Here is a 71,471-nt window from a genome sequence, read left to right as displayed (position 1 = left end):
TGGGTCTGGTCACCATCCTGCCTATCGTAGCTTTTCAGGAGCCAGCCGGTCACTCCCAGCCATAGGCCCCCAGACTGAAAGCTCGGCCTGTTTCCCTGGCAAACAAAAGTAGGCTGCCCCGCTTCTGGATATCAGATTGCAGGAGCACCTTTTCACCATCAAACTAGCCCGACTTGGCAATGGTGCCACCTCTGGTCTGGGAACCATCCTGCGTATCGTGGATTCTAATTAGCCATCCGTCCACTCCCAGCCACAGGCCCCCAAACACAAACAACGGCGCTTTTCCCTGGAAAACAAAACTCGCCTGCCAACTTTTTGATGGCAGATTGCAGGAGCCACTTGGTACTATCAAACCAGCCCAACTTGGCACTGGTGCCACCATGGGTCTGGTCACCATCCTGCCTATCGTAGCTTTTCAGGACCTAGCCGGTCACTCCCAGCCATAGGCCCCCAGACACAAAGCTCCGCCCGTTTCCCTGGCAAACAAAAGTAAGCTGCCCCGCTTCTGGATGGCAGATTGCAGGAATCACTTGGTACTATCAAACCAGCCCAACTTGACACTGGTGCCACCTTGGGTCTGGGAACCATCCTGCGTATCGTGGATTCTAAGGAGCCAGCTGGCCACTCCCAGCCACAGGCCCCCAAACACAAACAACGGCGCTTTTCCCTGGAAAACAAAACTCGCCTGCCAACTTTTTGATGGCAGATTGCAGGAGCCACTTGGTACTATCAAACCAGCTCAACTTGGCACTGGTGCCACCATGGGTCTGGTCACCATCCTGCCTATCGTAGCTTTTCAGGAGCCAGCTGGTCACTCCCAGCCATAGGCGCCCAGACACAAACCTCGGCCCGTTTCCCTTGCGAACAAAAGTAAGCTGTCCAGCTTCTGGATGGCAGATTGCAGGAGCCACTTGGTACTATCAAACCAGCCCAACTTGGCACTGGTGCCACCTCTGGTCTGGGAACCATCCTGCGTATCGTGGATTCTAAGGAGCCAGCCGGCCACTCCCAGCCACAGGCCCCCAAACACAAACAACGGCGCTTTTCCCTGGAAAACAAAACTCGCCTGCCAACTTTTTGATGGCAGATTGCAGGAGCCACTTGGTACTATCAAACCAGCCCGACTTGGCACTGTTGCCACCTCAGCTCTGGGAGCCATCCTGTCTATCGTGGATTCTAAGGAGCCAGCTGGCCACTCCCTGCCACAGGCCCCCAGACACAAACCTCGGCCCGTTTCCCTGGCAAACAAAAGTAAGCTGCCCCGCTTCTGGATGGCAGATTGCAGGAGCCACTTGGTACTATCAAATCAGCCCAACTTGGCACTGGTGCCACCTTGGGTCTGGGAACCATCCTGCGTATCGTGGATTCCAAGGTGCCAGCCGGCCACTCCCAGCCACGGGCCCGCAAACACAAACAACGGCGCTTTTGCCTGGAAAACAAAACTCGCCTGACAACTTTTTGATGGCAGATTGCAGGAGCCACTTGGTACTATCAAACCAGCCCAACTTGGCACTGGTGCCACCATGGGTCTGGTCACCATCCTGCCTATCGTAGCTTTTCAGGAGCCAGCAGGTCACTCCCAGCCATAGGCCCCCAGACTGAAAGCTCTGCCTGTTTCCCTGGCAAACAAAAGTAAGCTGCCCCGCTTCTGGATATCAGATTGCAGGAGCACCTTTTCACCATCAAACTAGCCCGACTTGGCACTGGTGCCACCTCTGGTCTGGGAACCATCCTGCGTATCGTGGATTCTAATTAGCCATCCGTCCACTCCCAGCCACAGGCCCCCAAACACAAACAACGGCGCTTTTCCCTGGAAAACAAAACTCGCCTGCCAACTTTTTGATGGCAGATTGCAGGAGCCACTTGGTACTATCAAACCAGCCCAACTTGGCACTGGTGCCACCATGGGTCTGGTCACCATCCTGCCTATCGTAGCTTTTCAGGACCTAGCCGGTCACTCCCAGCCATAGGCCCCCAGACACAAAGCTCCGCCCGTTTCCCTGGCAAACAAAAGTAAGCTGCCCCGCTTCTGGATGGCAGATTGCAGGAATCACTTGGTACTATCAAACCAGCCCAACTTGACACTGGTGCCACCTTGGGTCTGGGAACCATCCTGCGTATCGTGGATTCTAAGGAGCCAGCTGGCCACTCCCAGCCACAGGCCCCCAAACACAAACAACGGCGCTTTTCCCTGGAAAACAAAACTCGCCTGCCAACTTTTTGATGGCGGATTGCAGGAGCCACTTGGTACTATCAAACCAGCCCAACTTGGCACTGGTGCCACCATGGATATGGTCACCATCCTGCCTATCGTAGCTTTTCAGGACCTAGCAGGTCACTCCCTGCCATAGGCGCCCAGACAAAAAGCTCGGCCCGTTTCCCTGGCAAACAAAAGTTAGCTGCCCCGCTTCTGGATGGCAGATTGCAGGAACCGCTTGGTACTATAAATCCAGCCCAACTTGGCACTGGTGCCACCTCTGGCCTGGGAACCATCCTGCGTATCGTAGATTCTAAGCAGACAGCCGGCCACTCCCAGCCACAGGCCCCCAAACAATAACAACGGCGCTTTTCCCTGGAACACAAAACTCGCCTGCCAACTTTTTGATGGCAGATTGCAGGAGCCACTTGCTACTATCAAATCAGCCCAACTTGGCACTGGTGCCACCATGGGTCTGGTCACCATCCTGCCTATCGTAGCTTTTCAAGAGCCAGCCGGTCACTCCCAGCCATAGGCCCCCAGACACAAACCTCGGCCCATTTCCCTGGCAGAAAAAAGTAAGCTGCCCCGCTTCTGGATGGCAGATTGCAGGAGCCACTTTGCGCCATCAAACTAGCCCGACTTGGCACTGGTGCCACCTCTGGTCTGGGAACCATCCTGCGTCTCGGGGATTCCAATTATCAAGCCAGCCACTCCCAGCCACAGGCCCCCAAACACAAACAACTGCGCTTTTCCCTGGAAAACAAAACTCGCCTGCCAACTTTTTGATGGCAGATTGCAGGAGCCACTTGGTACTATCAAACCAGCCCAACTTGGCACTGGTGCCACCATGGGTCTGGTCACCATCCTGCCTATCGTAACTTTTCAGGACCTAGCCGGTCACTCGCAGCCATAGGCCCCCAGACACAAAGCTCGGCCCGTTCCCCTGGCAAACAAAAGTAAGCTGCCCCGCTTCTGGATGGCAGATTGCAGGAGCCACTTTGCACCATCAAACTAGCCCGACTTGGCACTGGTGCCACCTCTGGTCTGGGAACCATGCTGCGTATCGTGGATTCTAAGGAGCCATCCGTCCACTCCCAGCCACAGGCCCCCAAACACAAGCAACGGCGCTTTTCCCTGGAAAACAAAACTCGCCTGCCAAGTTTTGATGGCAGATTGCAGGAGCCACTTGGTACTATCAAACCAGCCCAACTTGGCACTGGTGCCACCATGGGTCTGGTCACCATCCTGCCTATCGTAGCTTTTCAGGCGCCAGCCGGTCACTCCCAGCCATAGGCCCCCAGACACAAACCTCGGCCCGTTTCCCTGGCAAACAAAAGTAGGCTGCCCCGCTTCTGGATGGCAGATTGCAGGAGCCACTTTGCACCATCAAACTGGCCCGACTTGTCACTGGTGCCACCTCAGGTCTGGGAACCATGCTGCGTATCGTGGATTCCAATTAGCAAGCCGGCCACTCCCAGCCACAGTCCCCCAAACACAAACAACGGCGCTTTTCCCTGGAAAACAAAACTCGCCTGCCAACTTTTTGATGGCAGATTGCAGGAGCCACTTGGTACTATCAAACCAGCCCAACTTGGCACTGGTGCCACCATGGGTCTGGTCACCATCCTGCCTATCGTAGCTTTTCAGGACCTAGACGGTCACTCCCAGCCATAGGCCCCCAGACACAAAGCTCGGCCGGTTTCCCAGGCAAACAAAAGTAAGCTGTCCCGCTTCTGGATGGCAGATAGCAGGATCCACAATGTATTATCAAACCAGCCCGACTTGGCACTGGTGCCGCCTCTGGTCTGGGAACCATCCTGCGTATCGTGGATTCTAAGGAGCCAGCCGGTCACTCCCAGCCACAGGCCCCCAAACACAAACAACGGCGCTTTTCCCTGGAAAACAAAACTCGCCTGCCAACATTTTGATGGCAGATTGCAGGAGCCACTTGCTACTATCAAATCAGCCCAACTTGGCACTGGTGCCACCATGGGTCTGGTCACCATCCTGCCTATCGTAGCTTTTCAGGAGCCAGCCGGTCCCTCCCTGCCATAGGCCCCCAGGGAAAAACCTCGGCCCGTTTCCCTGGCAAACTAAAGTAAGCGACCCCGCTTCTGGATGGCAGATTCCAGGAGCCACTTTGCACCATCAAACTAGCCCGACTTGGCACTGGTGCCACCTCAGGTCTGGGAACCATGCTGCGTATCGTTCATTCTAAGGAGCCAGCCGGCCACTCCACCCACAGGCCCCCAGACAAAACAACGGCGCTTTTCCCTGGAAAACAAAACTCGCCTGCCAACTTTTTGATGGCAGATTGCAGGAGCCACTTGGTACTATCAAATCAGCCCAACTTGGCACTGGTGCCACCATGGGTCTGGTCACCATCCTGCCTATCGTAGCTTTTCAGGAGCCAGCCGGTCACTCCCAGCCATAGGCCCCCAGACAAAAACCTCGGCCCTTTTCCCTGGCAAACAAAAGTAAGTTAACCCGCTTCTGGATGGCAGATTGCAGGAGCCACTTTTCACCATCAAACTAGCCCGACTTGGCACTGGTGTCACCTCTGGTCTGGGAACCATCCTGCCTGTCGTGGATTCTAATTAGCCATCCGTCCACTCCCAGCCACAGGCCCCCAAACACAAACAACGGCGCTTTTCCCTGGGAAACAAAACTCGCCTGCCAAGTTTTGATGGCAGATTGCAGGAGCCACTTGGTACTATCAAACCAGCCCAACTTGGCACTGGTGCCACCATGGGTCTGGTCACCATCCTGCCTATCGTAGCTTTTCAGGAGCCATCCGGTCACTCCCAGCCATAGGCCCCCAGACAAAATCCTCGGCCCGTTTCCCTGGCAAACAAAAGTAAGCTGCCCTGCTTCTGGATGGCAGATTGCAGGAGCCCCTTTGCACCATCAAACTGGCCCGACTTGACACTGGTGCCACCTCTGGTCTGGGAACCATCCTGCGTATCGTTCATTTTAAGGAGCCAGCCGGCCACTCCACCCACAGGCCCCCAAACACAAACAACGGCGCTTTTCCCTGGAAAACAAAACTCGCCTGCCAATTTTTTGATGGCAGATTGCAGGAGCCACTTGGTACTATCAAACCAGCCCAACTTGGCACTGGTGCCACCATGGGTCTGGTCACCATCCTGCCTATCGTAGCTTTTCAGGAGCCAGCCGGTCACTCCCAGCCATAGGCCCCCAGACAAAAACCTCGGCCCGTTTCCATGGCAAACAAAAGTAAGCTACCCCGCTTCTGGATGGCAGATTGCAGGAGCCACTTTGCACCATCAAACTAGCCCGACTTGGCACTGGTGCCACCTCAGGTCTGGGAACCATCCTGCGTATCGTTCATGGTAAGGAGCCAGCCGGCCACTCCCACCCACAGGCCCCCAGACACAAACAACGGCGCTTTTCCCTGGAAAACAAAACTCGCCTGCCAACTTTTTGATGGCAGATTGCAGGAGCCACTTGCTACTATCAAATCAGCCCAACTTGGCACTGGTGCCACCATGGGTCTGGTCACCATCCTGCCTATCGTAGCTTTTCAGGAGCCAGCCGGTCACTCCCAGCCATAGGCCCCCAGACACAAAACTCGGCCCGTTTCCCTGGCAAACAAAAGTAAGCTGCCCCGCTTCTGGATGGCAGATTGCAGGAGCCACTTTGCACCATCAAACTAGCCCGACTTGGCACGGGTGCCACCTCTGGTCTGGGAACCATCCTGCGTATCGTGGATTCTAAGGAGCCAGCCGGTCACTCCCACCCACAGGCCCCCAAACACAAACAACGGCGCTTTTCCCTGGAAAACAAAACTCGCCTGCCAACTTTTGGATGGCAGATTGCAGGAGCCACTTGGTACTATCAAACCAGCCCAACTTGGCACTGGTGCCACCATGGGTCTGGTCACCATCCTGCCTATCGTAGCTTTTCAGGAGCCAGCCGGTCACTCCCAGCCATAGGCCCCCAGACAAAAACCTCGGCCCGTTTCCCTGGCAAACAAAAGTAAGTTATCCCGCTTCTGGATGGCAGATTGCAGGAGTCACTTTTCACCATCAAACCAGCCCGACTTGGCACTGGTGCCACCTCTGGTCTGGGAACCATCCTGTGTATCGTGGATTCTAAGGAGCCAGCCGGCCACTCCCAGCCACAGGCCCCCAAACACAAACAACGGCGCTTTTCCCTGGAAAACAAAACTCGCCTGCCAACATTTTGATGGCAGATTGCAGGAGCCACTTGGTACTATCAAACCAGCCCAACTTGGCACTGGTGCCACCATGGGTCTGGTCACCATCCTGCCTATCGTAGCTTTTCAGGAGCCAGCCGGTCACTCCCAGCCATAGGCCCCCAGACAAAAACCTCGGCCCGTTTCCCTGGCAAACAAAAGTAAGTTATCCCGCTTCTGGATGGCAGATTGCAGGAGTCACTTTTCACCATCAAACCAGCCCGACTTGGCACTGGTGCCACCTCTGGTCTGGGAACCATCCTGCGTATCGTGGATTCTAAGGAGCCAGCCGGCCACTCCCAGCCACAGGCCCCCAAACACAAACAACGGCGCTTTTCCCTGGAAAACAAAACTCGCCTGCCAACATTTTGATGGCAGATTGCAGGAGCCACTTGGTACTATCAAACCAGCCCAACTAGGCACTGGTGCCACCATGGGTCTGGTCACCATCCTGCCTATCGTAGCTTTTCAGGAGCCAGCCGGTCACTCCCAGCCATAGGCCCCCAGACAAAAACCTCGGCCCGTTTCCATGGCAAACAAAAGTAAGCTACCCCGCTTCTGGATGGCAGATTGCAGGAGCCACTTTGCACCATCAAACTAGCCCGACTTGGCACTGGTGCCACCTCAGGTCTGGGAACCATCCTGCGTATCGTTCATTGTAAGGAGCCAGCCGGCCACTCCCACCCACAGGCCCCCAGACACAAACAACGGCGCTTTTCCCTGGAAAACAAAACTCGCCTGCCAACTTTTTGATGGCAGATTGCAGGAGCCACTTGCTACTATCAAATCAGCCCAACTTGGCACTGGTGCCACCATGGGTCTGGTCACCATCCTGCCTATCGTAGCTTTTCAGGAGCCAGCCGGTCACTCCCAGCCATAGGCCCCCAGACACAAAACTCGGCCCGTTTCCCTGGCAAACAAAAGTAAGCTGCCCCGCTTCTGGATGGCAGATTGCAGGAGCCACTTTGCACCATCAAACTAGCCCGACTTGGCACGGGTGCCACCTCTGGTCTGGGAACCATCCTGCGTATCGTGGATTCTAAGGAGCCAGCCGGTCACTCCCACCCACAGGCCCCCAAACACAAACAACGGCGCTTTTCCCTGGAAAACAAAACTCGCCTGCCAACTTTTGGATGGCAGATTGCAGGAGCCACTTGGTACTATCAAACCAGCCCAACTTGGCACTGGTGCCACCATGGGTCTGGTCACCATCCTGCCTATCGTAGCTTTTCAGGAGCCAGCCGGTCACTCCCAGCCATAGGCCCCCAGACAAAAACCTCGGCCCGTTTCCCTGGCAAACAAAAGTAAGTTATCCCGCTTCTGGATGGCAGATTGCAGGAGTCACTTTTCACCATCAAACCAGCCCGACTTGGCACTGGTGCCACCTCTGGTCTGGGAACCATCCTGTGTATCGTGGATTCTAAGGAGCCAGCCGGCCACTCCCAGCCACAGGCCCCCAAACACAAACAACGGCGCTTTTCCCTGGAAAACAAAACTCGCCTGCCAACATTTTGATGGCAGATTGCAGGAGCCACTTGGTACTATCAAACCAGCCCAACTTGGCACTGGTGCCACCATGGGTCTGGTCACCATCCTGCCTATCGTAGCTTTTCAGGAGCCAGCCGGTCACTCCCAGCCATAGGCCCCCAGACAAAAACCTCGGCCCGTTTCCCTGGCAAACAAAAGTAAGTTATCCCGCTTCTGGATGGCAGATTGCAGGAGTCACTTTTCACCATCAAACCAGCCCGACTTGGCACTGGTGCCACCTCTGGTCTGGGAACCATCCTGCGTATCGTGGATTCTAAGGAGCCAGCCGGCCACTCCCAGCCACAGGCCCCCAAACACAAACAACGGCGCTTTTCCCTGGAAAACAAAACTCGCCTGCCAACATTTTGATGGCAGATTGCAGGAGCCACTTGGTACTATCAAACCAGCCCAACTAGGCACTGGTGCCACCATGGGTCTGGTCACCATCCTGCCTATCGTAGCTTTTCAGGAGCCAGCCGGTCACTCTTAGCCATAGGCCCCCAAACACAAACCTCGGCCCGTTTCCCTGGCAAACAAAAGTAAGCTGCCCAGCTTCTGGATGGCAGATTGCAGGACGCACTTGGTACCATCAAACCAGCCCGACTTCGCACCGGTGCCACCTCTGGTCTGGGAACCATCCTGCGTATCGTGGATTCTAAGGAGCCAGCCGGCCACTCCCACCCACAGGCCCCCAAACACAAACAACAGCGCTTTTCCCTGGAAAACAAAACTCGCCTGCCAACTTTTTGATGGCAGATTGCAGGAGCCACTTGCTACTATCAAGCCAGCCCAACTTGGCACTGGTGCCACCATGGGTCTGGTCACCATCCTGCCTATCGTAGCTTTTCAGGAGCCAGCCGGTCACTCCCAGCCATAGGCCCCCAGACACAAAACTCGGCCCGTTTCCCTGGCAAACAAAAGTAAGCTGCCCCGCTTCTGGATGGCAGATTGCAGGACGCACTTGGTAGTATCAAACCAGCCCGACTTGGCACTGGTGCCACCTCTGGTCTGGGAACCATCCTGCGTATCGTTCATTGTAAGGAGCCAGCCGGCCACTCCCAGCCACAGGCCCCCAAACACAAACAACGGCGCTTTTCCCTGGAAAACAAAACTCGCCTGCAAACATTTTGATGGCAGATTGCAGGAGCCACTTGGTACTATCAAATCAGCCCAACTTGGCACTGGTGCCACCATGGGTCTGGTCACCATCCTGCCTATCGTAGCTTTTCAGGACCTAGACGGTCACTCCCAGCTATAGGCCCCCAGACAAAAACCTCGGCCCGTTTCCCTGGCATACAAAAGTAAGCTGCCCCGCTTCTGGATGGCAGATTGCAGGAACCACTTGGTACTATCAAACCAGCCCAACTTGGCACTGGTGCCACCTCTGGTCTGGGAACCATGCCGCGTATCGTGGATTCTAAGGAGCCAGCCGGCCACTCCCACCCACAGGCCCCCAAACAGAAACAACGGCGCTTTTCCCTGGAAAACAAAACTCGCCTGCCAACTTTTTGATGGCAGATTGCAGGAGCCACTTGGTACTATCAAATCAGCCCAACTTGGCACTGGTGCCACCATGGGTCTGGTCACCATCCTGCCTATCGTAGCTTTTCAGGACCTAGCCGTTCACTCCAAGCCATAGGCGCCCAGACACAAAGCTCGGCCCGTTTCCCTGGCAAACAAAAGTAAGCTGCCCCGCTTCTGGATGGCAGATTGCAGGAACCACTTGGTACTATCAAACCAGCCCAACTTGGCACTGGTGCCACCTTGGGTCTGGGAACCATCCTGCGTATCGTGGATTCTAAGGACCAGCCGGTCACTCCCAGCCACAGGCCCCCAAACACAAACAACGGCGCTTTTCCCTGGAAAACAAAACTCGCCTGCCAACATTTTGATGGCAGATTGCAGGAGCCACTTGGTACTATCAAACCAGCCCAACTTGGCACTGGTGCCACCATGGGTCTGGTCACCATCCTGCCTATCGTAGCTTTTCAGGAGCCAGCCGGTCCCTCCCTGCCATAGGCCCCCAGAGAAAAACCTCGGCCCGTTTCCCTGGCAAACAAAAGTAAGCTACCCCGCTTCTGGATGGCAGATTGCAGGAGCCACTTTGCACCATCAAAGTAGCCCGACTTGGCACTGGTGCCACCTCAGGTCTGGGAACCATCCTGCGTATCGTTCATTGTAAGGAGCCAGCCGGCCACTCCAGCCACAGGCCCCCAGACACAAACAACGGCGCTTTTCCCTGGAAAACAAAACTCGCCTGCCAACTTTTTGATGGCAGATTGCAGGAGCCACTTGGTACTATCAAATCAACCCAACTTGGCACTGGTGCCACCATGGGTCTGGTCACCATCCTGCCTATCGTAGCTTTTCAGGAGCCAGCCGGTCACTCGCAGCCATAGGCCCCCAGACACAATACTCGGCCCGTTTCCCTGGCAAACAAAAGTAAGCTACCCCGCTTCTGGATGGCAGATTGCAGGAACCACTTGGTACTATCAAACCAGCCAAACTTGGCACTGGTGCCACCTTGGGTCTGGGAACCATCCTGCGTATCGTGGATTCTAATTAGCCATCCGGCCACTCCCTGCCACAGGCACCCAAACACAAACAACGGCGCTTTTCCCTGGAAAACAAAACTCGCCTGCCAACTTTTTGATGGCGGATTGCAGGAGCCACTTGGTACTATCAAACCAGCCCAACTTGGCACTGGTGCCACCATGGGTCTGGTCACTATCCTGCCTATCGTAGCTTTTCAGGACCTAGCAGGTCACTCCCAGCCATAGGCGCCCAGACACAAATCTCGGCCCGTTTCCCTGGTAAACAAAAGTAAGCTGCCCCGCTTCTGGATGGCAGATTGCCGGAGCCACTTGGTACTATCAAACCAGCCCGACTTGGCACTGGTGCCACCTTGGGTCTGGGAACCATCCTGCGTATCGTGGATTCTAAGGAGCCAGCCGGCCACTCCCAGCCACAGGCCCCCAAACACAAACAACGGCGCTTTTCCCTGGAAAACAAAACTCGCCTGCCAACATTTTGATGGCAGATTGCAGGAGCCACTTGCTACTATCAAATCAGCCCAACTTGGCACTGGTGCCACCATGGGTCTGGTCACCATCCTGCCTATCGTAGCTTTTCAGGAGCCAGCCGGTCACTCCCAGCCATAGGCCCCCAGACAAAAACCTCGGCCCTTTTCCCTAGCAAACAAAAGTAAGCTGCCCCGCTTCTGGATGGCAGATTGCAGGAGCCACTTTTCACCATCAAACCAGCCCAACTTGGCACTGGTGCCACCTCTGGTCTGGGAACCATGCTGCGTATCGTCGATTCCAATTAGCAAGCCGGCCACTCCCAGCCACAGGCCTCCAAACACAAACAACGGCGCTTTTCCCTGGAAAACAAAACTCGCCTGCCAACTTTTTGATGGCAGATTGCAGGAGCCACTTGGTACTATCAAACCAGCCCAACTTGGCACTGGTGCCACCATGGGTCTGGTCACCATCCTGCCTATCGTAGCTTTTCAGGAGCCAGCTGGTCACTCCCAGCCATAGGCCCCGTAACACAGAACTCGGCCCGTTTCCCTGGCAAACAAAAGTAAGCTGTCCCGCTTCTGGATGGCAGATTGCAGGATCCACTAGGTATTATCAAACCAGCCCGACTTGGCACTGGTGCCACCTCTGGTCTGGGAACCATCCTGCGTATCGTGGATTCTAAACAGCCAGCCGGCCACTCCCAGCCACAGGCCCCCAAACACAAACAACGGCACTTTTCCCTGGAAAACAAAACTCGCCTGCCAACATTTTGATGGCAGATTGCAGGAGCCACTTGGTACTATCAAACCAGCCCAACTTGGCACTGGTGCCACCATGGGTCTGCTCACCATCCTGCCTATCGTAGCTTTTCAGGAGCCAGCCGGTCACTCCCAGCCATAGGCCCCCAGACAAAAACCTCGGCCCGTTTCCCTGGCAAAGAAAAGTAAGCTGCCCCGCTTCTGGATGGCAGATTGCAGGAGCCACTTTGCACCATCAAACCAGCCCGACATGGCACTGGTGCCACCTCTGGTGTGGGAACCATCCTGCGTATCGTGGATTCGAAGCAGCCAGCCGGCCACTCCCAGTCACAGGCACCCAAACACAAACAACGGCGCTTTTCCCTGGAAAACAAAACTCGCCTGCCAACTTTTTGATGGCAGATTGCAGGAGCCACTTGGTACTATCAAACCAGCCCAACTTGGCACTGGTGCCACCATGGGTCTGCTCACCATCCTGCCTATCGTAGCTTTTCAGGAGCCAGCCGGTCACTCCTAGCCATAGGCCCCCAGACAAAAAGCACGGCCCGTTTCCCTGGCAAAGAAAAGTAAGCTGCCCCACTTCTGGATGGAAGATTGCAGGAGCCACTTTGCACAATCAAACTAGCCAGACTTGGCACTTGTGCCACCTCTGGTCTGGGAACCATGCTGCGTATCGTGGATTCTAAGGAGCCAGCCGGCCACTCCAAGCCACAGGCCCCCAAACACAAACAACGGCGCTTTTCCCTGGAAAACAAAACTCGCCTGCCAAATTTTGATGGCAGATTGCAGGAGCCACTTGGTACTATCAAACCAGCCCAACTTGGCACTGGTGCCACTATGGGTCTGGTCACCATCCTGCCTATCTTAGCTTTTCAGGACCTAGCCGGTCACTCCCAGCCATAGGCCCCCAGACACAAAGCTCGACCCGTTTCCCTGGCAAACAAAAGTAAGCTGTCCCGCTTCTGGATGGCAGATTGCAGGAGCCACTTGGTGCAATCAAACCAGCCCAACTTGGCACTGGTGCCACCATGGGTCTGGTCACCATCCTGCCTATCATAGCTTTTCAGGAGCCAGCCGGTCCCTCTCTGCAATAGGGCCCCAGAGAAAATCCTCGGCCAGTTTCCCTGGCAAACAAAAGTAACCTACCCCGCTTCTGGACGGCAGATTGCAGGAGCCACTTTGCACCATCAAACTAGCCCGACTTGGCACTGGTGCCACCTCAGGTCTGGGAACTATCCTGCGTATCGTGGATTCTAAGGAGCCAGCCGGCCACTCCAGCCACAGGCCCCCAGACACAAACAACGGCGCTTTTCCCTGGAAAACAAAACTCGCCTGCCGACTTTTTGATGGCAGATTGCAGGAGCCACTTGGTACTATCAAATCAGCCCAACTTGGCACTGGTGCCACCATGGGTCTGGTCACCATCCTGCCTATCATAGCTTTTCAGGACCTAGCCGGTCGCTCCCAGCCATAGGCGCCCAGACACAAAGCTCGGCCCTTTTCCCTGGCAAACAAAAGCAAGCTGCCCCGCTTCTAGATGGCAGATTGCAGGAGCCACTTTGCACCATCAAACTAGCCCGACTCGGCACTGGTGCCACCTCAGGTCTGGGAACCATGCTGCGTATCGTGGATTCTAATTAACCATCCGGCCACTCCCACCCACAGGCCCCCAAACAAAATCAACGGCGCTTTTCCCTGGAAAACAAAACTCGCCTGCCAAATTTTGATGGCAGATTGCAGGAGCCACTTGGTACTATCAAACCAGCCCAACTTGACACTGGTGCCACCATGGGTCTGGTCACCATCCTGCCTATCGTAGCTTTTCAGGAGCCAGCCGGTCACTCCCAGCCATAGGCCCCCAGACACAAACCTCGGCCCGTTTCCCTGGCAAACAAAAGTAAGCTACCCCGCATCTGGATGGCAGATTGCAGGACGCACTTGGTACTATCAAACCAGCCCAACTTGGCACTGGTGCCACCTTGGGTCTGGGAACCATCCTGCGTTTCGTGGATTCTAATTAGCCATCCGTCCACTCCCAGCCACAGGCCCCCAAACAAAAACAACGGCGCTTTTCCCTGGAAAACAAAACTCGCCTGCCAAATTTTGATGGCAGATTGCCGGAGCCACTTGGTACTATCAAACCAGCCCAACTTGGCACTGGTGCCACCATGGGTCTGGTCACCATCCTGCCTATCGTAGCATTTCAGGAGCCAGCCGGTCACTCCCAGCCATAGGCGCCCAGACAAAATCCTTGGCCCGTTTCCCTGGCAAACATAAGTAAGTTATCCCGCTACTGGATGGCAGATTGCAGGAGCCACTTTTCACCATCAAACCAGCCCGACTTGGCACTGGTGCCACCGCAGGCCTGGGAACCATGCTGCGTATCGTGGATTCCAAGGAGCCAGCCGGCCACTCCCAGCCACAGGCCCCCAAACAAAAACAACGGCGCTTTTCCCTGGAAAACAAAACTTGCCTGCCAACTTTTTGATGGCAGATTGCAGGAGCCACTTGGTACTATCAAACCAGCCCAACCTGACACTGGTGCCACCATGGGTCTGGTCACCATCCTGCCTATCGTAGCTTTTCAGGAGCCAGCCGGTCACTCCCAGCCATAGGCCCCGAGACACAAAGCTCGCCCTTTTCCCTGGCAAACAAAAGTAAGCTGCCCCGCTTCTGGATGGCAGATTGCAGGAGCCACTTTGCACCATCAAACTAGCCCGTCTTGGCACTGGTGCCACCTCTGGTCTGGGAACCATCCTGCGTATCGTGGATTCTAATTAGCCAGCCGGCCACTCCCTACCACAGGCCCCCAAACACAAACAACGGCGCTTTTCCCTGGAAAACAAAACTCGCCTACCAACAATTTGATGGCAGATTACAGGAGCCACTTGGTACTATCAAACCAGCCCAACTTGGCACTGGTGCCACCATGGGTCTGGTCACCATCCTGCCTATCGTAGCTTTTCAGGAGCCAGCCGGTCACTCCCAGCCATAGCTCCCCAGTCACAAACCTCGGCCCGTTTCCCTGGCAAACAAAAGTAAGCTGCCCCGCTTCTGGATGGCAGATTGCAGGAGCCACTTTGTACTATCAAACCAGCCCAACTTGGCACTGGTGCCACCTTGGGTCTGGGAACCATCCTGCGTATCGTGGATTCTAAGGAGCCAGCCGGTCACTCCCAGCCACAGGCCCCCAAACACAAACCACAGCGCTTTTCCCTGGAAAACAAAACCCGCCTGCCGACATTTTGATGGCAGATTGCAGGAGCCACTTGCTACTATCAAATCAGCCCAACTTGGCACTGGTGCCACCATGGGTCTGGTCACCATCCTGCCTATCGTAGCATTTCAGGAGCCAGCCGGTCACTCCCAGCCATAGGCCCCCAGACACAAACCTCGGCCCGTTTCCCTGGCAAACAAAAGTAAGCTGCCCCGCTTCTGGATGGCAGATTGTAGGACGCACTTGGTACTATCAAACCAGCCCGACTTGGCACTGGTGCCACCTCAGGTCTGGGAACCATGCTGCGTATCGTGGATTCTAAGGAGCCAGCCGGCCACTCCCAGCCATAGGCACCCAAACACAAACAACGGCGCTTTTCCCTGGAAAACAAAACTCGCCTAACAACTTTTTGATGGCAGATTGCAGGAGCCACTTGGTACTATCAAACCAGCTCAACTTGGCACTGGTGCCACCATGGGTCTGCTCACCATCCTGCCTATCGTAGCTTTTCAGGAGCCAGACGGTCACTCCCAGCCATAGGCCCCCAGACAAAAACCTCGGCCCGTTTCCCTGGCAAACAAAAGTAAGCTGCCCTGCTTCTGGATGGCAGATTGCAGGAAACACTTGGTACTATCAAACCAGCAAAACTTGGCACTGGTGTCACCTTGGGTCTGGATACCATGCTGCGTATCGTGGATTCTAAGGAGCCAGCCGGCCACTCCCAGCCACAGGCCCCCAAACAAAATCAACAGGGCTTTTCCCTGGAAAACAAAACTCTCCTGCCAACTTTTTGATGGGAGATTGCAGGAGCCACTTGGTTTTATCAAATCAGACCAACTTGGCACTGGTGCCACCATGGGTCTGGTCACCATCCTGCCTATCGTAGCTTTTCAGGAGCCAGCCGGTCACTCCCAGCCATAGGCCCCCAGACACAAACCTCAGCCCGTTTCCCTGACAAACAAAAGTAAGTTATCCCGCTTCTGGATGGCAGATTGCAGGAGACACTTGGTACTATCAAACCAACCTGACTTGGCACTGGTGCCACCATGGGTCTGGTCACCATCCTGCGTATCATGGATTCTAATTAGCCATCCCTCCACTCCCAGCCACAGGCCCCCAAACAAAATCAACGGCGCTTTTCCCTGGAAAACAAAATTCGTCTGCCAACTTTTTGATGGCAGATTGCCAGAGCCACTTGGTACTATCAAACCAGCCCAACTTGGCACTGGTGCCACCTTGGGTCTGGGAACCATGCTGCGTATCGTGGATTATAAGGAGCCAGCCGGCCACTCCCAGCCACAGGCCCCCAAACACAAACCACAGCGCTTTTCCCTGGAAGACAAAATTCGCCGGCCAAATTTTGATGGCAGATTGCAGGAGCCACTTGCTACTATCAAATCAGCCCAACTTGGCACTGGTGCCACCATGGGTCTGGTCACCATCCTGCTTATCGTAGCTTTTCAGGAGCCAGCCGGTCACTCCCAGCCATAGGCGCCCAGACACAATGCTCTGCCCTTTTCCCTGGCAAACCAAAGTAAGCTGCCCCGCTTCTGGATGGCAGATTGCAGGAACCACATTTCACCATCAAATAGCCCGACTTGGAACTGGTGCCACCTCTGGTCTGGGAACCATGCTGCGTATCGTGGATTCTAAGGAGCCAGCCGGCCACTCCCAGCCACAGGCCCCCAAACACAAACAACGGCGCTTTTCCCTGGAAAACAAATCTCGCCTGCCAACTTTTTGATGGCAAATTGCAGGAGCCACTTGCTACTATCAAACCAGCCCAACTTGGCACTGGTGCCACCATGGGTCTGGTCACCATCCTGCCTATCGTAGCTTTTCAGGAGCCAGCCGGTCACTCCCAGCCATAGGCCCCCAGACACAAAGCTCGGCCCGTTTCCCTGGCAAACAAAAGTAAGCTGCCCCGCTTCTGGATGGCAGATTGCAAGAACCACTTGGTACTATAAAACCAGCCCGACTTGGCACTGGTGCCACCTCTGGTCTGGGAACCATGCTGCGTATCGTGGATTCTAAGGAGACAGCCGGCCACTCCCAGCCAAAGGCCCCCAAACACAAACAACGGCGCTTTTCCCTGGAAAACAAAACTCGCCTGACAACTTTTTGATGGCAGATTGCAGGAGCCACTTGGTACTATCAAACCAGCCCAACTTGGCACTTGTGCCACCATGGGTCTGGTCACCATCCTGCCTACCTTAGCTTTTCAGGACCTAGCCGGTCACTCCCAGCCATAGGCCCCGAGACACAAAGCTCGGCCCGTTTCCCTGGCAAATAAAAGTAAGCTGCCCCGCTTCTTGATGGCAGATTGTAGGACGCACTTGGTACTATCAAACCAGCCCGACTTGGCACTGGTGCCACCTCTGGTCTGGGAACCATCCTGCGTATCGTGGATTCTAAGGAGCCAGCCGGCCACTCCCAGCCATAGGCACCCAAACACAAACAACGGCGCTTTTCCCTGGAAAACAAAACTCGCCTGCCAACTTTTTGATGGCAGATTGCTGGAGCCACTTGGTGCTATCAAACCAGCCCAACTTGGCACTTGTGCCACCATGGGTCTGCTCACCATTCTGCCTATCGTAGCTTTTCAGGAGCCAGCCGCTCACTCCCAGCCATAGGCCCCGAGACACAATGCTCGGCCCTTTTCCCTGGCAAACAAAAGTAAGCTGCCCCGCTTCTGGATGGCAGATTGCAGGAGTCACTTTGCACCATCATACTAGCCCGACTTGGCACTGGTGCCACCTTGGGTCTGGGAACCATCCTGCGTATCGTGGATTCTAAGGAGCCAGCCGGCCACTCCCAGCCACAGGCCCCCAAACACAAACAACGGCGCTTTTCCCTGGAAAACAAAACTCGCCTGCCAACTTTTTGATGGCAGATTGCAGGAGCCACTTGGTACTATCAAATCAGCCCAACTTGGGACTGGTGCCACCATGGGTCTGGTCACCATCCTGCCTATCGTAGCTTTTCAGAAGCCAGCCGCTCGCTCCCAGCCATAGGCCCCCAGACAAAAACCTCGGCCCGTTTCCCTGGCAAACAAAAGTAAGCTGCCCTGCTTCTGGATGGCAGATTGCAGGAAACACTTGGTACTATCAAACCAGCAAAACTTGGCACTGGTGCCACCTTGGGTCTGGATACCATGCTGCGTATCGTGGATTCTAAGGAGCCAGCCGGCCACTCCCAGCCACAGGCCCCCAAACACAAACAACGGCGCTTTTCCCTGGAAAACAAAACTCTCCTGCCAACTTTTTGATGGCAGATTGCAGGAGCCACTTGGTTTTATCAAATCAGCCCAACTTGGCACTGGTGCCACCATGGGTCTGGTCACCATCCTGCCTATCGTAGCTTTTCAGGAGCCAGCCGGTCACTCCCAGCCATAGGCCCCGAGACACAAAGCTCGCCCTTTTCCCTGGCAAACAAAAGTAAGCTGCCCCGCTTCTGGATGGCAGATTGCAGGAGCCACTTTGCACCATCAAACTAGCCCGTCTTGGCACTGGTGCCACCTCTGGTCTGGGAACCATCCTGCGTATCGTGGATTCTAATTAGCCAGCCGGCCACTCCCTACCACAGGCCCCCAAACACAAACAACGGCGCTTTTCCCTGGAAAACAAAACTCGCCTACCAACAATTTGATGGCAGATTACAGGAGCCACTTGGTACTATCAAACCAGCCCAACTTGGCACTGGTGCCACCATGGGTCTGGTCACCATCCTGCCTATCGTAGCTTTTCAGGAGCCAGCCGGTCACTCCCAGCCATAGGTCCCCAGTCACAAACCTCGGCCCGTTTCCCTGGCAAACAAAAGTAAGCTGCCCCGCTTCTGGATGGCAGATTGCAGGAGCCACTTGGTACTATCAAACCAGCCCGACTTGGCACTGGTGCCACCTCTGGTCTGGGAACCATCCTGCGTATCGTGGATTCTAAGGAGCCAGTCGGCCACTCCCAGCCATACGCCTCCAAACACAAACAACGGTCCGTTTCCCTGGCAAACAAAAGTAAGCTGCCCCGCTTCTGGATGTCAGATTGCAGGAACCACTTGTTGCCAAGTTGGGGTGGTTTGATAGCACCAAGTGGCTCCTGCAATCTGCCATCAAAAAGTTGGCAGGCGAGTTTTGTTTTCCAGGGAAAAGCGCCGTTGTTTGTGTTTGGGGGCCTGTGGCTGGGAGTGGCCAGCTGGCTCCTTAGAATCCACGATACGCAGGATGGTTCTCAGACCAGAGGTGGCACCAGTGCCAAGTCGGGCTGGTTTGATGGTACAAAGTGGCTCCTGCAATCTGCCATCCAGAAGCGGGGTAGCTTACTTTTGTTTGCCAGGGAAACGGGCCGAAGTTTGTGACTGGGGGCCTATGGCTGGGAGTGACCGGCTGGCGCCTGAAAAGCTACGATAGGCAGGATGGTGACCAGACCCATGGTGGCACCAGCGCCAAGTTGGGCTGGTTTGATAGTACCAAGTGGCTCCTGCAATGTGCCATCAAAAAGTTGGCAGGCCAGTTTTTTTTTCCAGGGAAAAGCGCCGTTGTTTGTGTTTGGAGGCCTGTGGCTGGGAGTGGCCGGCTGCCTCCTTTGAACCCAGGATACGCAGGATGGTTCCCAGAGCCAAGGTGGCGCCAGTGCCAAGTTGGGCTGGTTTGATAGTACCAAGTGGCTCCTGCAATCTGCCATCCAGAAGCGGGACAGCTTAATTTTGTTTCCCAGGGAAACGGGCCGAGGTATTTGTCTGGGGGCCTATGGCTGGGAGTGACTGGCTGGCTACTGAAAAGCTACGATAGGCAGGATGGTTACCAGACTCATGGTGGCACCAGTGCCAAGTCGGGCTGGTTTGATAATACTAAATAGCTCCTGCAATCTGCCGTCCAGACGGGGGGCAGCGGATTTTTGTTTGCTGGAGAAAAGTTCCGTGGTTTTTTTTTGGGGGTATATGGCTGGACGTGGCCGGCTGGCTCCTTAAAAAGCTCGATACGCAGGATTTTTCCCTGACCCAAGGTGGCATCAGTGCCAAGTCGGGCTGTTTTCGTAGTACCAAGTGCGTCCTGCAATTTGCCATCCAGAAGAGGGGCAGTTGAGTTTTGTTTGCTAGAGAAAAGGGCCGTGGTATATGTTTGGGGGCATATGGTTGAGAGTGGCCGGCTGGCCCCTGAAAATCCACGATAGGCAGGATGGTTCCCAGAACCAAGGTGGCACCAGTGCCATGTTGGCCTGGTTTGATAGTACCATGTGGCTCCTGCAATCTGCCATCCAGAAGCGGGGCTGCTTACTTTTGTTTGCCAGGGAAACGGGCCGAGATATTTGTCTGGGGCCTATGGCTGGGAGTGAGCGGCTGGCTCCTGAAAAGCTACGATAGGCAGGATGGTGACCAGACCCATGGTGGCACCAGTGCCAAGTTGGGCTGGTTTGATAGTACCAAGTGGCTCCTGCAATCTGCCATCAAAAAGTTGTCAGGCGAGTTTTGTTTTCCAGGGAAAAGCGCCGTTGTTCTTGTTTAGAGGCCTGTGGCTGGGAGTGGCCGGCTGCCTCCTTTGAACCCAGGATACGCAGGATGGTTCCCAGAGCCAAGGTGGCACCAGTGCCAAGTTGGGCTGGTTTGATAGTACCAAGTGGCTCCTGCAATCTGCCATCCAGAAGCGGGACAGCTTACTTTTGTTTCCCAGGGAAACGGGCCGAGGTATTTGTCTGGGGGCCTATGGCTGGGAGTGACCGGCTGGCTACTGAAAAGCTACGATAGGCAGGATGGTGACCAGACCCATGGTGGCACCAGTGCCAAGTCGGGCTGGTTTGATAATACTAAATAGCTCCTGAAATCTGCCATTCAGACGCGGGGCAGCGGATTTTTGTTTGCTGGAGAAAAGTTCCGTGGTTGTTTTTTGGGGGTATATGGCTGGACGTGGCCGGCTGGCTCCTTAAAATGATCGATACGCAGGATTGTTCCCTGACCCAAGGTGGCATCAGTGCCAAGTCGGGCTGTTTTCGTAGTACCAAGTGCGTCCTGCAATTTGCCATCCAGAAGAGGGGCAGTTGAGTTTTGTTTGCCAGAGCAAAGGGCCGTGGTATGTGTTTGGGGGCATATGGCTGAGAGTGGCCGGCTGGCCCCTGAAAATCCACGATAGGCAGGATGGTTCCCAGAGCCAAGGTGGCACCAGTGCCATGTTGGCCTGGTTTGATAGTACCATGTGGCTCCTGCAATTTGCCATCCAGAAGCGGGACAGCTTACTTTTTTTTGCCAGGGAAACAGGCCGAGGTTTGTGTCTGGGGGCCTATGGCTGGGAGTGACCGGCTGGCTCCTGAAAAGCTACGATAGGCAGGATGGTGACCAGACCCAAAGTGGAACCAGTACCAAGTTGGGCTGGTTTGATAGTACCAAGTGGCTCCTGCAATCTGCCATCAAAAATTTGGCAGGCGAGTTTTGTTTTCCAGGGAAAAGCGCCGTTGTTTTTGTTTAGAGGCCTGTGGCTGGGAGTGGCCGCCTGTCCTCGTAGAATCTACGTTACGCAGCATGGTTCCCAGAGCCAAGGTGGCACCAGGGCCAAGTCGGGCAGGTTTGATAGTACCAAATGCATCCTGCAATCTGCCATCCAAAAGCGGGGCAGTTTACTTTTGTTTGCCAGGGAAACGGGCCGAGGTTTGTGTCTGGGGGCCTATGGCAGGGAGTGACCGTCTGGCTCCTGAAAAGCTACGATAGGCAGGATGTTTACCAGACCCATGGTGGCACCAGTGCCAAGTTAGGCTGATTTGATAGTACCAAGTGGCTCCTGCAATCTGCCATCCAGAATCGGGGCAGCTTACTTTTGTTTTCCAGGGAAACGGGCCGAGGTTTGTGTCTGGGGATCTATGGCTGGGAGTGACCGGCTGGCTCCTGAAAAGCTACGATAGGCAGGATGGTGACCAGACCCATGGTGGCACCAGTGCCAAGTTGGGCTGGTTTGATAGCACCAAGTGGCTCCTGCAATCTGCCATCAAAATGTTGGCAGGCGAGTTTTGTTTTCCAGGGAAAAGCGCCGGTGTTTGTGTTTGGGCGCCTGTGGCTCAGAGTGGCCGGGTGGCTGCTTAGAATCCACGATACGCCGGATGGTTCCCAGACCCAAGGTGGCACCAGTGCCAAGTCGGGCTGGTTTGACACTACCAAGTGGCTCCTGCAAACTGCCATCCAGAATCGGGGCAGCTTAATTTTGTTTGCCAGGGAAACGGTCCGAGGTTTGTGTCTGGGGGCCTATGGCTGGGAGTGACCGGCTGGCTCCTGAAATGCAACAATAGGCAGGATGGTTCCCAGACCCATAGTGGCACCAGTGCCAAGTTGGGATGATTTGATAGTACCAAGTGGCTCCTGCAATCTGCCATCAAAAAGCTGGCAGGCGAGTTTTGTTTTCCAGGGAAAAGCACCGTTGTTTGTGTTTGGGGGCCTGTGGCTTGGAGTGGCCGGCTGGCTCCTTAGAATCCACGATATGCAGGATGGTTCCCAGACCCAAGGTGGCACCAGTGCCAAGTCGGGCTGGTTTGATGGTGCAAAGTGGCTCCTGCAATCTGCCATCCAGAAGCGGGACAGCTTAATTTTGTTTCCCAGGGAAACGGGCCGAGGTATTTGTCTGGGGGCCTATGGCTGGGAGTGACTGGCTGGCTACTGAAAAGCTACGATAGGCAGGATGGTTACCAGACTCATGGTGGCACCAGTGCCAAGTCGGGCTGGTTTGATAATACTAAATAGCTCCTGCAATCTGCCATCCAGACGGGGGGCAGCGGATTTTTGTTTGCTGGAGAAAAGTTCCGTGGTTTTTTTTTGGGGGTATATGGCTGGACGTGGCCGGCTGGCTCCTTAAAAAGCTCGATACGCAGGATTTTTCCCTGACCCAAGGTGGCATCAGTGCCAAGTCGGGCTGTTTTCGTAGTACCAAGTGCGTCCTGCAATTTGCCATCCAGAAGAGGGGCAGTTGAGTTTTGTTTGCCAGAGAAAAGGGCCGTGGTATGTGTTTGGGGGCATATGGTTGAGAGTGGCCGGCTGGCCCCTGAAAATCCACGATAGGCAGGATGGTTCCCAGAACCAAGGTGGCACCAGTGCCATGTTGGCCTGGTTTGATAGTACCATGTGGCTCCTGCAATCTGCCATCCAGAAGCGGAGCTGCTTACTTTTGTTTGCCAGGGAAACGGGCCGAGATATTTGTCTGGGGCCTATGACTGGGAGTGAGCGGCTGGCTCCTGAAAAGCTACGATAGGCAGGATGGTGACCAGACCCATGGTGGCACCAGTGCCAAGTTGGGCTGGTTTGATAGTACCAAGTGGCTCCTGCAATCTGCCATCAAAAAGTTGTCAGGCGAGTTTTGTTTTCCAGGGAAAAGCGCCGTTGTTCTTGTTTAGAGGCCTGTGGCTGGGAGTGGCCGGCTGCCTCCTTTGAACCCAGGATACGCAGGATGGTTCCCAGAGCCAAGGTGGCACCAGTGCCAAGTTGGGCTGGTTTGATAGTACCAAGTGGCTCCTGCAATCTGCCATCCAGAAGCGGGACAGCTTACTTTTGTTTCCCAAGGAAACGGGCCGAGGTATTTGTCTGGGGGCCTATGGCTGGGAGTGACCGGCTGGCTCCTGAAAAGCTACGATAGGCAGGATGGTGACCAGACCCATGGTGGCACCAGTGCCAAGTCGGGCTGGTTTGATAATACTAAATAGCTCCTGAAATCTGCCATTCAGACGCGGGGCAGCGGATTTTTGTTTGCTGGAGAAAAGTTCCGTGGTTTTTTTTTGGGGGTATATGGCTGGACGTGGCCGGCTGGCTCCTTAAAATGATCGATACGCAGGATTGTTCCCTGACCCAAGGTGGCATCAGTGCCAAGTCGGGCTGTTTTCGTAGTACCAAGTGCGTCCTGCAATTTGCCATCCAGAAGAGGGGCAGTTGAGTTTTGTTTGCCAGAGCAAAGGGCCGTGGTATGTGTTTGGGGGCATATGGCTGAGAGTGGCCGGCTGGCCCCTGAAAATCCACGATAGGCAGGATGGTTCCCAGAGCCAAGGTGGCACCAGTGCCATGTTGGCCTGGTTTGATAGTACCATGTGGCTCCTGCAATCTGCCATCCAGAAGCGGGACAGCTTACTTTTGTTTGCCAGGGAAACAGGCCGAGATATTTGTCTGGGGGCCTATGGCTGGGAGTGACCGGCTGGCTCCTGAAAAGCTACGATAGGCAGGATGGTGACCAGACCCAAAGTGGAACCAGTACCAAGTTGGGCTGGTTTGATAGTACCAAGTGGCTCCTGCAATCTGCCATCAAAAATTTGGCAGGCGAGTTTTGTTTTCCAGGGAAAAGCGCCGTTGTTTTTGTTTAGAGGCCTGTGGCTGGGAGTGGCCGCCTGTCCTCGTAGAATCTACGTTACGCAGCATGGTTCCCAGAGCCAAGGTGGCACCAGGGCCAAGTCGGGCAGGTTTGATAGTACCAAATGCATCCTGCAATCTGCCATCCAAAAGCGGGGCAGTTTACTTTTGTTTGCCAGGGAAACGGGCCGAGGTTTGTGTCTGGGGGCCTATGGCAAGGAGTGACCGTCTGGCTCCTGAAAAGCTACGATAGGCAGGATGTTTACCAGACCCATGGTGGCACCAGTGCCAAGTTAGGCTGATTTGATAGTACAAAGTGGCTCCTGCAATCTGCCATCCAGAATCGGGGCAGCTTACTTTTGTTTTCCAGGGAAACGGGCCGAGGTTTGTGTCTGGGGGTCTATGGCTGGGAGTGACCGGCTGGCTCCTGAAAAGCTACGATAGGCAGGATGGTGACCAGACCCATGGTGGCACCAGTGCCAAGTTGGGCTGGTTTGATAGCACCAAGTGGCTCCTGCAATCTGCCATCAAAATGTTGGCAGGCGAGTTTTGTTTTCCAGGGAAAAGCGCCGGTGTTTGTGTTTGGGCGCCTGTGGCTCAGAGTGGCCGGGTGGCTGCTTAGAATCCACGATACGCCGGATGGTTCCCAGACCCAAGGTGGCACCAGTGCCAAGTCGGGCTGGTTTGACACTACCAAGTGGCTCCTGCAATCTGCCATCCAGAATCAGGGCAGCTTAATTTTGTTTGCCAGGGAAACGGTCCGAGGTTTGTGTCTGGGGGCCTATGGCTGGGAGTGACCGGCTGGCTCCTGAAATGCAACAATAGGCAGGATGGTGACCAGACCCAAAGTGGAACCAGTGCCAAGTTGGGATGATTTGATAGTACCAAGTGGCTCCTGCAATCTGCCATCAAAAAGCTGGCAGGCGAGTTTTGTTTTCCAGGGAAAAGCGCCGTTGTTTGTGTTTGGGGGCCTGTGGCTTGGAGTGGCCGGCTGGCTCCTTAGAATCCACGATATGCAGGATTGTTCCCAGACCCAACGTGGCACCAGTGCCAAGTCGGGCTGGTTTGATGGTGCAAAGTGGCTCCTGCAATCTGCCATCCAGACGCGGGGCAGCGGATTTTTGTTTCCATGAGAAATGGTCCGTGGTTTGTTTTTGGGGGTATATGGCTGGGCGTGGCCGGCTGGCTCATTAAAAAGCTCGATAGGCAGGATGGTTCCCTGACACAAGGTGGCACCAGTGCCACGTCGGGCGGTTTTCGTAGTACAAAGTGCGTCCTAAAATTTGCCATCCAGAAGAGGGGCAGTTGAGTTTTGTTTGCCAGAGAAAAGGGCCGTGGTTTGTTTTTGGGGGCATATGGCTGATAGTGGCCGGCTGGCCCCTGAAAATCCACGATAGGCAGGATGGTTCCCAGACCAGAGGTGTCACCAGTGCCAAGTCGGGCTGGTTTGATAGTACTAAATAGCTCCTGCAATCTGCCATGCAGAAGCGGGGCAGCTTACTTTTGTTTGCCAGGGAAACGGGCCGAGGTTTGTGTCTGGGGGCCTATGGCTGCGAGTGACCGGCTGGCTCCTGAAAAGCTACGATAGGCAGGATGGTGACCAGACCCATGGTGGCACCAGTGCCAAGTTGGGCTGGTTTGATAGTACCAAGTGGCTCCTGCAATCTGCCATCAAAAAGTTGGCAGGCGAGTTTTGTTTTCCAGGGAAAAGCGCCGTTGTTTGTGTTTGGGGGCCTGTGGCTTGGAGTGGCTAGCTGGCTCCTTAGAACCCACGATACGCAGGATGGTTCCCAGACCAGAGGTGGCACCAGTGCCAGGTTGGGCTGGTTTGATGGTGCAAAGTGGCTCCTGCAATCTGCCATCCAGAAGCGGGGTAGCTTACTTTTGTTTGCCAGGGAAACGGGCCGAAATATTTGTCTAGGGGCCTCTGGCTGGGGGTGGCTGGCTGGCACCTGAAAAGCTACGATAGGCAGGATGGTGACCAGACCCATGGTGGCACCAGTGCCAAGTTGGGCTGATTTGATAAAACCAAGTGGCTCCTGCAATCTGCCATCAAATATTTGGCAGGCGAGTTTTGTTTTCCAGGGAAAAGCACCGTTGTGTGTGTTTTGGGGCCTGTGGCTGGGAGTGGCCAGCTGGCTCCTTAGAATCCATGATACGCAGGATGGTTCCCAGACCCAAGGTGGCACCAGTGCCAAGTCGGGCTGGTTTGTTAGTACCAAGTGGTTCCTGCAATCTGCCATCCAGAAGCGGGGCAGCTGAATTTTGTTTGCCAGAGAAAAAGGCTGTTGTTTGTGTTTCGGGGCCTGTGGCTGGCAGTGGCCGGCTGGCTCCTGAAAATCCATGATACGCAGCATGGTTCCCAGACCCAAGGTGGCACCAGTGCCAAGTAGGGCTGGTTTCATAGTACCCAGTGGCTCCTGCAATCTCCCATCAGGAAGAGGGGCAGTTGAGTTTTGTTTTCCAGAGAAAAGGGCTGTGGTTTGTGTTTGGGGCCTATGGCTGAGAGTGACCGGCTGGCCCCTGAAAATCCACGATAGGAAGGATGGTTCCCAGATCCAAGGTGGCAGCAGTGCCATGTTGTGCTGGTGTGATAGTCCCAAGTGGCTCCTGCAATCTGCCATCCAGAAGCGGGGCAGCTGAATTTTGTTTGCCAGAGAAAAAGCTGTGGTTTGTGTTTGGGGGCCTGTGTCTGGGAGTGGCCGGCTGGCTCCTGAAAATCCATGATACGCCGCATGGTTCCCAGACCCAAGGTGGCACCAGTGCCAAGTGGGGCTGGTTTCACAGTGTCAAGTGCCTCCTGCAATCTCCCATCCAGAAGCGGGGCAGCTGAGTTTTGTTTGCCTGTGAAACGGGCCGTTGTTTTTGATTGGGGTCTGTGGCCGAGAGTGTTCGGCTGGCTCCTGACAACCCACAATACGCAGGATGGTTCCCAGACCCAAGGTGGCACCAGTGCCAAGTCGGGCTGGTTTGATAGTACCAAGTGGCTCCTGCAATCTGCCATCCAGAAGCGGTGCAGTTGAGTTTTGTTTGCCAGAGAAAAGGGCCGTGGGTTGTGTTTGGGGGCATATGGCTGGGAGTGGCCGGCTGTCTCATTAAAAAGATCGATACGCAGGATGGTTCCCAGACCCAAGGTGGCACCAGTGCCAAGTCGGGCTGTTTTTATAGTACCAAGTGCGTCCTGCAATTTGCCATCCAGAAGAGGGGCAGTGGAGTTTTGTTTGCCAGAGAATAGCGCCGTTGTTTGTGTTTGGGGGCTTGTGGCTGGGAGTGGCCGACTGGCGCCTTAGAATCTGTGTTACGCACCATGGTTCCCAGACCAGAGGTGGCACCAGTGCCAAGTTGGGCTGGTTTGATAGTACCAAGTGGCTCCTGCAATCTGCCATCCAGAAGCGGGGCAGCTTACTTTTGTTTGCCAGGTAAACGGGCCGAGCTTTGTGACTGGGGACCTATGGCTGGGAGTGACCGGCTGGCTCCTGGAAAGCTACAATAGGCAGGATGGTGACCAGACCCATGGTGGCACCAGTGCCAAGTTGGGCTGGTTTGATAGTACCAAGTGGCTCCTGCAATCTGCCATCAAAAAGTTGGCAGGCGAGTTTTGTTTTCCAGGGAAAAGCGCCGTTGTTTGTATTTGGGGGCCTGTGGCTGGGAGTGGCCGGCTGGCTCTTTTGAACCCACGATACGCAGGATGGTTCCCAGACCCAAGGTGGCACCAGTGCCAAGTCGGGCTGGTTTGATACTACCAAGTGCGTCCTGCAATCTGCCATCCAGAAGCGGGGCAGCTTAATTTTGTTTGCCAGGGAAACGGGCCGTGGGTTTTGTTTGGGGGCCTATGGCTGAGAGTGGCCGGCTGGCCCCTGAATATCTACGATACACAGCATGGGTCCCAGATCCAAGGTGGCACCAGTGCCAAGTTGGGCTGATTTGATAGTAGCAAGTGTCTCCTGCAATCTGCCATCCAGAAGCGGGGCAGCTTACTTTTGTTTGCCAGAGAAATAGGCCTAGGTTTTTGTTTGGGGGCCTGTGGCTAGGAGTGGCCGGCTGGCTCCTAAGAATCCACGATAAGCAGGATGTTTCCCAGACCCAAGGTGGCACCAGTGCCAAGTCGGGCTGGTTTGATAGTACCAAGTGGCTCCTGCAAACTCCATCAAAAAGTTGGCAGGCGTGTTTTGTTTTCCAGGGAACAGCGCCGTTGATTTTGTTTGGGGGCCTGTGGCTGGGAGTGGCCGGCTGGCTCCTTAGAATCCACGATACGCAGGATGGTTCCCAGACCCAAGGTGGCACCAGTGCCAAGTCGGGCTGGTTTGATTACACCAAGTGGCTCCTGCAATCTGCCATCCAGAAGTGAGGCAGCTAAGTTTTGTTTGCCAGAAAAAAGGGCCGTGGTTTTTGTTGGGGGCCTGTGGCTGGGAGTGGCCGGCTGGCTCCTTAGAATCCACCATACGCAGGATGGTTCCCAGACCCAAGGTGGCACCAGTGCCAAGTCGGGCTGGTTTGATAGTCCCAAGTGGCTCCTGCAAACTGCCATCCAGAAGCGGGGCAGCTTACTTTTGTTTGCCAGGGAAATGGGCCGTTGTTTGTGTTTGGGGGCCTGTGGCTGGGAGTGTTCGGCTGGTTCCTGAATATGTACGATACGCAGGATTGTTCCCAGACCCAAGGTGGCACCAGTGCCAAGTTGGGCTGGTTTGATGGTGCAAAGTGGCTCCTGCAATCTGCCATCCAGACGCGGGGCAGCGGATTTTTGTTTCCATGAGAAATGATCCGTGCTTTGTTTTTGGGGGTATATGGCTGGGCCTGGCCGGCCGGCTCCTTAAAAAGCTCGATATGCAGGATGGTTCCCTGACACAAGGTGGCACCAGTGCCACGTCGGGCGGTTTTCGTAGTACAAAGTGCGTCCTAAAATTTGCCATCCAGAAGAGGGGCAGTTGAGTTTTGTTTGCCAGAGAAAAGGTCCGTGGTTTGTTTTTGGGGGCATATGGCTGAGAGTGGCTGGCTGGCCCCTGAAAATCCACGATACACAGGATGGTTCCCAGATCCAAGGTGGCACCTGTGCCAAGTCGGGCTGATTTGATAGTACTAAGTAGCTCCTGCAATCTGCCATCCAGAAGCGGGGCAGCTTACTTTTGTTTGCCAGGGAAACGGGCCGAGGTTTGTGTTTGGGGGCCTATGGGTGAGAGTGACCGGCTGGCTCCTGAAAAGCTACAATAGGCAGGATGGTGACCAGACCCATGGTGGCACCAGTGCCAAGTTGGGCTGGTTTGATAGTACCAAGTGGTTCCTGCAATCTGCCATCCAGAAGCAGGGCAGCTGAGTTTTGTTTGCCAGAGAAAAGGGCCTTGGTTTGTGTTTGGGGGCATATGGCTGGGTGTGGCCAGCTGGCTCCTTAAAATGCACGATATGCAACATGGCTCCCAGACCCAAGGTGGCACCAGTGCCAAGTTGGGCTGGTTTGATAGTACCAAGTGGCTCCTGCAATCTTCCATGATCACGTGGAGAAATACTTTCTGGTTTCAGCCTCATGCTCTTTCTTCTCTCCCTCAACTTCTCTATCACCTCTCATCTGGTTCACATGCGCTGTCTTCAAGGTCCACAGGCTACTTTTCACAGAATCTTCTGGCCTGATGAAGTAAGAATGATGAATAGAACAGAGCTGGGATCTATTTTCCAGTTTGGATAAAATGCATTCTGCACACAAATCCAAGGAGAACGGGCTGCCCCGATGCCCAGAAAATCTTTCACTCCTGCTAGTGTTCTACGTCAACCGCAACTTAGTCTGAAAGAAAAGCTTTTTCTCTGAGAGCATCTGAGAGGTTTGCATGAAGCACTGATATCTGACATATGCAATTTTGAATAGGAGAGGAAAAAGAAAATGGCAAGGAGTTTTTAATTTTAGTGGTTTCAATTTTAATTTCCGTGCACTTTTTCAAAACTTGTCAGCTCAAATGCCCATCAACATCTTTTAGTCATCTGTAAGTCAGTATTCATATAAAATGTGCTTCAAATCCAAAGAATTTCAAATTTGCACTCCAAGCTTCTATGCCTAGATTTATGATTTCCTACACATATTAGATGAAAGGAAGGCCTTTTTTACTGTGGGAGTGCTGGAACACTGGAACAGGTTGCCCAGAGAAGTTGTGGGTGTCCCATCCCTGAAAGTATTCAAGGTCACCTTGGACGGGGCTTGGAGCAGCAACAAAGGAGAAGCTTGATGGTAGAGAAACAAAGTTGGACTATAGAAGAAACTCGGATTGAAGTATAGGATCAAGTTTTCTCTCAGCTCTTGGGGTAAATTCAAAGTTGTACAAAATGACATTTATCTGTGCTATTCACTACTGTAACAGAAAGTTTCATGAAAACTGTACAGAAGATAGTAAATTTTAAAAGAGATAAGAATTACAGCATAAAATCCATGGGATAGGTTACAACATGAGACACTCTCTAAGAGAAAATCTCTTTGTTTCAGCACTTCATCGGGGTAAGATTTCATGAAGTGCCAAAGAAGGCGGCAAAATATCATTCGGGACATTATTTACTGGAATTCAGCCTGGCCATTAGTAGGAACTGCCTTTGAACATATCATGTAGATATACCACACACACTTTCCCTTCACTGAAAAATTACTGTTTACAACAAATAAGCAATTGACGATCAAAATTGATTGAAAGCATCTTAAACATGTCAAGTATTTCATTGTAGATGATCTGTGATCCAAATGCTTCTTCCACCTTCGAGAGGGACAGAAGAATTCTTCCATATCATGATGGTTTAAAATTGTATCAACCAATGTTTTCTGCTGAAAAGATATCATCTATTTTTTTCTATTTTTGGAAGAAAATATTCCTAGACATACAACAGGTGAGAACTAAGTAATTTTAAAGAAACAAATGAAATGAAAATATTCTGTAAATAGAATGAAATGAAAAGCTGTGTTTTAAATAGGAGCTAAATATTAAACAGAATTTTTGTACCAGGCATTTGAATTACTGCACCAGCTCTTTTGCCCATCAAGAGAGGCATTTAGCATTTCAGTCTTTTCCAAGGTGTTCATGATCTGCTATGCTGATCTCTGTGTGTGCCTAGGTGTGTGTGGAGGGGGGGGCATATGAAGGGGAGTGTGTATGTTTGCTTTACAATTGTTGTGGCAGATTCATGCCTCAGCTCCACATTTTGTTTTAAAAAGGTCACACCGAGTGGATATGAAGTTTACTATCAACAAGAGATCGATTCCCAAATCATCCATTTGACTCTCCCTTATAAATCATGTGCTTTGTTGCATATTTTATCAAATATACTTTCAAGCCAGATGGAGGAAGGAGGATGTGGGAATCCCTCCACCATCTTGCAACTTTTATGTAAGTAGGTTTTCAAGAAAATCATCATTTCTCTTTTAAATATGTCTGGAACAGGCATGATGGTAGTGTCAACCTGTTGGAGTTTTTGTTGCTGGAAGAAGTTGTACAAAAGGATTGGTTTTTACATTGACCAGTTACTGAATCAAGCGCAGGAATACATTGGAAATTTAGCTGGGGGTTCCTTTTCCCAGCAGACTACTTCTAGAACGAGCTTGTACACTGAAGCTGACTCTTTTGCTCTCTTTTTGTTTCTTTCCTATTTTCTTGGCTTCTTTGCCACTATCTAGACAATTTTGGAACTTTGTTCCCAACTAAAATGGTTTCAATAGTCTGATTGTGATCATACATTTTTACAAGGAATTTTTAAAATCTTTCCTCGAGTCCAGAAAGTCAAGGACTTAGATCTTTTTCTTCCCTTATCAATATTGCCATGAAATTGATAAATAAAGACCAACTCTTTATTTTTGTTATTAACCCACGTAGATAATTCCCATCCATTAATCCATTTTGTGGACCAATAGCTGCCATTCTGATGGAAGCTGTCACTTCTTAACAATAGGCATTCTGTGACTATGTTGACTGCACTTTGGGTGAAGATCCTAACTGGTCTTAGATATACATAGGGAGAAATTTGCTCAGCCAGTGTCAGTCTTAAGCATGCGTATCAGAAGATCTTTCTAGAGCTGGGAATTTTCCCATGAAAGGGATTCAGTTAGGGAAGAGACACTTGTGCCAGAGTTTTACATTCTTCTTGAACACTGCTTAAGGAACTTAGATGCCATGTCCATTTGGATCTCTGTCTGCACAGAACTTTGTCATGCCAGTGCTTTGAAATGCATCTTGAAGAGAATTCACTAGCACAGAATGAAAGAGAGTGGAAGGGGTTGGTGGGGCTAACCAGGCCCAACCCCCCTGCCTAAACCAGGATACCTAGAGCCTCTTGCCCAGGATTCTATCTGGGTGTACTTTTAATGTCTTCAAAGATCCAGGCTCCACAATCTTTCTGGGCAGTCTGTGCCGTGGTTCAGTCACCCTGACAGTAAAGAAACATTTACTGATGTTCAAAGGCAATCTCCTGTATTTCAGTGTGTGCCCACTGCCTCTTGTCTTTTCCCTCAGCATCACTGAAAAGACACTGATTCCCTCCCCTTTGCACTATTGCTTCCATATGTATGTGTGATGCCATGTAGAGGTATGTCAAAAACCTCCCTGAAGCCCAGGCAGATAATATTCCCTTCATCTACCAGTCAAGTTGATTCATCAGAGGAGTTTAAAGTGATGTTCAGCATGAAATTCCCCTGAAAAATTATGGTAACTACATTATTTGGTCATCTGTCATGTGCCTGGCAAGGATTTCCAGGAAGAGCTGCTTCATCAACTTCCTGGGGATAAAAAAGAGGCTGGCTGGTTTGTACTATGGCGAGTCCTCTTAATTGCCTTTTTTGAAGATGGGTGTCATTTGCTAACATCCACTCTTTAGCTCCTCTTCTCATCTACACCTCGGCAAAAAGCTTTTCCACTATGTCTGGCTAGGAAAAACTGTGCCAGCACAGAAAACATCTCCCATCGTGTTCTAGAAGTTGCACGGATGTCTGCCAAGTGTTTGGCAGGAAGAAAAGAAAAGTTGTCCAAAACAGCTTCCAATCGAATGTTCCTGTGATTGGAAAAGTCAGGAGAGTGCAAAGGTACTGTTTTCTATCAGTTGGCAAGGTGCGCACACAATCCCAGTGTTGTACAGCTTGCTTCTTCACCTTCCCGAAGCTGCCGCTCTCGCCGGCTGCCGGAGCCCAAGAAGCGGCTTCTTCGCGCAAAGACGATTGTGCCGCTCACAGTGCTCTCCTTAGCGCGGCTTCTGCTGAAAGACGCCCGGCAGCGGCTCTTACCTCCGGAGAGCATCCTACCTTCGTCTTTCGCGTCTTATGTAGTCTACACCTCGGCAAAAAGCTTTTCCACTATGTCTGGCTAGGAAAAACTGTGCCAGCACAGAAAACATCTCCCATCGTGTTCTAGAAGTTGCACGGATGTCTGCCAAGTGTTTGGCAGGAAGAAAAGTTGTCCAAAACAGCTTCCAATCGAATGTTCCTGTGATTGGAAAAGTCAGGAGAGTGCTAAGGTACTGTTTTCTATCAGTTGGCAAGGTGCGCACACAATCGCAGTGTTGTACAGCTTGCTTCTTCACCTTCCCGAAGCTGCCGCTCTCGCCGGCTGCCGGAGCCCAAGAAGCGGCTTCTTCGCGCAAAGACGATTGTGCCGCTCACAGTGCTCTCCTTAGCGCGGCTTCTGCCGAAAGACGCCCGGCAGCGGCTCTTACCTCCGGAGAGCATCCTACCTTCATCTTTAGCTCCTCTTCTCATCTACACGTCGGCAAAACGCTTTTCCACTATGTCTGGCTAGGAAAAACTGTGCCAGCACAGAAAACATCTCCCATCGTGTTCTAGAAGTTGCACGGATGTCTGCCAAGTGTTTGGCAGGAAGAAAAGAAAAGTTGTCCAAAACAGCTTCCAATCGAATGTTCCTGTGATTGGAAAAGTCAGGAGAGTGCAAAGGTACTGTTTTCTATCAGTTGGCAAGGTGCGCACACAATCCCAGTGTTGTACAGCTTGCTTCTTCACCTTCCCGAAGCTGCCGCTCTCGCCGGCTGCCGGAGCCCAAGAAGCGGCTTCTTCGCGCAAAGACGATTGTGCCGCTCACAGTGCTCTCCTTAGCGCGGCTTCTGCCGAAAGACGCCCGGCAGCGGCTCTTACCTCCGGAGAGCATCCTACCTTCGTCTTTCGCGTCTTTTGTAGTCTACATCTTAGCAAAACGCTTTTCCACTATGTCTGGCTAGGAAAAACTGTGCCAGCACAGAAAACATCTCCCATCGTGTTCTAGAAGTTGCACGGATGTCTGCCAAGTGTTTGGCAGGAAGAAAAGAAAAGTTGTCCAAAACAGCTTCCAATCGAATGTTCCTGTGATTGAAAAAGTCAGGAGAGTGCAAAGGTACTGTTTTCTATCAGTTGGCAAGGTGCGCACACAATCCCAGTGTTGTACAGCTTGCTTCTTCACCTTCCCGAAGCTGCCGCTCTCGCCGGCTGCCGGAGCCCAAGAAGCGGCTTCTTCGCGCAAAGACGATTGTGCCGCTCACAGGGCTCTCCTTAGCGCAGCTTCTGCCGAAAGACGCCCGGCAGCGGCTCTTACCTCCGGAGAGCATCCTACCTTCGTCTTTCGCGTCTTTTGTAGTCTACATCTTAGCAAAACGCTTTTCCACTATGTCTGGCTAGGAAAAACTGTGCCAGCACAGAAAACATCTCCCATCGTGTTCTAGAAGTTGCACGGATGTCTGCCAAGTGTTTGGCAGGAAGAAAAGAAAAGTTGTCCAAAACAGCTTCCAATCGAATGTTCCTGTGATTGGAAAAGTCAGGAGAGTGCAAAGGTACTGTTTTCTATCAGTTGGCAAGGTGCGCACACAATCCCAGTGTTGTACAGCTTGCTTCTTCACCTTCCCGAAGCTGCCACTCTCAGGAGGTAAGAGCCGCTGCCGGGCGTCTTTCAGCAGAAGCCGCGCTAAGGAGAGCCCTGTGAGCGGCACAATCGTCTTTGCGCGAAGAAGCCGCTTCTTGGGCTCCGGCAGCCGGCGAGAGCGGCAGCTTCGGGAAGGTGAAGAAGCAAGCTGTACAACACTGGGATTGTGTGCGCACCTTGCCAACTGATAGAAAACAGTACCTTTGCACTCTCCTGACTTTTCCAATCACAGGAACATTCGATTGGAAGCTGTTTTGGACAACTTTTCTTTTCTTCCTGCCAAACACTTGGCAGACATCCGTGCAACGTCTAGAACACGATGGGAGATGTTTTCTGTGCTGGCACAGTTTTTCCTAGCCAGACATAGTGGAAAAGCGTTTTGCTAAGATGTAGACTACAAAAGACGCGGAAGACGAAGGTAGGATGCTCTCCGGAGGTAAGAGCCGCTGCCGGGCGTCTTTCGGCAGAAGCCGCGCTAAGGAGAGCACTGTGAGCGGCACAATCGTCTTTGCGCGAAGAAGCCGCTTCTTGGGCTCCGGCAGCCGGCGAGAGCGGCAGCTTCGGGAAGGTGAAGAAGCAAGCTGTACAACACTGGGATTGTGTGCGCACCTTGCCAACTGATAGAAAACAGTACCTTTGCACTCTCCTGACTTTTCCAATCACAGGAACATTCGATTGGAAGCTGTTTTGGACAACTTTTCTTTTCTTCCTGCCAAACACTTGGCAGACATCCGTGCAACGTCTAGAACACGATGGGAGATGTTTTCTGTGCTGGCACAGTTTTTCCTAGCCAGACATAGTGGAAAAGCGTTTTGCTAAGATGTAGACTACAAAAGACGCGGAAGACGAAGGTAGGATGCTCTCCGGAGGTAAGAGCCGCTGCCGGGCGTCTTTCGGCAGAAGCCGCGCTAAGGAGAGCACTGTGAGCGGCACAATCGTCTTTGCGCGAAGAAGCCGCTTCTTGGGCTCCGGCAGCCGGCGAGAGCGGCAGCTTCGGGAAGGTGAAGAAGCAAGCTGTACAACACTGGGATTGTGTGCGCACCTTGCCAACTGATAGAAAACAGTACCTTTGCACTCTCCTGACTTTTCCAATCACAGGAACATTCGATTGGAAGCTGTTTTGGACAACTTTTCTTTTCTTCCTGCCAAACACTTGGCAGACATCCGTGCAACTTCTAGAACACGATGGGAGATGTTTTCTGTGCTGGCACAGTTTTTCCTAGCCAGACATAGTGGAAAAGCGTTTTGCTAAGATGTAGACTACAAAAGACGCGAAAGACGAAGGTAGGATGCTCTCCGGAGGTAAGAGCCGCTGCCGGGCGTCTTTCGGCAGAAGCCGCGCTAAGGAGAGCCCTGTGAGCGGCACAATCGTCTTTGCGCGAAGAAGCCGCTTCTTGGGCTCCGGCAGCCGGCGAGAGCGGCAGCTTCGGGAAGGTGAAGAAGCAAGCTGTACAACACTGGGATTGTGTGCGCACCTTGCCAACTGATAGAAAACAGTACCTTTGCACTCTCCTGACTTTTCCAATCACAGGAACATTCGATTGGAAGCTGTTTTGGACAACTTTTCTTTTCTTCCTGCCAAACACTTGGCAGACATCCGTGCAACTTCTAGAACACGATGGGAGATGTTTTCTGTGCTGGCACAGTTTTTCCTAGCCAGACATAGTGGAAAAGCGTTTTGCTAAGATGTAGACTACAAAAGACGCGAAAGACGAAGGTAGGATGCTCTCCGGAGGTAAGAGCCGCTGCCGGGCGTCTTTCAGCAGAAGCCGCGCTAAGGAGAGCCCTGTGAGCGGCACAATCGTCTTTGCGCGAAGAAGCCGCTTCTTGGGCTCCGGCAGCCGGCGAGAGCGGCAGCTTCGGGAAGGTGAAGAAGCAAGCTGTACAACACTGGGATTGTGTGCGCACCTTGCCAACTGATAGAAAACAGTACCTTTGCACTCTCCTGACTTTTCCAATCACAGGAACATTCGATTGGAAGCTGTTTTGGACAACTTTTCTTTTCTTCCTGCCAAACACTTGGCAGACATCCGTGCAACTTCTAGAACACGATGGGAGATGTTTTCTGTGCTGGCACAGTTTTTCCTAGCCAGACATAGTGGAAAAGCGTTTTGCTAAGATGTAGACTACATAAGACGCGAAAGACGAAGGTAGGATGCTCTCCGGAGGTAAGAGCCGCTGCCGGGCGTCTTTCGGCAGAAGCCGCGCTAAGGAGAGCACTGTGAGCGGCACAATCGTCTTTGCGCGAAGAAGCCGCTTCTTGGGCTCCGGCAGCCGGCGAGAGCGGCAGCTTCGGGAAGGTGAAGAAGCAAGCTGTACAACACTGGGATTGTGTGCGCACCTTGCCAACTGATAGAAAACAGTACCTTTGCACTCTCCTGACTTTTCCAATCACAGGAACATTCGATTGGAAGCTGTTTTGGACAACTTTTCTTTTCTTCCTGCCAAACACTTGGCAGACATCCGTGCAACTTCTAGAACACGATGGGAGATGTTTTCTGTGCTGGCACAGTTTTTCCTAGCCAGACATAGTGGAAAAGCTTTTTGCCGAGGTGTAGACTACAAAAGACGCGAAAGACGAAGGTAGGATGCTCTCCGGAGGTAAGAGCCGCTGCCGGGCGTCTTTCGACAGAAGCCGCGCTAAGGAGAGCCCTGTGAGCGGCACAATCGTCTTTGCGCGAAGAAGCCGCTTCTTGGGCTCCGGCAGCCGGCGAGAGCGGCAGCTTCGGGAAGGTGAAGAAGCAAGCTGTACAACACGCTGGGATTGTGTGCGCACCTTGCCAACTGATAGAAAACAGTACCTTTGCACTCTCCTGACTTTTCCAATCACAGGAACATTCGATTGGAAGCTGTTTTGGACAACTTTTCTTTTCTTCCTGCCAAACACTTGGCAGACATCCGTGCAACTTCTAGAACACGATGGGAGATGTTTTCTGTGCTGGCACAGTTTTTCCTAGCCAGACATAGTGGAAAAGCGTTTTGCTAAGATGTAGACTACAAAAGACGCGAAAGACGAAGGTAGGATGCTCTCCGGAGGTAAGAGCCGCTGCCGGGCGTCTTTCGGCAGAAGCCGCGCTAAGGAGAGCACTGTGAGCGGCACAATCGTCTTTGCGCGAAGAAGCCGCTTCTTGGGCTCCGGCAGCCGGCGAGAGCGGCAGCTTCGGGAAGGTGAAGAAGCAAGCTGTACAACACTGGGATTGTGTGCGCACCTTGCCAACTGATAGAAAACAGTACCTTTGCACTCTCCTGACTTTTCCAATCACAGGAACATTCGATTGGAAGCTGTTTTGGACAACTTTTCTTTTCTTCCTGCCAAACACTTGGCAGACATCCGTGCAACTTCTAGAACACGATGGGAGATGTTTTCTGTGCTGGCACAGTTTTTCCTAGCCAGACATAGTGGAAAAGCGTTTTGCTAAGATGTAGACTACAAAAGACGCGAAAGACGAAGGTAGGATGCTCTCCGGAGGTAAGAGCCGCTGCCGGGCGTCTTTCGGCAGAAGCCGCGCTAAGGAGAGCCCTGTGAGCGGCACAATCGTCTTTGCAGGAAGAAGCCGCTTCTTCGGTTCCGGCAGCCGGCGAGAGCGGCAGCTTCGGGAAGGTGAAGAAGCAAGCTGTACAACACTGGGATTGTGTGCGCACCTTGCCAACTGATAGAAAACAGTACCTTTGCACTCTCCTGACTTTTCCAATCACAGGAACATTCGATTGGAAGCTGTTTTGGACAACTTTTCTTTTCTTCCTGCCAAACACTTGGCAGACATCCGTGCAACTTCTAGAACACGATGGGAGATGTTTTCTGTGCTGGCACAGTTTTTCCTAGCCAGACATAGTGGAAAAGCGTTTTGCCGAGGTGTAGACTACATAAGACGCGAAAGACGAAGGTAGGATGCTCTCCGGAGGTAAGAGCCGCTGCCGGGCGTCTTTCGGCAGAAGCCGCGCTAAGGAGAGCCCTGTGAGCGGCACAATCGTCTTTGCGCGAAGAAGCCGCTTCTTGGGCTCCGGCAGCCGGCGAGAGCGGCAGCTTCGGGAAGGTGAAGAAGCAAGCTGTACAACACTGGGATTGTGTGCGCACCTTGCCAACTGATAGAAAACAGTACCTTTGCACTCTCCTGACTTTTCCAATCACAGGAACATTCGATTGGAAGCTGTTTTGGACAACTTTTCTTCCTGCCAAACACTTGGCAGACATCCGTGCAACTTCTAGAACACGATGGGAGATGTTTTCTGTGCTGGCACAGTTTTTCCTGGCCAGACATAGTGGAAAAGCTTTTTGCCGAGGTGTAGACTACATAAGACGCGAAAGACGAAGGTAGGATGCTCTCCGGAGGTAAGAGCCGCTGCCGGGCGTCTTTCGGCAGAAGCCGCGCTAAGGAGAGCCCTGTGAGCGGCACAATCGTCTTTGCGCGAAGAAGCCGCTTCTTGGGCTCCGGCAGCCGGCGAGAGCGGCAGCTTCGGGAAGGTGAAGAAGCAAGCTGTACAACACTGGGATTGTGTGCGCACCTTGCCAACTGATAGAAAACAGTACCTTTGCACTCTCCTGACTTTTCCAATCACAGGAACATTCGATTGGAAGCTGTTTTGGACAACTTTTCTTTTCTTCCTGCCAAACACTTGGCAGACATCCGTGCAACTTCTAGAACACGATGGGAGATGTTTTCTGTGCTGGCACAGTTTTTCCTAGCCAGACATAGTGGAAAAGCGTTTTGCTAAGATGTAGACTACAAAAGACGCGAAAGACGAAGGTAGGATGCTCTCCGGAGGTAAGAGCCGCTGCCGGGCGTCTTTCGGCAGAAGCCGCGCTAAGGAGAGCCCTGTGAGCGGCACAATCGTCTTTGCGCGAAGAAGCCGCTTCTTGGGCTCCGGCAGCCGGCGAGAGCGGCAGCTTCGGGAAGGTGAAGAAGCAAGCTGTACAACACTGGGATTGTGTGCGCACCTTGCCAACTGATAGAAAACAGTACCTTTGCACTCTCCTGACTTTTCCAATCACAGGAACATTCGATTGGAAGCTGTTTTGGACAACTTTTCTTTTCTTCCTGCCAAACACTTGGCAGACATCCGTGCAACTTCTAGAACACGATGGGAGATGTTTTCTGTGCTGGCACAGTTTTTCCTAGCCAGACATAGTGGAAAAGCGTTTTGCTAAGATGTAGACTACAAAAGACGCGAAAGACGAAGGTAGGATGCTCTCCGGAGGTAAGAGCCGCTGCCGGGCGTCTTTCGGCAGAAGCCGCGCTAAGGAGAGCCCTGTGAGCGGCACAATCGTCTTTGCGCGAAGAAGCCGCTTCTTGGGCTCCGGCAGCCGGCGAGAGCGGCAGCTTCGGGAAGGTGAAGAAGCAAGCTGTACAACACTGGGATTGTGTGCGCACCTTGCCAACTGATAGAAAACAGTACCTTTGCACTCTCCTGACTTTTCCAATCACAGGAACATTCGATTGGAAGCTGTTTTGGACAACTTTTCTTTTCTTCCTGCCAAACACTTGGCAGACATCCGTGCAACTTCTAGAACACGATGGGAGATGTTTTCTGTGCTGGCACAGTTTTTCCTAGCCAGACATAGTGGAAAAGCTTTTTGCCGAGGTGTAGACTACATAAGACGCGAAAGACGAAGGTAGGATGCTCTCCGGAGGTAAGAGCCGCTGCCGGGCGTCTTTCGGCAGAAGCCGCGCTAAGGAGAGCCCTGTGAGCGGCACAATCGTCTTTGCGCGAAGAAGCCGCTTCTTGGGCTCCGGCAGCCGGCGAGAGCGGCAGCTTCGGGAAGGTGAAGAAGCAAGCTGTACAACACTGGGATTGTGTGCGCACCTTGCCAACTGATAGAAAACAGTACCTTTGCACTCTCCTGACTTTTCCAATCACAGGAACATTCGATTGGAAGCTGTTTTGGACAACTTTTCTTTTCTTCCTGCCAAACACTTGGCAGACATCCGTGCAACTTCTAGAACACGATGGGAGATGTTTTCTGTGCTGGCACAGTTTTTCCTAGCCAGACATAGTGGAAAAGCGTTTTGCTAAGATGTAGACTACATAAGACCGAAAGACGAAGGTAGGATGCTCTCCGGAGGTAAGAGCCGCTGCCGGGCGTCTTTCAGCAGAAGCCGCGCTAAGGAGAGCCCTGTGAGCGGCACAATCGTCTTTGCGCGAAGAAGCCGCTTCTTGGGCTCCGGCAGCCGGCGAGAGCGGCAGCTTCGGGAAGGTGAAGAAGCAAGCTGTACAACACTGGGATTGTGTGCGCACCTTGCCAACTGATAGAAAACAGTACCTTTGCACTCTCCTGACTTTTCCAATCACAGGAACATTCGATTGGAAGCTGTTTTGGACAACTTTTCTTTTCTTCCTGCCAAACACTTGGCAGACATCCGTGCAACTTCTAGAACACGATGGGAGATGTTTTCTGTGCTGGCACAGTTTTTCCTAGCCAGACATAGTGGAAAAGCTTTTTGCCGAGGTGTAGACTACATAAGACGCGAAAGACGAAGGTAGGATGCTCTCCGGAGGTAAGAGCCGCTGCCGGGCGTCTTTCGGCAGAAGCCGCGCTAAGGAGAGCCCTGTGAGCGGCACAATCGTCTTTGCGCGAAGAAGCCGCTTCTTGGGTTCCGGGAGCCGGCGAGAGCGGCAGCTTCGGGAAGGTGAAGAAGCAAGCTGTACAACACTGGGATTGTGTGCGCACCTTGCCAACTGATAGAAAACAGTACCTTTGCACTCTCCTGACTTTTCCAATCACAGGAACATTCGATTGGAAGCTGTTTTGGACAACTTTTCTTTTCTTCCTGCCAAACACTTGGCAGACATCCGTGCAACTTCTAGAACACGATGGGAGATGTTTTCTGTGCTGGCACAGTTTTTCCTAGCCAGACATAGTGGAAAAGCGTTTTGCCGAGGTGTAGATGAGAAGAGGAGCTAAAGACGAAGGTAGGATGCTCTCCGGAGGTAAGAGCCGCTGCCGGGCGTCTTTCGGCAGAAGCCGCGCTAAGGAGAGCACTGTGAGCGGCACAATCGTCTTTGCGCGAAGAAGCCGCTTCTTCGGTTCCGGGAGCCGGCGAGAGCGGCAGCTTCGGGAAGGTGAAGAAGCAAGCTGTACAACACTGGGATTGTGTGCGCACCTTGCCAACTGATAGAAAACAGTACCTTTGCACTCTCCTGACTTTTCCAATCACAGGAACATTCGATTGGAAGCTGTTTTGGACAACTTTTCTTTTCTTCCTGCCAAACACTTGGCAGACATCCGTGCAACTTCTAGAACACGATGGGAGATGTTTTCTGTGCTGGCACAGTTTTTCCTAGCCAGACATAGTGGAAAAGCGTTTTGCTAAGATGTAGACTACAAAAGACGCGAAAGACGAAGGTAGGATGCTCTCCGGAGGTAAGAGCCGCTGCCGGGCGTCTTTCAGCAGAAGCCGCGCTAAGGAGAGCCCTGTGAGCGGCACAATCGTCTTTGCGCGAAGAAGCCGCTTCTTGGGCTCCGGCAGCCGGCGAGAGCGGCAGCTTCGGGAAGGTGAAGAAGCAAGCTGTACAACACTGGGATTGTGTGCGCACCTTGCCAACTGATAGAAAACAGTACCTTTGCACTCTCCTGACTTTTCCAATCACAGGAACATTCGATTGGAAGCTGTTTTGGACAACTTTTCTTTTCTTCCTGCCAAACACTTGGCAGACATCCGTGCAACTTCTAGAACACGATGGGAGATGTTTTCTGTGCTGGCACAGTTTTTCCTAGCCAGACATAGTGGAAAAGCGTTTTGCTAAGATGTAGACTACAAAAGACGCGAAAGACGAAGGTAGGATGCTCTCCGGAGGTAAGAGCCGCTGCCGGGCGTCTTTCGGCAGAAGCCGCGCTAAGGAGAGCACTGTGAGCGGCACAATCGTCTTTGCGCGAAGAAGCCGCTTCTTGGGCTCCGGCAGCCGGCGAGAGCGGCAGCTTCGGGAAGGTGAAGAAGCAAGCTGTACAACACTGGGATTGTGTGCGCACCTTGCCAACTGATAGAAAACAGTACCTTTGCACTCTCCTGACTTTTTCAATCACAGGAACATTCGATTGGAAGCTGTTTTGGACAACTTTTCTTTTCTTCCTGCCAAACACTTGGCAGACATCCGTGCAACTTCTAGAACACGATGGGAGATGTTTTCTGTGCTGGCACAGTTTTTCCTAGCCAGACATAGTGGAAAAGCTTTTTGCCGAGGTGTAGACTACATAAGACGCGAAAGACGAAGGTAGGATGCTCTCCGGAGGTAAGAGCCGCTGCCGGGCGTCTTTCGGCAGAAGCCGCGCTAAGGAGAGCCCTGTGAGCGGCACAATCGTCTTTGCGCGAAGAAGCCGCTTCTTGGGCTCCGGCAGCCGGCGAGAGCGGCAGCTTCGGGAAGGTGAAGAAGCAAGCTGTACAACACTGGGATTGTGTGCGCACCTTGCCAACTGATAGAAAACAGTACCTTTGCACTCTCCTGACTTTTCCAATCACAGGAACATTCGATTGGAAGCTGTTTTGGACAACTTTTCTTTTCTTCCTGCCAAACACTTGGCAGACATCCGTGCAACTTCTAGAACACGATGGGAGATGTTTTCTGTGCTGGCACAGTTTTTCCTAGCCAGACATAGTGGAAAAGCGTTTTGCTAAGATGTAGACTACAAAAGACGCGAAAGACGAAGGTAGGATGCTCTCCGGAGGTAAGAGCCGCTGCCGGGCGTCTTTCAGCAGAAGCCGCGCTAAGGAGAGCACTGTGAGCGGCACAATCGTCTTTGCGCGAAGAAGCCGCTTCTTCGGCTCCGGCAGCCGGCGAGAGCGGCAGCTTCGGGAAGGTGAAGAAGCAAGCTGTACAACACTGGGATTGTGTGCGCACCTTGCCAACTGATAGAAAACAGTACCTTTGCACTCTCCTGACTTTTCCAATCACAGGAACATTCGATTGGAAGCTGTTTTGGACAACTTTTCTTTTCTTCCTGCCAAACACTTGGCAGACATCCGTGCAACTTCTAGAACACGATGGGAGATGTTTTCTGTGCTGGCACAGTTTTTCCTAGCCAGACATAGTGGAAAAGCTTGTTGCCGAGGTGTAGACTACATAAGACGCGAAAGACGAAGGTAGGATGCTCTCCGGAGGTAAGAGCCGCTGCCGGGCGTCTTTCGGCAGAAGCCGCGCTAAGGAGAGCCCTGTGAGCGGCACAATCGTCTTTGCGCGAAGAAGCCGCTTCTTGGGCTCCGGCAGCCGGCGAGAGCGGCAGCTTCGGGAAGGTGAAGAAGCAAGCTGTACAACACTGGGATTGTGTGCGCACCTTGCCAACTGATAGAAAACAGTACCTTTGCACTCTCCTGACTTTTCCAATCACAGGAACATTCGATTGGAAGCTGTTTTGGACAACTTTTCTTTTCTTCCTGCCAAACACTTGGCAGACATCCGTGCAACTTCTAGAACACGATGGGAGATGTTTTCTGTGCTGGCACAGTTTTTCCTAGCCAGACATAGTGGAAAAGCGTTTTGCTAAGATGTAGACTACATAAGACGCGAAAGACGAAGGTAGGATGCTCTCCGGAGGTAAGAGCCGCTGCCGGGCGTCTTTCAGCAGAAGCCGCGCTAAGGAGAGCACTGTGAGCGGCACAATCGTCTTTGCGCGAAGAAGCCGCTTCTTGGGCTCCGGCAGCCGGCGAGAGCGGCAGCTTCGGGAAGGTGAAGAAGCAAGCTGTACAACACTGGGATTGTGTGCGCACCTTGCCAACTGATAGAAAACAGTACCTTTGCACTCTCCTGACTTTTCCAATCACAGGAACATTCGATTGGAAGCTGTTTTGGACAACTTTTCTTTTCTTCCTGCCAAACACTTGGCAGACATCCGTGCAACTTCTAGAACACGATGGGAGATGTTTTCTGTGCTGGCACAGTTTTTCCTAGCCAGACATAGTGGAAAAGCTTTTTGCCGAGGTGTAGACTACATAAGACGCGAAAGACGAAGGTAGGATGCTCTCCGGAGGTAAGAGCCGCTGCCGGGCGTCTTTCGGCAGAAGCCGCGCTAAGGAGAGCCCTGTGAGCGGCACAATCGTCTTTGCGCGAAGAAGCCGCTTCTTGGGCTCCGGCAGCCGGCGAGAGCGGCAGCTTCGGGAAGGTGAAGAAGCAAGCTGTACAACACTGGGATTGTGTGCGCACCTTGCCAACTGATAGAAAACAGTACCTTTGCACTCTCCTGACTTTTCCAATCACAGGAACATTCGATTGGAAGCTGTTTTGGACAACTTTTCTTTTCTTCCTGCCAAACACTTGGCAGACATCCGTGCAACTTCTAGAACACGATGGGAGATGTTTTCTGTGCTGGCACAGTTTTTCCTAGCCAGACATAGTGGAAAAGCGTTTTGCTAAGATGTAGACTACAAAAGACGCGAAAGACGAAGGTAGGATGCTCTCCGGAGGTAAGAGCCGCTGCCGGGCGTCTTTCGGCAGAAGCCGCGCTAAGGAGAGCCCTGTGAGCGGCACAATCGTCTTTGCGCGAAGAAGCCGCTTCTTGGGCTCCGGCAGCCGGTGAGAGCGGCAGCTTCGGGAAGGTGAAGAAGCAAGCTGTACAACACTGGGATTGTGTGCGCACCTTGCCAACTGATAGAAAACAGTACCTTTGCACTCTCCTGACTTTTCCAATCACAGGAACATTCGATTGGAAGCTGTTTTGGACAACTTTTCTTTTCTTCCTGCCAAACACTTGGCAGACATCCGTGCAACTTCTAGAACACGATGGGAGATGTTTTCTGTGCTGGCACAGTTTTTCCTAGCCAGACATAGTGGAAAAGCGTTTTGCTAAGATGTAGACTACAAAAGACGCGAAAGACGAAGGTAGGATGCTCTCCGGAGGTAAGAGCCGCTGCCGGGCGTCTTTCGGCAGAAGCCGCGCTAAGGAGAGCCCTGTGAGCGGCACAATCGTCTTTGCGCGAAGAAGCCGCTTCTTGGGCTCCGGCAGCCGGCGAGAGCGGCAGCTTCGGGAAGGTGAAGAAGCAAGCTGTACAACACTGGGATTGTGTGCGCACCTTGCCAACTGATAGAAAACAGTACCTTTGCACTCTCCTGACTTTTCCAATCACAGGAACATTCGATTGGAAGCTGTTTTGGACAACTTTTCTTTTCTTCCTGCCAAACACTTGGCAGACATCCGTGCAACTTCTAGAACACGATGGGAGATGTTTTCTGTGCTGGCACAGTTTTTCCTAGCCAGACATAGTGGAAAAGCGTTTTGCTAAGATGTAGACTACATAAGACGCGAAAGACGAAGGTAGGATGCTCTCCGGAGGTAAGAGCCGCTGCCGGGCGTCTTTCAGCAGAAGCCGCGCTAAGGAGAGCACTGTGAGCGGCACAATCGTCTTTGCGCGAAGAAGCCGCTTCTTCGGTTCCGGCAGCCGGCGAGAGCGGCAGCTTCGGGAAGGTGAAGAAGCAAGCTGTACAACACTGGGATTGTGTGCGCACCTTGCCAACTGATAGAAAACAGTACCTTTGCACTCTCCTGACTTTTCCAATCACAGGAACATTCGATTGGAAGCTGTTTTGGACAACTTTTCTTTTCTTCCTGCCAAACACTTGGCAGACATCCGTGCAACTTCTAGAACACGATGGGAGATGTTTTCTGTGCTGGCACAGTTTTTCCTAGCCAGACATAGTGGAAAAGCTTTTTGCCGAGGTGTAGACTACATAAGACGCGAAAGACGAAGGTAGGATGCTCTCCGGAGGTAAGAGCCGCTGCCGGGCGTCTTTCGGCAGAAGCCGCGCTAAGGAGAGCCCTGTGAGCGGCACAATCGTCTTTGCGCGAAGAAGCCGCTTCTTGGGCTCCGGCAGCCGGCGAGAGCGGCAGCTTCGGGAAGGTGAAGAAGCAAGCTGTACAACACTGGGATTGTGTGCGCACCTTGCCAACTGATAGAAAACAGTACCTTTGCACTCTCCTGACTTTTCCAATCACAGGAACATTCGATTGGAAGCTGTTTTGGACAACTTTTCTTTTCTTCCTGCCAAACACTTGGCAGACATCCGTGCAACTTCTAGAACACGATGGGAGATGTTTTCTGTGCTGGCACAGTTTTTCCTAGCCAGACATAGTGGAAAAGCGTTTTGCTAAGATGTAGACTACATAAGACGCGAAAGACGAAGGTAGGATGCTCTCCGGAGGTAAGAGCCGCTGCCGGGCGTCTTTCAGCAGAAGCCGCGCTAAGGAGAGCACTGTGAGCGGCACAATCGTCTTTGCGCGAAGAAGCCGCTTCTTCGGTTCCGGGAGCCGGCGAGAGCGGCAGCTTCGGGAAGGTGAAGAAGCAAGCTGTACAACACTGGGATTGTGTGCGCACCTTGCCAACTGATAGAAAACAGTACCTTTGCACTCTCCTGACTTTTCCAATCACAGGAACATTCGATTGGAAGCTGTTTTGGACAACTTTTCTTTTCTTCCTGCCAAACACTTGGCAGACATCCGTGCAACTTCTAGAACACGATGGGAGATGTTTTCTGTGCTGGCACAGTTTTTCCTAGCCAGACATAGTGGAAAAGCTTTTTGCCGAGGTGTAGACTACATAAGACGCGAAAGACGAAGGTAGGATGCTCTCCGGAGGTAAGAGCCGCTGCCGGGCGTCTTTCGGCAGAAGCCGCGCTAAGGAGAGCCCTGTGAGCGGCACAATCGTCTTTGCGCGAAGAAGCCGCTTCTTGGGCTCCGGCAGCCGGCGAGAGCGGCAGCTTCGGGAAGGTGAAGAAGCAAGCTGTACAACACTGGGATTGTGTGCGCACCTTGCCAACTGATAGAAAACAGTACCTTTGCACTCTCCTGACTTTTCCAATCACAGGAACATTCGATTGGAAGCTGTTTTGGACAACTTTTCTTTTCTTCCTGCCAAACACTTGGCAGACATCCGTGCAACTTCTAGAACACGATGGGAGATGTTTTCTGTGCTGGCACAGTTTTTCCTAGCCAGACATAGTGGAAAAGCGTTTTGCCGAGGTGTAGATGAGAAGAGGAGCTAAAGACGAAGGTAGGATGCTCTCCGGAGGTAAGAGCCGCTGCCGGGCGTCTTTCGGCAGAAGCCGCGCTAAGGAGACCACTGTGAGCGGCACAATCGTCTTTGCGCGAAGAAGCCGCTTCTTGGGCTCCGGCAGCCGGCGAGAGCGGCAGCTTCGGGAAGGTGAAGAAGCAAGCTGTACAACACTGGGATTGTGTGCGCACCTTGCCAACTGATAGAAAACAGTACCTTTGCACTCTCCTGACTTTTCCAATCACAGGAACATTCGATTGGAAGCTGTTTTGGACAACTTTTCTTCCTGCCAAACACTTGGCAGACATCCGTGCAACTTCTAGAACACGATGGGAGATGTTTTCTGTGCTGGCACAGTTTTTCCTAGCCAGACATAGTGGAAAAGCGTTTTGCCGAGGTGTAGATGAGAAGAGGAGCTAAAGACGAAGGTAGGATGCTCTCCGGAGGTAAGAGCCGCTGCCGGGCGTCTTTCGGCAGAAGCCGCGCTAAGGAGAGCACTGTGAGCGGCACAATCGTCTTTGCGCGAAGAAGCCGCTTCTTGGGCTCCGGCAGCCGGCGAGAGCGGCAGCTTCGGGAAGGTGAAGAAGCAAGCTGTACAACACTGGGATTGTGTGCGCACCTTGCCAACTGATAGAAAACAGTACCTTTGCACTCTCCTGACTTTTCCAATCACAGGAACATTCGATTGGAAGCTGTTTTGGACAACTTTTCTTTTCTTCCTGCCAAACACTTGGCAGACATCCGTGCAACTTCTAGAACACGATGGGAGATGTTTTCTGTGCTGGCACAGTTTTTCCTAGCCAGACATAGTGGAAAAGCGTTTTGCTAAGATGTAGACGACAAGAGAGGCTAAAGAGTGGATGTTAGCAAATGACACCCATCTTCAAAAAAGGCAATTAAGAGGACTCGCCATAGTACAAACCAGCCAGCCTCTTTTTTATCCCCAGGAAGTTGATGAAGCAGCTCTTCCTGGAAATCCTTGCCAGGCACATGACAGATGACCAAATAATGTAGTTAGCATGATTTTTCAGGGGAATTTCATGCTGAACATCACTTTAAACTCCTCTGATGAATCAACTTGACTGGTAGATGAAGGGAATATTATCTGCCTGGGCTTCAGGGAGGTTTTTGACATACCTCTACATGGCATCACACATACATATGGAAGCAATAGTGCAAAGGGGAGGGAATCAGTGTCTTTTCAGTGATGCTGAGGGAAAAGACAAGAGGCAGTGGGCACACACTGAAATACAGGAGATTGCCTTTGAACATCAGTAAATGTTTCTTTACTGTCAGGGTGACTGAACCACGGCACAGACTGCCCAGAAAGATTGTGGAGCCTGGATCTTTGAAGACATTAAAAGTACACCCAGATAGAATCCTGGGCAAGAGGCTCTAGGTATCCTGGTTTAGGCAGGGGGGTTGGGCCTGGTTAGCCCCACCAACCCCTTCCACTCTCTTTCATTCTGTGCTAGTGAATTCTCTTCAAGATGCATTTCAAAGCACTGGCATGACAAAGTTCTGTGCAGACAGAGATCCAAATGGACATGGCATCTAAGTTCCTTAAGCAGTGTTCAAGAAGAATGTAAAACTCTGGCACAAGTGTCTCTTCCCTAACTGAATCCCTTTCATGGGAAAATTCCCAGCTCTAGAAAGATCTTCTGATACGCATGCTTAAGACTGACACTGGCTGAGCAAATTTCTCCCTATGTATATCTAAGACCAGTTAGGATCTTCACCCAAAGTGCTGTCAACATAGTCACAGAATGCCTATTGTTAAGAAGTGACAGCTTCCATCAGAATGGCAGCTATTGGTCCACAAAATGGATTAATGGATGGGAATTATCTACGTGGGTTAAAAACAAAAATAAAGAGTTGGTCTTTATTTATCAATTTCATGGCAATATTGATAAGGGAAGAAAAAGATCTAAGTCCTTGACTTTCTGGACTCGAGGAAAGATTTTAAAAATTCCTTGTAAAAATGTATGATCACAATCAGACTATTGAAACCATTTTAGTTGGGAACAAAGTTCCAAAATTGTCTAGATAGTGGCAAAGAAGCCAAGAAAATAGGAAAGAAACAAAAAGAGAGCAAAAGAGTCAGCTTCAGTGTACAAGCTCGTTCTAGAAGTAGTCTGCTGGGAAAAGGAACCCCCAGCTAAATTTCCAATGTATTCCTGCGCTTGATTCAGTAACTGGTCAATGTAAAAACCAATCCTTTTGTACAACTTCTTCCAGCAACAAAAACTCCAACAGGTTGACACTACCATCATGCCTGTTCCAGACATATTTAAAAGAGAAATGATGATTTTCTTGAAAACCTACTTACATAAAAGTTGCAAGATGGTGGAGGGATTCCCACATCCTCCTTCCTCCATCTGGCTTGAAAGTATATTTGATAAAATATGCAACAAAGCACATGATTTATAAGGGAGAGTCAAATGGATGATTTGGGAATCGATCTCTTGTTGATAGTAAACTTCATATCCACTCGGTGTGACCTTTTTAAAACAAAATGTGGAGCTGAGGCATGAATCTGCCACAACAATTGTAAAGCAAACATACACACTCCCCTTCATATGCCCCCCCCTCCACACACACCTAGGCACACACAGAGATCAGCATAGCAGATCATGAACACCTTGGAAAAGACTGAAATGCTAAATGCCTCTCTTGATGGGCAAAAGAGCTGGTGCAGTAATTCAAATGCCTGGTACAAAAATTCTGTTTAATATTTAGCTCCTATTTAAAACACAGCTTTTCATTTCATTCTATTTACAGAATATTTTCATTTCATTTGTTTCTTTAAAATTACTTAGTTCTCACCTGTTGTATGTCTAGGAATATTTTCTTCCAAAAATAGAAAAAAATAGATGATATCTTTTCAGCAGAAAACATTGGTTGATACAATTTTAAACCATCATGATATGGAAGAATTCTTCTGTCCCTCTCGAAGGTGGAAGAAGCATTTGGATCACAGATCATCTACAATGAAATACTTGACATGTTTAAGATGCTTTCAATCAATTTTGATCGTCAATTGCTTATTTGTTGTAAACAGTAATTTTTCAGTGAAGGGAAAGCGTGTGTGGTATATCTACATGATATGTTCAAAGGCAGTTCCTACTAATGGCCAGGCTGAATTCCAGTAAATAATGTCCCGAATGATATTTTGCCGCCTTCTTTGGCACTTCATGAAATCTTACCCCGATGAAGTGCTGAAACACAGAGATTTTCTCTTAGAGAGTGTCTCATGTTGTAACCTATCCCATGGATTTTATGCTGTAATTCTTATCTCTTTTAAAATTTACTATCTTCTGTACAGTTTTCATGAAACTTTCTGTTACAGTAGTGAATAGCACAGATAAATGTCATTTTGTACAACTTTGAATTTACCCCAAGAGCTGAGAGAAAACTTGATCCTATACTTCAATCCGAGTTTCTTCTATAGTCCAACTTTGTTTCTCTACCATCAAGCTTCTCCTTTGTTGCTGCTCCAAGCCCCGTCCAAGGTGACCTTGAATACTTTCAGGGATGGGACACCCACAACTTCTCTGGGCAACCTGTTCCAGTGTTCCAGCACTCCCACAGTAAAAAAGGCCTTCCTTTCATCTAATATGTGTAGGAAATCATAAATCTAGGCATAGAAGCTTGGAGTGCAAATTTGAAATTCTTTGGATTTGAAGCACATTTTATATGAATACTGACTTACAGATGACTAAAAGATGTTGATGGGCATTTGAGCTGACAAGTTTTGAAAAAGTGCACGGAAATTAAAATTGAAACCACTAAAATTAAAAACTCCTTGCCATTTTCTTTTTCCTCTCCTATTCAAAATTGCATATGTCAGATATCAGTGCTTCATGCAAACCTCTCAGATGCTCTCAGAGAAAAAGCTTTTCTTTCAGACTAAGTTGCGGTTGACGTAGAACACTAGCAGGAGTGAAAGATTTTCTGGGCATTGAGGCAGCCCGTTCTCCTTGGATTTGTGTGCAGAATGCATTTTATCCAAACTGGAAAATAGATCCCAGCTCTGTTCTATTCATCATTCTTACTTCATCAGGCCAGAAGATTCTGTGAAAAGTAGCCTGTGGACCTTGAAGACAGCGCATGTGAACCAGATGAGAGGTGATAGAGAAGTTGAGGGAGAGAAGAAAGAGCATATGGCTGAAACCAGAAAGTATTTCTCCACGTGATCATGGAAGATTGCAGGAGCCACTTGGTACTATCAAACCAGCCCGACTTGGCACTGGTGCCACTATGGGTCTGGGAGCCATGTTGCATATCGTGCATTTTAAGGAGCCAGCTGGCCACACCCAGCCATATGCCCCCAAACACAAACCAAGCCCTTTTCTCTGGCAAACAAAACTCAGCTGCCCTGCTTCTGGATGGCAGATTGCAGGAGCCACTTGGTACTATCAAACCAGCCCAACTTGGCACTGGTGCCACCTTGGCTCTGGGAACCATCCTGCCTATTGTAGCTTTTCAGGAGCCAGCCGGTCACTCCCAGCCATAGGCCCCCAAACAGAAACCTCGGCCTATTTCTCTGGCAAACAAAAGTAAGCTGCCCCGCTTCTGGATGGCAGATTGCAGGAGACACTTGGTACTATCAAACCAGCCCAACTTGGCACTGGTGCCACCTTGGATCTGGGAACCATGCTGTGTATCGTGGATATTCAGGGGCCAGCCGGCCACTCTCAGCCATATGTCCCCAAACAGTAACCTCGGCCCGTTTCTCTGGCAAACAAAACTCAACTGCCCCTGGATGGAATTCTGGATGGCAAATTGCAGGATGAACTTGATACTAAAACCGCAGGCCGACTTGGTAGTGGTTACACCTTGGACCTGGGAACCATCATGCGTATCGAGCATTTTAAGGAGCCAGCCGGCCACTCCCAGCAATATGCCCCCAAAAACAATCCACGGAATTTTTCTCTGGCAAACAAAAATCAGCTGCCCCGCTTCTGGATGGCAGATTGCAGGAGCCACTTTGCACCATCAAACCAGCCCGACTTGGCACTGGTGCCACCTTGCATCTGGGAACCATGCTGCCTAGCGTGGATTTTCAGGAGCCAGCCGGCCACTCTCAGCCATAGGCCCCCAAACAAAACCCACGGCCCGTTTCCCTGGCAAACAAAGTTAAGCTGCCCCGCTTCTGGATGGCAGATTGCAGGACGCACTTGGTAGTATCGAACCAGCCCGACTTGGCACTGGTGCCACCTTGGGTCTGGGAACCATCCTGCGTATCCTGGGTTCAAAGGAGCCAGCCGGCCACTCCCAGCCACAGGCCCCCAAATACAAACAACGGCGCTTTTCCCTGGAAAACAAAACTCGCCTGCCAACTTTTTGATGGCAGATTGATGGAGCCACTTGGTACTATCAAACCAGCCCAACTTGGCACTGGTGCCACCATGGGTCTGGTCACCATCCTGCCTATTGTAGCTTTCCAGGAGCCAGCCGGTCACTCCCAGCCATAGGTCCCCAGTCACAAACCTCGGCCCGTTTCCCTGGAAAACAAAAGTAAGCTGCCCCGCTTCTGGATGGCAGATTGCAGGAGCCACTTGGTACTATCAAACCAGCCCGACTTGGCACTGGTGCCACCTCTGGTCTGGGAACCATGCTGCGTAACACAGATTCTAAGGCGCCAGTCGGCCACTCCCAGCCACAAGCCCCCAAACACAAACAACGGCGCTATTCTCTGGCAAACAAAACTCCACTGCCCCTCTTCTGGATGGCAAATTGCAGGACGCACTTGGTACTATAAAAACAGCCCGACTTGGCACTGGTGCCACCTTGGGTCTGGGAACCATCCTGCGTATCGATCTTTTTAATGAGACAGCCGGCCACTCCCAGCCATATGCCCCCAAACAAAACCCACAGTCCTTTTCTCTGGCAAACAAAACTCAACTGCACCGCTTCTGGATGGCAGATTGCAGGAGCCACTTGGTACTATCAAACCAGCCCGACTTGGCACTGGTGCCACCTTGTGTCTGGGAACCATCCAGCCTATCGTGGATTTTAAGGAGCCAGCCGGCTACTCCCAGCCACAGGCCCCCAACAAAAACCACGGCCCTTTTTTCTGGCAAACAAAACTTAGCTGCCTCACGTCTGGATGGCAGATTGCAGGAGCCACTTGGTGTAATCAAACCAGCCCGACTTGGCACTGGTGCCACCTTGGGTCTGGGAACCATCCTGCGTATCGTGGATTCTAAGGATCCAGCCGGCCACTCCCAGCCACAGGTTCCCAAACAAAATCAACGGCGCTGTTCCCTGGAAAACAAAACACGTCTGCCAACATTTTGATGGAGTTTGCAGGAGCCACTTGGTACTATCAAACCAGCCCGACTTGGCACTGGTGCCACCTTGGGTCTGGGAAACATCCTGCGTATCGTGGATTCTTAGGAGCCAGCCGGCCACTCCTAGCCACAGGCCCCCAGACAAAAACCTAGGCCTATTTCTCTGGCAAACAAAAGTAAGCTGCCCCGCTTCTGGATGGCAGATTGCAGGAGACACTTGGGACTATCAAACCAGCCCAACTTGGCACTGGTGCCACCTTGGATCTGGGAACCATGCTGTGTATCGTGGATATTCAGGGGCCACCCGGCCACTCTCAGCCATATGTCCCCAAACAGAAACCTCGGCCCGTTTCTCTGGCAAACAAAACTCAACTGCCCCTCTTCTGGATGGCAAATTGCAGGATGAACTTGATACTAAAACCGCAGGCCGACTTGGTAGTGGTGACACCTTGGGCCTGGGAACCATCATGCGTATCGAGCATTTTAAGGAGCCAGTCGGCCACTCCCAGCAATATGCCCCCAAAAACACTCCACGGAATTTTTCTCTGGCAAACAAAAATCAGCTGCCCCGCTTCTGGATGGCAGATTGCAGGAGCCACTTTGCACCATCAAACCAGCCCGACTTGGCACTGGTGCCACCTTGCATCTGGGAACCATGCTGCCTAGCGTGGATTTTCAGGAGCCAGCCGGTCACTCCCAGCCATAGGCCCCCATAGAAAACCCACGGCCCGTTTCCCTGGCAAACAAAATTAAGCTGCCCCGCTTCTGGATGGCAGATTGCAGGACGCACTTGGTAGTATCAAACCAGCCCGACTTGGCACTGGTGCCACCTTGGGTCTGGGAACCATCCTGCGTATCCTGGGTTCAAAGGAGCCACCCGGCCACTCCCAGCCACAGGCCCCCAAATACAAACAACGGCGCTTTTCCCTGGAAAACAAAACTGGCCTGCCAACTTTTTGATGGCAGATTGCAGGAGCCACTTGGTACTATCAAACCAGCCCAACTTGGCACTGGTGCCACCATGGGTCTGGTCACCATCCTGCCTATTGTAGCTTTCCAGGAGCCAGCCGGTCACTCCCAGCCATAGGTCCCAAGTCACAAACCTCGGCCCGTTTCCCTGGCAAACAAAAGTAAGCTGCCCCGCTTCTGGATGGCAGATTGCAGGAGCCACTTGGTACTATCAAACCAGCCCAACTTGGCACTGGTGCCACCTCTGGTCTGGGAACCATGCTGCGTAACACAGATTCTAAGGCGCCAGTCGGCCACTCCCAGCCACAAGCCCCCAAACACAAACAACGGCGCTATTCTCTGGCAAACAAAACTCCACTGCCCCTCTTCTGGATGGCAAATTGCAGGACGCACTTGGTACTATAAAACAGCCCGACTTGGCACTGGTGCCACCTTGGGTCTGGGAACCATCCTGCGTATCGATCTTTTTAATGAGACAGCCGGCCACTCCCAGCCATATGCCCCCAAACACAACCCACGGTCCTTTTCTCTGGCAAACAAAACTCAACTGCACCGCTTCTGGATGGCAGATTGCAGGAGCCACTTGGTACTATCAAACCAGCCCGACTTGGCACTGGTGCCACCTTGGGTCTGGGAACCATCCTGCGTATGGTGGGTTGTCAGGAGCCAGCCGAACACTCTCGGCCACAGACCCCAATCAAAAACAACGGCCCGTTTCACAGGCAAACAAAACTCAGCTGCCCCGCTTCTGGATGGGAGATTGCAGGAGGCACTTGACACTGTGAAACCAGCCCCACTTGGCACTGGTGCCACCTTGGGTCTGGGAACCATGCTGCGTATCATGGATTTTCAGGAGCCAGCCGGCCACTCCCAGCCACAGGCCCCCAAACACAAACCACAGCCTTTTTCTCTGGCAAACAAAATTCAGCTGCCCCGCTTCTGGATGGCAGATTGCAGGAGCCACTTGGGACTATCACACCAGCACAACATGGCACTGCTGCCACCTTGGATCTGGGAACCATCCTTCCTATCGTGGATTTTCAGGGGCCAGCCGGTCACTCTCAGCCATAGGCCCCAAACACAAACCACGGCCCTTTTCTCTGGAAAACAAAACTCAACTGCCCCTCTTCCTGATGGGAGATTGCAGGAGCCACTGGGTACTATGAAACCAGCCCTACTTGGCACTGGTGCCACCTTGGGTCTGGGAACCATGCTGCGTATCATGGATTTTCAGGAGCCAGCCGGCCACTGCCAGCCACAGGCCCCGAAACACAAACAACAGCCTTTTTCTCTGGCAAACAAAATTCAGCTGCCCCGCTTCTGGATGGCAGATTGCAGGAACCACTTGGTACTAACAAACCAGCCCGACTTGGCACTGGTGCCACCTTGGGTCTGGGAACCATCCTGCGTATCGTGGATTCTAAGGAGACAGCTGGCCACTCCCAGCCACAGGCCCCAAAACACACACAACGGTGCTTTTCCCTGGAAAACAAAACTCGCCTGCCAACTTTTTGATGGCAGATTGCAGGAGCCACTTGGTACTATCAAACCAGCCCAACTTGGCACTGGTGCCACCATGGGTCTGGTCACCATCCTGCCTATCGTAGCTTTTCAGGTGCCAGCCAGCCACCCCCAGCCAGAGGCCCCTAGACAAATATTTCGGCCCATTTCCCTGGCAAACAAAAGTAAGCTACCCCGCTTCTGGATGGCAGATTGCAGGAGCCACTTTGCACCATCAAACCAGCCCAACTTGGCACTGGTGCCACCTCTGGTCTGGGAACCATCCTGCGTATCGTGGGTTCTAAGGAGCCAGCTGGCCACTCCCAGCCACAGGACCCCAAACACAAACAACGGCGCTTTTCCCTGGAAAACAAAACTCGCCTGCCAACTTTTTGATGGCAGATTGCCGGAGCCACTTGGTACTATCAAACCAGCCCAACTTGGCACTGGTGCCACCATGGGTCTGGTCACCATCCTGCCTATCGTAGCTTTTCAGGAGCCAGCCGGTCACTCGCAGCCATAGGCCCCCAGACACAAACCTCGGCCCGTTTCCCTGGCAAACAAAAGTAAGCTGCCCCGCTTCTGCATTGCAGATTGCAGGAGCTATTTAGTACTATCAAACCAGCCCGACTTGGCACTGGTGACACCTTGGATCTGGGAACCATCCTGCCTATCGTGGATTTTCAGGGGCCAGCCGGCCACTCTCAGCCATATGCCCCCAAAAACAAACCACGGCCCTTTTCTCTGGCAAACAAAACTCAACTGCCCCTCTTCTGGATGGCAAATTTTAGGACGCACTTTGTACTACGAAAACCGCCCGACGTGGCACTGGTGCCACCTTGTGTCAGGGAACCATCCTGCATATCGAGCTTTTTAAGGAGCCAGCCGGCCAGGCCCAGCCATATACCCCCAAAAACAAACCACGGACCATTTCTCATGGAAACAAAAATCCGCTGCCCCGCGTCTGGATGGCAGATTGCAGGAGCCACTTTGCACCATCAAACCAGCCCGACTTGGCACTGGTGCCACCTTGGGTCTGGGAACAATCCTGCATATCGTGGATTCTAAGGAGCCAGCCGGCCACTCCCAGCCACAGGCCCCCAAACACAAACAACGGCGCTTTTCCCTGGAAAACAAAACTCGCCTGCCAGCTTTTTGATGGCAGATTGCAGGAGCCACTTGGTACTATCAAATCATCCCAACTTGGCACTGGTGCCACTATGGGTCTGGTAAACATCCTGCCTATTGTAGCATTTCAGGAGCCAGGCGGTCACTCCCAGCCATAGGCCCCCAGACACAAACCTCGGACCGTTTCCCTGGCAAACAAAATTAAGCTGCCCCGATTCTGGATGGCAGATTGCAGGAGCCACTTGGTAGTGTCAAAAGAGCCCGACTTGGCACTGGTGCCACCTTGGGTCTGGGAACCATCCTGCGTATCCTGGATTCTAAGCAGCCACACGGCCACTCTGAGCCACAGGCGCCCAAACACAAACAACGGCGCTTTTCCCTGGAAAACAAAACTCGCCTGCCAACATTTTGATGGCAGATTGCAGGAGCCACTTGGTGCTATCAAACCAGCCCAACTTGGCACTGGTGCCACCATGGGTCTGGTCACCATCCTGCCTATCGTAGCTTTTCAGGAGCCAGCCGGTCACTCCCAGCCATAGACCCCCAGACACAAACCTCGGCCCGTTTCCCTGGAAAACAAAAGTAAGCTGCCCCGATTCTGGATGGCAGATTGCAGGAGCCACTTGGTACTATCAAATCAGCCCAACTTGGCACTGGTGCCACCATGGGTCTGGTAAACATCCTGCCTATCGTAGCTTTTCAGGAGCCAGACGGTCACTCCCAGCCATAGGCCCCCAGACACAAACCTCGGCCCGTTTCCCTGGCAAACAAAAGTAAACTGCCCCGCTTTTGGATGGCAGATTGCAGGATGCATTAGGTACTATCAAACCAGCCCGACTTGGCCCTCGTGCCACCTTGGCTCTGGGAACAATGCTGCGTAACGTAGATTCTACGAGGACAGGCGGCCACTCCCAGCCACAGGCCTCTAAACAAAAACAACGGCGCTTTTCCCTGGAAAACAAAACTCGCCTGCCAAATTTTTGATGGCAGATTGCAGGAGCCACTTGGTACTATCAAACCAGCCCAACTTGGTACTGGTTCCACTTTGGGTCTGGTCACCATCCTGCCTATCGTAGCTTTTCAGGAGCCAGCCGGTCACTCCCAGCCATAGGCCCCCAGACAAATATTTCGGCCCGTTTCCCTGGCAAACAAAAGTAAGCTGCCCCGCTTCTGGATGGCAGATTGCAGGAGCCACATGGTACTATCAAACCAGGCCAACATGGCACTGGTGCCACCTTGGCTCTGGGAACCATCCTGCCTATCGTGGATTTTCAGGGGCCAGACGGCCACTCTCAGCCATATGCCCCCAAACACATACCACGGCCCTTTGCTCTGGCAAACAAAACTCAACTGCCCCTCTTCTGGATGGCAAATTTCAGGACGCACTTGGTACTACGAAAACAGCCCGACTTGGCAGTGATGCCACCTTGGGTCAGGGAACAATCCTGCGTATCGATCTTTTTAAGGAGCCAGCCGGCCACGTCCAGCCATATACCCCCAAAAAAAACCCACGGAACTCTTCTCCAGCAAACAAAAATCCGCTGCCCCGCGTCTGAATGGCAGATTTCAGGAGTTATTTAGTATTATCAAACCAGCCCGACTTGGCACTGGTGCCACCATGAGTCTGGTAACCATCCTGCCTATCGTAGCTTTTCAGTAGCCAGCCGGTCACTCCCAGCCATAGGCCCCCAGACAAATACCTCGGCCCGTTTCGCTGGGAAACAAAATTAAGCTGTCCCGCTTCTGGATGGCAGATTGCAGGAGCCACTTGGTACTATCAAACCAGCGCAACTTGGCACTGGTGCCACCTTGGCTCTGGGAACCATCCTGCGTATCCTGGGTTCAAAGGAGGCAGCCGGCCACTCCCAGCCACAGGCCTCTAAACAAGAAGAACGGCGCTTTTCTCTGGAAAACAAAACTCGCCTGACAACTTTCTGATGGCAGATTGCAGGAGCCACTTGGTACTATCAAACCAGCCCAACTTGGCACTGGTGCCACCATGGGTCTGGTCACCATCCTGCATATCGTAGCTTTTCAGGAGCCAGCCGCTCACTCCCAGCCATAGGCCCCCAGACAAATATCTCGGCCCGTTTCCCTGGCAAACAAAAGTAAGCAGCCCCGCTTCTGGATGGCAGATTGCAGGAGCCACATGGTACTATCAAACCAGGCCAACATGGCACTGGTGCCACCTTGGTTCTGGGAACCATCCTGCCTATCGTGGATTTTCAGGGGCCAGCCGGCCACTCTCAACCATATGCCCCCAAACATAAACCACGGCCCTTTTCTCTGGCAAACAAAACACAACTGCCCCTCTTCTGGATGGCAAATTGCAGGACGCACTTGGTACTACGAAAACAGCCCGACTTGGCACTGATGCCACCTTGGGTCAGGGAACAATCCTGCGTATCGAGCTTTTTAAGGAGCCAGCCAGCCACGTCCATCCATATACCCCCAAAAAAAAACCACGGAACTTTTCTCCAGCAAACAAAAATCCGCTGCCCCGCGTCTGCATGGCAGATTGCAGGAGCTATTTAGTATTATCAAACCAGCCCGACTTGGCACTGGTGCCACCATGAGTCTGGTAACCATCCTGCCTATCGTAGCTTTTCAGTAGCCAGCCAGTCACTCCCAGCCATAGGCCCCCAGACAAAAACAACGGCGCTTTTCCCTGGAAAACAAAACTCACCTGCCAACTTTTTGATGGCAGATTGCAGGAGCCACTTGGTACTATCAAACCAGCCCAACTTGGCACTGGTGCCACCATGGGTCTGGTCACCATCCTGCCTATCGTAGCTTTTCAGGAGCCAGCCGGTCACTCCCAGCCATAGGCCCCCAGACACAAAGCTCTGCCCGTTTCCCTGGCAAACAAAAGTAAGCTACCCCGCTTCTGGATGGCAGATTGCAGGAGTCACTTTGCACCATCAAACCAGCCCGACTTGGCACTGGTGCCACCTCTGGTCTGGGACCCATCCTGCGTATCGTGGATTCTAAGGAGACAGCTGGCCACTCCCAGCCACAGGCCCCCAAACACAAACAACGGCGCTTTTCCCTGGAAAACAAAACTCGCTTGCCAACTTTTTGATGGCAGATTGCAGGAGCCACTTGGTACTATCAAACCACCCCAACTTGGCCACAAGTGGTTCCTGCAATCTGACATCCAGAAGCGGGGCAGCTTACTTTTGTTTGCCAGGGAAACGGACCGTTGTTTGTGTTTGGAGGCGTATGGCTGGGAGTGGCCGACTGGCTCCTTAAAATCCACGATACGCAGGATGGTTCCCAGACCAGAGGTGGCACCAGTGCCAAGTCGGGCTGGTTTGATAGTACCAAGTGGCTCCTGCAATCTGCCATCCAGAATCGGGGCAGCTTACTTTTGTTTGCCAGGGAAACGGGCCGAGATTTGTGTCTCGGGGCCTATGGCAGGGAGTGACCGGCTGGCTCCTGAAAAGCTACGATAGGCAGGATGGTGACCAGACCCATGGTGGCACCAGTGCCAAGTTGGGCTGGTTTGATAGTACCAAGTGGCTCCTGCAATCTGCCATCAAAAAGTTGGCAGGCGAGTTTTGTTTTCCAGGGAAAAGCGCCATTGTTTGTGTTTTGGTCCCTGTGGTTGGGAGTGCCCGGCTGGCTCCTTAGAAACCACGATACGCAGCATGGTTACCAGACAAGAGGTGCCACCAGTGCCAAGTTGTGCTGGTTTGATACTACCAAGTGATTCCTGCAATCTGCCATCCAGAAGTGGGGCAGCTTACTTTTGTTTGCCACGGAAACGGGCCGTTGTTTGTGTTTGGGGGCCTGTGGCTGGGAGTGGCCGACTGGCTCCTTAGAATCCACGATACGCAGGATGGGTCCCAGACCTGAGGTGGCACCAGTGCCAAGTCGGGCTGGCTTGATAGTACCAAGTGGCTCCTGCAATCTGCCATCCAGAAGCGGGGCAGCTTACTTTTGTTTGCCAGGTAAACGGGCCGAGGTTTGTGACTGGGGACCTATGGCTGGGAGTGACCGGCTGGCTCCTGAAAAGCTACGATAGGCAGGATGGTGAGCAGACCCATGGTGGCACAAGTGCCAAGTTGGGCTGGTTTGATAGCACCAAGTGGCTCCTGCAATCTGCCATCAAAAAGTTGGCAGGCGAGTTTTGTTTTCCAGGGAAAAGCGCCGTTGTTTGTGTTTGGGTGCCTATGGCTGGGAGTGGCCGGCTGGCTCCTTAGAATCCACGATACGCAGCATGGTTCCCAGACCAGAGGTGGCACCAGTTCCAAGTCGGGCTATTTGATGGTGAAAAGTGGTTCCTGCAATCTGCCATCCAGAAGCGGGGCAGATTACTTTGGTTTGCCAGGGAAAAGGGCAGAGCTTTGTGTCTGGGGGCCTATGGCTGGGAGTGACCGGCTGGCTCCTGAAAAGCTACGATAGGCAGGATGGTGACCAGACCCATGGTGGCACCAGTGCCAAGTTGGGCTGATTTGATAGTACCAAGTGGCTCCTGCAATCTGCCATCAAAAAGTTGGCCGGCGAATTTTGTTTTCCAGGAAAAAGCGCTGTGGTTTGTGTTTGGGGGCCTGTGGCTGGGAGTGGCCGGATGGCTCCTTATAATCCACGATACGCAGCATGGTTCCCAGACCCAAGGTGGCACCAGTGCCAAGTTGGGCTGGTTTGATAGTACCAAGTGGCTCTGGCAATCTGCCATCAAAAAGTTGGCAGACGAGTTTTGTTTTCCAGGGAAAAGCGCCGTTGTTTGTGTTTGGGGGCCTGTGGCTGGGAGTGGACGGATGGCTAATTAGAATCCACGATACGCAGGATGGTTCCCAGACCAGAGGTGGCACCAGTGCCAAGTCGGGCTGGTTTGATACTACCAAGTGGTTCCTGCAATCTGCCATCCAGAAGCGGGATAACTTACTTTTGTTTGTCAGGGAAACGGGCCGAGGTTTGTGTCTGGGGGCCTATGGCTGGAAGTGACCGGCTGGCTCCTGAAAAGCTACGATAGGCAGGATGGTGACCAGACCCATGGTGGCACCAGTGCCAAGTTGAGCTGGTTTGATAGTACCAAGTGGCTCCTGCAATCTGCCATCAAAAAGTTGGCAGGCGAGTTTTGTTTTCCAGGGAAAAGCGCCGTTGTTTGTGTTTGGGTGCCTATGGCTGGGAGCGACCGGCTGGCTCCTTAGAATCCACGATACGCAGGATGGTTCCCAGACCAGAGGTGGCACCAGTGCCAAGTCGGGCTGGTTTGATAGTACCAAGTGCGTCCTACAATCTGCCATCCAGAAGCGGGGCAGCTTACTTTTGTTTGCCAGGGAAACGGGCCGAGGTTTGTGTCTGGGGGCCTATGGCTGGGAGTGACCGGCTGGCTCCTGAAAAGCTACCATAAGCAGGATGGTGACCAGACCCATGGTGGCACCAGTGCCAAGTTGGGCTGATTTGATAGTAGCAAGTGGCTCCTGCAATCTGCCATCAAAATGTCGGCAGGCGGGTTTATTTTTCCAGGGAAAAGCGCTGTGGTTTGTGTTTGGGGGCCTGTGGCTGGGAGTGACCGGCTGGCTCCTTAGAATCCACAATACGCAGGATGGTTCCCAGACCCAAGGTGGCACCAGTGCCAAGTTGGGCTGGTTTGATAGTACCAAGTGGCTCCTGCAATCTGCCATCCAGAAGCGGGGCAGCTTACTTTTGTTTGCCAGGGAAACGGGCTGAGGTTTGTGACTCAGGGCCTATGGCTGGGAGTGACCGGCTAGATCCTGAAAAGCTAAGATAGGCAGGATGGTGACCAGACCCATGGTGGCACCAGTGCCAAGTTGAGCTGGTTTGATAGTACCAAGTGGCTCCTGCAATCTGCCATCAAAATGTTGGCAGGCGAGTTTTGTTTTCCAGGGAAAAGCGCCGTTGTTTGTGTTTGGGGGCCTTTGGCTGGGAGTGGCCGGCTGGCTCCTTAGAATCCCCGATACGCAGCATGGTTCCCAGACCAGAGGTGGCACCAGTGCCAAGTCGGGCTGGTTTTATAGTACCAAGTGGTTCCTGCAATCTGCCATCCAGAAGCGGGGCAGCTGACTTTTGTTTGCCAGGGAAACGGGCCGAGGATTTTGTCTGGGGGCCTATGGCTGGGAGTGACCGGCTGGCTCCTGAAAAGCTACGATAGGCAGGATGGTGACCAGACCCATGGTGGCACCAGTGCCAAGTTGGGCTGAATTGATAGTAGCAAGTGGATCCTGCAATCTGCCATCAAAAAGTTGGCAGGCGAGTTTTGTTTTCCAGGGAAAAGCGCCGTTGTTTGTGTTTGGGGGCCTGTGGCTGGGAGTGGCCGGCTGGCTCCTTAGAATCCACGATACGCAGCATGGTTCCCAGACTCAAGGTGGCACCAGTTCCAAGTCGGGCTACTTTGATGGTGCAAAGTGGTTCCTGCAATCTGCCATCAAGAAGCGGGGCAGATTACTTTGGTTTGCCAGGGAAACGGGCAGAGCTTTGTGTCTGGGCGCCTATGGCTGGGAGTGACCGGCTGGCTCCTGAAAAGCTACGATAGGCAGGATGGTTCCCAGACCTGAGGTGGCACCAGTGCCAAGTTGGGCTGATTTGATAGTACCAAGTGGCTCCTGCAATCTGCCATCAAAAAGTTGGCCGGCGAATTATGTTTTCCAGGGAAAAGCGCCGTTGTTTCTGTTTGGGGGCCTGTGGCAGGGAGTGGCCGGCTGGCTCCTTATAATCCACGATACGCAGCATGGTTCCCAGACCCAAGGTGGCACCAGTGCCAAGTTGGGCTGGTTTGATAGTACCAAGTGGCTCCGGCAATCTGCCATCAAAAAGTTGGCAGACGAGTTTTGTTTTCCAGGGAAAAGCGCCGTTGATTTTGTTTGGGGGCCTGTGGCTGGGAGTGGCCGGCTGGCTCCTTAGAATCCACGATACGCAGCATGGTTCCCAGACCTGAGGTGGCACCAGTGCCAAGTCGGGCTGGTTTGATGGTGAAAAGTGGCTCCTGCAATCTGCCATCCAGTAGCGGGATAACTTACTTTTGTTTGCCAGGGAAACGGGCCAAGGTTTTTGTCTGGGGGCCTATGGCTGGGAGTGACCGGCTGGCTCCTGAAATGCTACGATAGGCAGGATGGTGAGCAGACCCATGGTGGCACCAGTGCCAAGTTGGGCTGGTTTGATAGTACCAAGTGGCTCCAGGAATCTGCCATCAAAATTTGGCAGGCGAGTTTTGTTTTCCAGGGAAAAGCGCCGTTGATTTGTTTGGGGGCCTGTGGCTGGGAGTGGACGGATGGCTAATTAGAATCCATGATACGCAGGATGGTTCCCAGACCCAAGGTGGCACCAGTGCCAAGTCGGGCTGGTTTGATAGTACCAAGTGCGTCCTGCAATCTGCCATCCAGAAGCGGGGTAGCTTACTTTTGTTTGCCAGGGAAACGGGCCGAGGTTTGTGTCTGGGGGCCTATGGCTGGGAGTGACCGGCTGGCTCCTGAAAAGCTACGATAGGCAGGATGGTGACCAGACCCATGGTGGCACCAGTGTCAAGTTGGGCTGGTTTGATAGTACCAAGTGGCTCCGGCAATCTGCCATCAAAATTTGGCAGGCGAGTTTTGTTTTCCAGGGAAAAGCGCCGTTGTTTTTGTTTGGGGGCCTGTGGCTGGGAGTGGCCGGATGGCTAATTAGAATCCACGATACGCAGCATGGTTCCCAGACCTGAGGTGGCACCAGTGCCGACTCGGGCTAGTTTGATGGTGCAAAGTGGCTCCTGCAATCTGCCATCCAGAAGCGGGGCAGCTTGCTTTTGTTTGCCAGGGAGACGGGCAGAGCTTTGTGTCTGGGGGCCTATGGCTGGGAGTGACCGGCTAGGTCCTGAAAAGCTACGATAGGCAGGATGGTGACCAGACCCATGGTGGCACCAGTGCCAAGTTGGGCTGATTTGATAGTACCAAGTGGCTCCTGCAATCTGCCATCAAAAATTCGGCAGGCGAGTTTTGTTTTCCAGGGAAAAGCGCCGTTGTTTGTGTCTGGGGGCCTGTGGCTGGAGTGGCCGGCTGGCTCCTTAGAATCCACGATACTCAGGATGGTTCCCAGACCTGAGGTGGCACCAGTGCCAAGTCGGGCTGGTTTGATAGTACCAAGTGCGTCCTGCAATCTGCCATCCAGAAGCGGGGCAGCTTACTTTTGTTTGCTAGGGAAACGGGCCGAGCTTTTTGTCTGGGGGCCTATGGCTGGGAGTGACCGGCTGGCTCCTGAAAAGCTACGATAGGCAGGATGGTGAGCAGACCCATGGTGGCACAAGTGCCAAGTTGGGCTGGTTTGATAGCACCAAGTGGCTCCTGCAATCTGCCATCAAAATGTTGGGAGGCGAGTTTTGTTTTCCAGGGAAAAGCGCCGTTGTTTGTGTTTGGGTGCCTATGGCTGGGAGTGGCCGGCTGGCTCCTTAGAATCCACGATACGCAGCATGGTTCCCAGACCAGAGGTGGCACCAGTTCCAAGTCGGGCTATTTGATGGTGAAAAGTGGTTCCTGCAATCTGCCATCCAGAAGCGGGGCAGATTAGTTTGGTTTGCCAGGGAAAAGGGCAGAGCTTTGTGTCTGGGCGCCTATGGCTTGGAGTGACCGGCTGGCTCCTGAAAAGCTACGATAGGCAGGATGGTGACCAGACCCATGGTGGCACCAGTGCCAAGTTGGGCTGATTTGATAGTACCAAGTGGCTCCTGCAATCTGCCATCAAAAAGTTGGCCGGCGAATTTTGTTTTCCAGGGAAAAGCGCTGTGGTTTGTGTTTGGGGGCCTGTGGCTGGGAGTGGCCGGCTGGCTCCTTATAATCCACGATACGCAGCATGGTTCCCAGATCCAAGGTGGCACCAGTGCCAAGTTGGGCTGGTTTGATAGTACCAAGTGGCTCTGGCAATCTCCCATCAAAAAGTTGGCAGACGAGTTTTGTTTTCCAGGGAAAAGCGCCGTTGTTTTTGCTTGGGGGCCTGTGGCTGGGAGTGGACGGATGGCTAATTAGAATCCACGATACGCAGGATGGTTCCCAGACCAGAGGTGGCACCAGTGCCAAGTCGGGCTGGTTTGATAGTACCAAGTGGTTCCTGCAATCTGCCATCCAGAAGCGGGATAACTTACTTTTGTTTGTCAGGGAAATGGGCCGAGGTTTGTGTCTGGGGTCCTATGGCTGGGAGTGACCGGCTGGCTCCTGAAAAGCTACGATAGGCAGGATGGTGACCAGACCCATGGTGGCACCAGTGCCAAGTTGGTCTGATTTGATAAAACCAAGTGGCTCCTGCAATCTCCCATCAAAAAGTTGGCAGGAGAGTTTTGTTTTCCAGGGAAAAGCGCCGTTGTTTGTGTTTGGGGGCCTGTGGCTGGGAGTGGCCGGCTGGCTCCTTAGAATCCACGATACGCAGCATGGTATCCAGACCCAAGGTGGCACCAGTGCCAAGTTTTGCTGGTTTGATAGTACCAAGTGGCTCCTGCAATCTGCCATCCAGAAGCAGGGCAGCTTACTTTTGTTTGCCAGGGAAACGGGCCGAGGTTTTTGTCTGGGGGCCTATGGCTGGGAGTGACCGGCTGCCTCCTGAAAAGCTACGATAGGCAGGATGGTGACCAGACCCATGGTGGCACCAGTCCCAAGTTGGGCTGATTTGATAGTACCAAGTGGCTCCTGCAATCTGCCGTCAAAATATGGCAGGCGAGTTTTGTTTTCCAGGGAAAAGCGCCGTTGTTTGTGTTTGGGGGCCTGTGGCTGGGAGTGGCCGGCTGGCTCCTTAGAATCCCCGATACGCAGGATGGTTCCCAGACCTGAGGTGGCACCAGTGCCAAGTCGGGCTAGTTTGATGGTGCAAAGTGGCTCCTGCAATCTGCCATCCAGAAGCGGGGCAGCTTACTTTTGTTTGCCAGGGAAACGGGCCGAGCTTTTTGTCTGGGGGCCTATGGCTGGGAGTGACCGTCTGGCTCCTGAAAAGCTACGATAGGCAGGATGGTGAGCAGACCCATGGTGGCACCAATGCCAAGTTGAGCTGGTTTGATAGTACCAAGTGGTTCCTGCAATCTGCCATCAAAAAGTTGGCAGGCGAGTTTTGTTTTCCAGGGAAAAGCGCCGTTGTTTGTGTTTGGGGGCCTGTGGCTGGGAGTGGCCGGCTAGCTCCTTAGAATCCACGATACGCAGCATGGTTCCCAGACCAGAGGTGGCACAAGTTCCAAGTCGGGCTACTTTGATGGTGCAAATTGGTTCCTGCAATCTGCCATCAAGAAGCGGGGCAGCTTACTTTGGTTTGCCAGGGAAACGGGCAGAGCTTTGTGTCTGGGCGCCTATGGCTGGGAGTGACCGGCTGGCTCCTGAAAAGCTACGATAGGCAGGATGGTTCCCAGACCTGAGGTGGCACTAGTTGGGCTGATTTGATAGTACCAAGTGGCTCCTGCAATCTGCCATCAAAATGTTGGCCGGCGAATAATGTTTTCCAGGGAAAAGCGCCGTTGTTTCTGTTTGGGGGCCTGTGGCAGGGAGTGGCCGGCTGGCTCCTTATAATCCACGATACGCAGCATGGTTCCCAGACCCAAGGTGGCACCAGTGCCAAGTTGGGCTGGTTTGATAGTACCAAGTGGCTCTGGCAATCTGCCATCAAAAAGTTGGCAGGCGAGTTTTGTTTTCCAGGGAAAAGCGCCGTTGTTTTTGTTTGGGGGCCTGTGGCTGGGAGTGGCCGGCTGGCTCCTTAGAATCCATGATACGCAGCATGGTTCCCAGACCAGAGGTGGCACCAGAGCCAAGTTGGGCTGGTTTGATAGTACCAAGTGCGTCCTGCAATCTGCCATCCAGAAGCGGGGCAGCTTACTTTTGTTTGCCAGGGAAACGGGCCGAGGTTTGTGTCTCGGGGCCTATGGCTGGGAGTGACCGGCTGGCTCCTGAAAAGCTACGATAGGCAGGATGGTGACCAGACCCATGGTGGCACCAGTGCCAAGTTGGGCTGGTTTGATAGTACCAAGTGGCTCCTGCAATCTGCCATCAAAAAGTTGGCAGGCGAGTTTGTTATCCAGGGAAATGCGCCGTTGTTTGTGTTTGGGGGCCTGTGGCTGGGAGTGGCCGGCTGGCTCCTTAGAATCCACGATACGCAGCATGGTTCCCAGACCTGAGGTGGCACCAGTGCCAAGTCGGGCTGGTTTGATGGTGAAAAGTGGCTCCTGCAATCTGCCATCCAGTAGCGGGATAACTTACTTTTGTTTGCCAGGGAAACGGGCCAAGGTTTTTGTCTGGGGGCCTATGGCTGGGTGTGACCGGCTGGCTCCTGAAATGCTACGATAGGCAGGATGGTGACCAGACCCATGGTGGCACCAGTGTCAAGTTGGGCTGGTTTGATAGTACCAAGTGGCTCCGGCAATCTGCCATCAAAATTTGGCAGGCGAGTTTTGTTTTCCAGGGAAAAGCGCCGTTGTTTTTGTTTGGGGGCCTGTGGCTGGGAGTGGACGGATGGCTAATTAGAATCCACGATACGCAGGATGGTTCCCAGTCCAGAGGTGGCACGACTGCCAAGTTGGGCTGGTTTGATAGTACCAAGTGCGTCCTGCAATCTGCCATCCAGAAGCGGGGTAGCTTACTTTTGTTTGCCAGGGAAACGGGCCGATGTTTGTGTCTGGGGGCCTATGGCTGGGAGTGACCGGCTGGCTCCTGAAAAGCTACGATAGGCAGGATGGTGACCAGACCCATGGTGGCACCAGTGTCAAGTTGGGCTGGTTTGATAGTACCAAGTGGCTCCGGCAATCTGTCATCAAAATTTGGCAGGCGAGTTTTGTTTTCCATGGAAAAGCGCCGTTGTTTTTGTTTGGGGGCCTGTGCCTGGGAGTGGCCGGATGGCTAATTAGAATCCACGATACGCAGCATGGTTCCCAGACCTGAGGTGGCACCAGTGCCAAGTCGGGCTAGTTTGATGGTGCAAAGTGGCTCCTGCAATCTGATATGCAGAAGCGGGGCAGCTTGCTTTTGTTTGCCAGGGAAACGGGCCGAGCTTTGTGTCTGGGGGCCTATGGCTGGGAGTGACCGGCTAGGTCCTGAAAAGCTACGATAGGCAGGATGGTGACCAGACCCATGGTGGCACCAGTGCCAAGTTGGGCTGATTTGATAGTACCAAGTGGCTCCTGCAATCTGCCATCAAAAAGTCGGCAGGCGAGTTTTGTTTTCCAGGGAAAAGCGCCGTTGTTTGTGTTTGGGGGCCTGTGGCTGGAGTGGCCGGCTGGCTCCTTAGAATCCACGATACTCAGGATGGTTCCCAGACCTGAGGTGGCACCAGTGCCAAGTCGGGCTGGTTTGATAGTACCAAGTGGTTCCTGCAATCTGCCATCCAGAAGCGGGGCAGCTTACTTTTGTTTGCCAGGGAAACGGGCCGAGGTTTTTGTCTGGGGGCCTATGGCTGGGAGTGACCGGCTGGCTCCTGAAAAGCTACGATAGGCAGGATGGTGAGCAGACCCATGGTGGCACAAGTGCCAAGTTGGGCTGGTTTGATAGCACCAAGTGGCTCCTGCAATCTGCCATCAAAAAGTTGTTAGGCGAGTTTTGTTATCCAGGGAAAAGCGCCGTTGTTTGTGTTTGGGTGCCTATGGCTGGGAGTGGCCGGCTGGCTCCTTAGAATCCACGATACGCAGCATGGTTCCCAGACCAGAGGTGGCACCAGTTCCAAGTCGGGCTATTTGATGGTGAAAAGTGGTTCCTGCAATCTGCCATCCAGACGCGGGGCAGATTACTTTGGTTTGCCAGGGAAAAGGGCAGAGCTTTGTGTCTGGGCGCCTATGGGTGGGAGTCACCGGCTGGCTCCTGAAAAGCTACGATAGGCAGGATGGTGACCAGACCCATGGTGGCACCAGTGCCAAGTTGGGCTGATTTGATAGTACCAAGTGGCTCCTGCAATCTGCCATCAAAAAGTTGGCCGGCGAATTTTGTTTTCCAGGGAAAAGCGCTGTGGTTTGTGTTTGGGGGCCTGTGGCTGGGAGTGGCCGGCTGGCTCCTTATAATCCATGACACGCAGCATGGTTCCCAGACCCAAGGTGGCACCAGTGCCAAGTTGGGCTGGTTTGATAGTACCAAGTGGCTCTGGCAATCTGCCATCAAAAAGTTGGCAGACGAGTTTTGTTTTCCAGGGAAAAGCGCCGTTGTTTTTGCTTGGGGGCCTGTGGCTGGGAGTGGACGGATGGCTAATTAGAATCCACGATACGCAGGATGGTTCCCAGACCAGAGGTGGCACCAGTGCCAAGTCGGGCTGGTTTGATAGTACCAAGTGGTTCCTGCAATCTGCCATCCAGAAGCGGGATAACTTACTTTTGTTTGTCAGGGAAACGGGCCGAGGTTTGTGTCTGGGGGCCTATGGCTGGGAGTGACCGGCTGGCTCCTGAAAAGCTACGATAGGCAGGATGGTGACCAGACCCATGGTGGCACCAGTGCCAAGTTGGTCTGATTTGATAAAACCAAGTGGCTCCTGCAATCTCCCATCAAAAAGTTGGCAGGAGAGTTTTGTTTTCCAGGGAAAAGCGCCGTTGTTTGTGTTTGGGGGCCTGTGGCTGGGAGTGGCCGGCTGGCTC

Source organism: Melospiza melodia, chromosome 5 (genome assembly GCF_035770615.1).
Source record: "Melospiza melodia melodia isolate bMelMel2 chromosome 5, bMelMel2.pri, whole genome shotgun sequence".
NCBI lineage: Eukaryota > Metazoa > Chordata > Aves > Passeriformes > Passerellidae > Melospiza > Melospiza melodia.
This window is presented reverse-complemented; position numbering follows the sequence as displayed.